The sequence below is a fragment of the Panthera pardus genome, unplaced genomic scaffold (assembly GCF_024362965.1).
Source record: "Panthera pardus isolate Hobbes unplaced genomic scaffold, ASM2436296v1 HiC_scaffold_17, whole genome shotgun sequence".
NCBI lineage: Eukaryota > Metazoa > Chordata > Mammalia > Carnivora > Felidae > Panthera > Panthera pardus.
This window is the reverse complement of record NW_026526732.1, coordinates 51,072,275-51,143,491: the sequence shown is the minus strand read 5'-3', so window position 1 is coordinate 51,143,491 and position 71,217 is coordinate 51,072,275. Positions and strand designations below refer to the sequence as shown.

The window sequence follows — 71,217 nt, the reverse complement described above, 5'->3', positions numbered from 1 at the left end:
TTTATAAAGTTCTTTAGATAACCTGTACACCTGACATGTGTTGTTAGTTGGGAAACTGGGGCTATGAAGGTGCCCCAAACAGCTGAAATCGATCGAGATGTCATGAACTCTTGACCTCTTTATAATACAGTGTTTTTGCTCTTCTGACAGCATCTGAAACTTGTCTGTTGTACCAGATCTAGTTCAGTTCCTGCCTCCAGCCCAGAGCCTTGCCTGAAAACTTAAGTTCTCACTGAGATCTTCCCTCTGGGACCATCTGAAGCCCTATTCTTATGCAGCTGTTATGGCATTTGGATATGTCATCATATGCCATCATTTATTCACTGACTTTTTCCATTTCAAGGGACACATACTCTCTTCAGCTCCCTTCACAGCGCCTAGCATAGTGGTGAACACGTGTGAACGCTTTGTGGTAGAAGGGAGTTAAATTGACATAGCCTTTTTCATCATTTCTTCTATTATTCCATTGAAAGCTAGAGTTTGCATTATTAATTTTTTATTTCTCCATTACCTGTGTGTCCCTCAGTGACCTAGAAGCATCCAGAGTGAGCTGCAAGTTGGATCACTCCTGGAATAGACTCATCACTTGTATTTTTTGGCTTGGGACATCACCATTCTGGACCAACCATGGAAAATGGGAGACAAATTACATCCTTTATGATTGCAGTCATTAGGGAATTACCAATGAGTATAAAGAGGAAAAAACAAGTAATGGAACAGAGAAAGAAAATACAGAAAAGGGCGAGAGGAAAACAGACAAGGAAGAGGGCAAAAAAAAAAAGTAAAAAAAACCAACTTCACAAAAACAACCCACCCATCTTACTCTCTGATATAAATATATTTCCCTTTTTAATGACACAACATAAAGGCTCCTTGCCTGTGCATTTTGTAGATAATGACTTGCATATCCTAATAACCTCAGTTTTTTAGGGAATTGTATGCGGAAAGAAGTACCTTTCCAGGGTGAATTAGGATTAAGCTGGGGAGGCTGTGACTTTGGGGGAAAGTAAAAGCAAAAGCCTCGGCAACACTGGTGTATTGTGTGCGGCAGTAAGAAATGACAGCTCGGAATGAGGCAGGCTTCTCTCTCATGTGATCAGCTTGCTATGCCCTCAATGAGTCCATGAGATTTCGTGTTTTATAGGTTGAGCTTCCCACTGGCAGCAGCTGAAGCAGTTCATTATGCACATCTGTCACGTGATCCACTTCATCAACCAAATGGAACTGGGAGAATAAGTCACCCTAACAAGATCCTTCAGTACACTCTTAAAAACTACTTACAGATGTACTCTTCCTCTGAAGGGATACAATGAGTTTCCTTGTGCTGTGCCACATGATACAGGAAATGCATTATCCCCATCCAAATTCAGACATACCAGGAGGAAGCACGTGAAAAGAAAGCAGCTCACAAAAGCACACACAGCTTTTGCAAAAGTCCTGAGAGGGGCTCATACACCAATTTATGATAACGGCAGATAAAATCCCAGTCCTCTGAAGCTCAGTTCATTACAAATGCTAATGTCCACACAGGGAAAGGAAACCGCATCAGTATTCAGCATCGACACAAACACTGCTAATGCTTTTTATTTATGGTTGTCACTGAGTCCCCTCAGCAGTATGCCAGATCTCCATTTGTGTAGTAACTTTAACTACTTTATGGGCTTTCATGACCAGCTATGTCATGTACCCATAGGCGATTTGTGCTTTCAACCGTGTCTGGTGAGATAAGCAGCCACACACACTTCCGATCTCGAATCGGCAATTTCATTCACATTCAGAGCAGGTGCAATGAATGTTTTTGTGGATGCGTCTGGGATCAGATTCACCTGCCATTGTTAAATCTTCCTATTTCAGTTGGTGTGATCAATTTATGATTCAGTCAGTCAGACGACACCTATTTACTGAATATCCTACCATGTGCCAGGCACTGTGCCAGGCACTGGAGATACAACAGTAAACAGACAGAGTCCTACCATCATAAACGTACATTCTCGAGGGGGAGGCGGAAGGCAGTAAACAAATAAATATGTACTATATCAGAGAGTCTGTCAGGATACGCTAGCTATTTGGGGGCAATAATGAACCCAATGTATCAGTGGCTTCAAACAACAGTTTCTCCCTTATACTGCATGTTCGTTGCATGTCAGCTGGGGGCTCTGTGCACCTTTACTCTGAAGCCCAGGCTGCCTGGAGAACCATCCGCTGGAGTATGGCTAGACTCCAGGGGAGAGGGAGAAGATAGAGTGGTGAATTGTACACTGGATCTTAAAGCTTATGCCTGAAAGTGACACATGGCACTTCTCACATGTCCCTGGACAAAGCAAGTCACATGGCTGCGTCCAACTTCAAAAGGTGAGGAAGTGTAATCATACCACGGGTCTGGGAAAATTGGACACATTTTGTGGGCAGAACTGTCCCAGATGATAAGAGTTGCCATGAAATAAAAAACAAGATAGAGGAGATGGTGTACAGGTAGGTGGTTTCTGCTTGACAGAGAGGGTCAGGAAAGGTCTCTCTGATAAGGTGACATTTGAGGAGAGGTCTTAAAGGAGAGAAGGCCATTTGGGATGGGGGTGGGGACTACTTCCTGCAGAGGATACAGCAAGGGCAAAGCGTGCCTGGCATGTGTGAGGAATTGCAAGTCGAGGTGGCTAGTGTGGAGTGAGCAAGGGGAAAGCAGTAGAAAATCAGGTCAGAGAGGTCATAGAGTTGTAGGACACTAGGTATGGCCATTACAATTTTTTGTGTAAAAACATGGTCTGAGTTAGGTTTCAAAAGGATTCTTGTTGGGGTACCTGGGTGGCTCAGTCGGTTAAGTATCCGACTTTGGCTCAGGTCATGATTTCACTGTGAGTTCAAGCCCCGCATCGGGATCTGTGCTGACAGCTCAGAGCCTGGAGCCTGCCTTCAGATTCTGTCTCCCTTGCTCTCTGCCCCTCCCCTTCTATCTGTCTCTCTCTCCCTCTCTCACACACACAAAAATAAACTTAAAAAAATTAAAAGGAAAAAAAAAAAGGATTATTGTGGCTGCTGTTTGGGGCCAAGCAAGGAGTAGTTAAGAGGCTCTTACAATGATCCAAGTGAGATAAGGAGTGGGGGGGGGGGGGGTTGGGTGATGGTCAGATTCTGGATATAGTCTGAAGGTAGAACCAATGGAATTTGCCAAAGAGAAAGAGAAGATTCCAGGATGACTTCAAAGGCTTGTTTCTTCCAGTAATCCCTGGATATACATGAGGATTACCTGGTATGGTTTTTTAGAACCATCAAATTTGGCAATATCACGATCATGTGTAATCTCCTCCATAAATGAGTTGAGAGTTGGACACCGAAGTGGAGATGTGGATGCTGGGGCAGTCGGCTTGAGTTACGCACTAGCTGAGGGACTTCTTTCCCCACATTGGCCTTGTATCTGCTGTCCCTTAAGGTTTATGATCCAAGTTCATTTGTAAAATCAGAGAAATGAGCTTCATAATTACAGGCAAAAAGGGAGCTTATGACTGAGCCATTCCCACCTTATCCCACCCCTCCATTCCACTGTGAACCTTGGATATCACTATCAAGAAACCCACCTATTACAATACGAGGTCTGTCCTCAATGGACACTAGTATAGTAGAGTGTCACCTCCTCCGAGAAATAGTTTGAATAGGAATCTTAATAAAACAACATTGGGATGTTTTTCTGAATAGTGCGTCCCTCTGTCTGCTCAGGCTGTCTTCCTGTAACATGGCTCTCCATCTCACGACCACCCGCTAAATGGCACTAGACCTCCTCCCCACCATCCCTGGGCCTCCTCTTAACATGTTTTTCCAGTGGAAGAGAGCAGAGGTTGAATGCAAGGTCTGCCAACCACCATGAGGGAATGAATCAGTAAAAGTCAATGTTATTTTTAAAAACTATGCTTTTGGAATATTTGTACTCAAAAGCATTTATTCATTCAACAAATCTTCCTGAACTCCTCTGTGCATGCCAGGTGCTGCTAAAGTTCTAAGCACTGAAGACACAGCCTATGAATAGAATTATATAAGTAACTCATATTGTTGAAAACTGGGAAAGTGCAGAAAAGTATTTTTAAAAGATAAAATTTCCACTAAAACATAACTGCTATTAATATTTTGGTGCCCTGTCTTTTTCTAGGCATACATGTCCTTCCTTTCTGCTATTTTTGAAAAAAATGTACAACTTTGGACTTCTATATAGTACATTAAAAATTGTTTTTCTTATAAAAATAAATCATAGCAGATGCTCGGTATTTGTTGAATGAGTTAATTAATTATAGAAACAAACTATAGTGAAGCCAAAACTTAAAAGTGAAAGTCACTGATAATGCCACTATTAAAAAGATAACATCACTATCAATAATTTGGGTTGCTCAATATGGTTTTGAATAATCAGCACATTTTTTACAACATTGCTCCACAACAAATGATTTACTTTTTAAATGAAAGCTTTATCTTTGTCTCTAATTACAAAAGCAACAGGCCATTGTAGATTTTTTGCGAAATGCTGAAAACGACAAAGGGAAAAACTAAAAGTCATTCATAGTCCCACTACCCAGAGACTTCTGCTTTGAACATTTTCCAATTGGCAGGAACCAAGAATTCCTGTTGCCTTCCAGGGTCCTTCTAGCTGGACTAAGAATCAAATTGACATGAGACAGATTTAACAAGAGAAAATAAAATTTAATAGCGTACGTACAGGAAATCCACATGGACATGGAAATTCCAAAGACAGGCAAGATGATGGTATATATGTCATTCTGAACTAAGGAGAAGGGGAGAAGGGTCTAGAACTTCAGAGGAAAGGAATGTACTTCGCGGAGTGATAGGAGCAGATTAAAATTAGATGATAATTAGATGATTATAATTAGATGTTTGCCCTGCTATCCAGATGGGTCACTCAGATAAAATTTATCTCTGTTAATAACCCTTACTCTGGGAAAGACCCCCAACTTAGGCTCTTCTATGTAGTTAAGGAAGGGGCAGAAGTTTCTCTTGAGCCAGTAGGGTCTTAACTGCCTAGCTCAGAATAATCTTCATGCCAAAGGGGCCCATCATGGGGTAGCATGCCCTTAGTCCCTACACAATCTTTTTGGAAGTTTTTCCCAATCTTTTCTCTGAGCAGCACACCAGGTTAGTTAAGAGCCTGGACAAGTTACTTAACCTCTCCGAGCCTCAGATTTCCTCATCTATAAAATGAAACTAGTAATACTCACTTTGTAATGAAAGTATGAAATTTGTATGAAATTTAAGTGAGATAAAACATACAAACTTCTTCCCACAGTATCTGACACATAATAAATGCCCAATAGGAGAACTCTTACTACTTTGCAAGATATTTCTGCATAATTGGTTGCACTTTATACGTGCATATTTATTCTTTTTTAAACTCGACATCGTGCCATTAAATTTTAAATTTTGAGACAATTTCAAATTTTTGAAAAAGTTGCAAGTAAGGTACAAAACCCACGTGGACTCTGAAACCCCATGCTGGGCTACCGCCCCAATCCCACCTGGTATCCAAAAACCTGCACCGAGCCCTCCACTCAGCCTGCTTTGGTTCTGACCGAGCCATGCCACCCTCTGCAGGAATGCCTCTTTTGTCTTGCTTGGGCCCAACATCCTGCACCAGGCCTCCCTCACGTGTAGATGCCCTCCTCACCCCAATTTTCTGGTGTTCTTTAAATTCTTTAAGACCTTTTTTTTTTTTTTAATGTTTATTCATTTTTGAGAGAGACAGAGCATGAGCAGGGAAGGGGCAGAGAGAGAGGGAGACACAGAACCTGAAGCCGGCTTTGGTGGGTGTTATTTAAATTTCTTAAAGATTTGAGGGCGCCTGGGTGGCTTGGTTGAGTGTCTGACTTTGGCTCAGGTCATGATCTCACAGTTCATGAGTTCAAGCCCCACGTGGGGCTTGCTGCTGTCAGCGGGGGGGGGGGGGGGTGGGGGGGGGGGGGGGGGGGGCCTGCTTCAGATCTTCTGTCTCCCTCTCTCTCTCCCCCTCCCCCACTCGAGCTTTTTTTTCCTTTCTCTCTCAAAATTAAATAAACATTAAAAAAATCTTTGAAGATTTTTTTATCTCTCTCTATATATCAGTTTTTCCTCACACTACAGAAGTCTCTATATATTATTGATGGTCCATCAAATAATGTTTTCATTTCAACGACAATCTAAAAACACTTATATAATACAATATAAGCTTATTTGGTTCAACTGGGATGTTTATTTTATAGCCACATACTCTCAGTGTTAGTGCTTTGTGTTTAAAATTGGCACCACGTGATCATTAATGAGGCACTATTCAACTTTTAATGTGTTGGTGATCTTTAGATGGGCATTCCTGGCATCAAAATAACAAAAACTGTCTTGCTTTCCATTTGATAAAAATCACACTGAGCTATCTTACCAATAAGAAAGCTAAAGTTGCTCTTTTTCAGTGATAAGATGCAATGTAGTCTCTTGATGTATTTAATAAATTAATTTTGCTTTTCTGTCATGAAAATAACCATGCTACTTTAATTGTCACAGGCTAATGAGAAAAGAACTGGGCCGACTGAACACACAGATGATGCGTTCATGCAAAGTGAAGGCCAAAGGCCTCGTGGCACCAGCATAAATGAAGTTTTACAGTCGTTCAAAGAGAAAAATGGAGAGAAAATTGAGTCATTACAGGTCTCATGGTAGCATGAGTTGGATTCAAAAGAAACTAGGCAAATCAGTCACTTAATTCAGATTATAAGCAGATGTGTTGGTTTGATTCTGTGTTTTTATGACATACCAGCTTGCAAACATTCTCCACGAAGAACTTTTTGTTAGCTTTTTTAAAAAAATGATCTATCAATACCACATTTTGGAGAGAAACATTTTAAAATCAGCTGGACCAATTAAAATAAACAGCTGATAGTTTCAAATGAGTAACCTGAGGGGCGCCTGGGTGACTCAGTTGCTTAAGTGTGGGACTTCAGCTTAGGTCTTGATCTCAAGGCTTGTGGGTTCGAGCCCTGCCTTGGGCTCTGTGCTAAGAGCTCAGAGCCTGGAGCCTGCTTTGGATTCTGTGTCTCCCTCTCTCTCTGCCCCATCCCCGCTCACGCTTTCTCTCTCTCAAAAAGAAGTAAACATTAAAAAAATGAGTAACCTGATGGGAGGAAAAAATTGTAACAATGATAACAATTGTGAGTCAAAGACTGTCCATCACGTTCCACAAATACTTAAGTCAACAATTGAAAGATAAAGTGCATAAAAGCATCTCCTTATGCTTTTTTAATTACATGTATAAATTAAACCTAACATTGGTTATTTAGTTTCAGCAAACTGTTACCATTTTCATACTAAATTATTTTTTTATTTGAATTTATCTGGTGATGTCATTTTTAATTAATTTGTAAGTTTAGTTTGTTCTTATAGTTTTTTTTAGATTGTAAAAACCACATAACATAAAATTCACCATCTTGACCATTTTGAAGCGTATAGTTTGGTAATGTTAAGTATATTCACATTGTTGCACAACAGATCTCTAGAACATTTTCATTTTGTGTTTTTGTAGCTTTTCGTGAGCTACAAGGATAAAGCATTTATACCTAATTATATATGGGTACATATTTAAGGAACCATACAATGAAAATTACTTAAGCCAACATGGGGAAAGTTTCAAGAGAACTTTTTTCTTTGGGGGGAAAAAAAAGGTTTGAGAAAAGCCAGTCAATATGGTAACTATGTTTCAGTTTAAATGTTTGCTTAACCAACCCTCCCCTCTTTTCCTTCCAGGCTAGATAGCTTGGAGTGGGCTGTTTTGCAGGTGACAATGATACCTCATTTCTTGAAAAAAGCAAAGCCACAGAGAGCATAGCAGTTTTCCCAGCCTGAATTCAAAATTTCCCCTTTTAATAATGGGGATAATATGAACATAATACTGCCTTTAAAATTACTTTTCAAAATAGTTTCAAATCCATTATTCTATTTTTGAGGCCCCATTGTGAATCTCTAAAGTTAGTTTCCTTTAAAGTCAAACATCATTGCCAGGTTTGATATGTTATACCTTTAATCATCCTAGCCAGTGCTGCTGAGAAGCTTGCTCCTTAGCAACCTGCTAGAAGGAAGAAGGCTGTCTCCAGATGCTGTGATTGTTGTGTGAGTCCGCTGTGGTCCAGGCCTTAGTAAGAAAACAAACTAAGCTGATTAGCTTCTCTGGAAAACTAGATAGAAGTGTTTTTAGCTTAAAAGCTTATATGTTGACCTCTCCTAAGGCTTCATTTTTAAAATGAAAGATTTTTTTTTTTTTTTCATTAGGATTTGCTGTTTTTACTTTTTGGAAATAAGAAAATATTCAAAGTCCCTATAAATAATCATTGGTTATGAGGGAGAAAGCAAGAAAGAAAGGACACAAAGGGCAAGAAAGGAACATTTACTGAGTACTTACTGCCTGCCAGGCACTACTCTAGAAGATTTATATAATCCATCTTACCTTAATCTTTAAAAAATTTTTTTAATATTTATTTTTTTTTTAATTTATTTTTGAAAGAGAGAGACAGAGTATGAGCAGGGGAGGGGCAGAGAGAGAGAGGAAAACACAGAATCCAAAGCAGGCTCCAGGCTCTGAGCTGTCAGCACAGAGCCCGATGAGGTCCTTGAACCCCGAGCCATGAGATGAAGACCTGAGCCAAAGTTAGACGCTTAACGACAGAGCCACCCAGGCCCCCCCCCCGCACCCCCCCACCCCCCACCCTTAACTCACCCTGACAGTCTTCCCAGGAGTCGGTTCTGTCCTCTTCTTTCTGTAGCTGAAACTCTGAAAGTAACTTGCCTAAGGTCACACAACTTACAAATGAACAGGGACTCAGGTTTTTCTGATTACAAAGCTACTCTGCATGGGCAAGTGAGAAACTTGTTAAGACACTTGTTAAGCTTGTTAAGACAGTCCATTTGGTCAGTGCTTTCTGCCGCATATTTTGCTTGGGAAAATTGGACAATGCCGATATTCATTCATGAAGAGAGCTTCCTTGCCCACTCCAGCAAATTATCATTTTCTGCCTTCTCACTCAGTTGTTTGTGGATTTATATGACAGGCTCAACCTCAAAACATTACCCACTCCCTATTTAGTAGGGTATAGAAACCCACTTCCTCTCTCCCCGTTGATCCCATCACCAGCCAGGTCTCTGCCTTCCCAGATCATTGGAGGGCGCAGTGTAAAAAGCACATCCCCACCGTCCCTCTCGCCACAGTGTGGTCTGGCCCTTCTTGCCAGATGGATCTAAGCTGTCTTTAGAGAGGGCTGATGTATGCCCTGGAGGCTGCATTGTCATGTAGTGGTTTAATTATATACACTCTGCAGTGCTTTTCCATACTTTCCTGTTCTTACATTGTGTCTCTTTTTTTTTTTTTTTAATGTTTATTTATTTTGAGGGAGAGAGAGAGAGAAAGAGAGAGCAAGCAGGGAAGGGGCAGAGAGGGAGAGAGAATCCCAAACAGGCTCCACTCTCAGTGCAGAGCCCGAGGCAGGCCTCGACCTCATGAACCATGAGATCACGACCTGAGCGAAATTCGAGAGTTGGATGCTTAACCGAGCCACTCAGCTGTCCCTTCCTTACATTGTGTCTCCTAATCTTGGAGTGATACATAGGGATTTTGAATATTATCATCTCAAAGGTGTGTGTGGGGAGGAGGAGTGAACAAGTCTTCTGTTTATTAGGAGAAATGTCCAGTCATCTGCTCCTTGGAGGATCTGACCTTGAAACTGCATAAATGTGGGCCCAGTCCTGGGTCCTAGTGAGGGTCGGGGAAAAGAGAGCAGCTGCCCCTTGCTTAGCCTCTACTGCCTGCTGCTTTGATTCAGTCTTTTCATGTGGCTCGTGCCATCCTAGGTTTGAAATAATTTTATCCACGTCCCTAGATTTGAAATAATTTGAAGGCAAGGGCATGTATCATCTTTATGGCAAGCATAGTACCTTGCACACAGTAGGCACTTAATAACTAATTGTAGATTGGTTGCTGATCTCTAGCTGCTGCCTAGTTCCCACCCTGTTACTTTCGGGGATTAGCTTTTCAATTTCCAGCTCAATAGAGATAGTAGCATGATGGAACCCAAACCTTTCTGCTCACACTAGGGTGTCAGGGACTTCTGCTTCACGTGCCTTTTCAACAAACAGCTATGTGCTGGTATCCAAAGACCTGGTTTAGAATCTTGAATTTAAAAACCTGGGTGTGGAAAGGCCCTGCCCACCGAGTTTGGAATGCCCACCCTTCCACCCGACATAAGTCACCTCACAGCACGGCTTAGCACCTGAACTTTGTGATGCTGTTTCACCTGGGAAAATTACTGCATGCAACTTTTTCCTCCACTGACACCAGAGCTTAAATTAGTTTTTCAGCCATTCATTTTTTACTTATTAGGGTCAAAGGTAAGGTGATGTGTGAAGGGGCCTCCAGGGCCTCATCTGGGGAACTGGGACTCGACAAGGGGGGCAGGAGCGTTGGTGCTGGGCCTCTTTGCGGAGGAAAACTAGAGCAGGACAGAAGCGGAAAGAGGGTTGGAGCTGCTGAACAGTAAGCCCCGCTTGACAGGTCTGCACTGAGTGGCCTGGCCCCCGCTGTACAAGTTCTCCCCAGTTCAGTGGTTTTGCCACAACCTGGTCTAGCATTGTCTTGTGTTCTTGGAGCCTGTTGGTGAATGAGCATCCTGTTTTCAAAATCCATGAGAAGCTAGGAGAAGTTTTCTTTCAGTCACAAAGTGAGAAAAATGAAAACAGGACCATCCCACCTACCATTCATTTGGCCTTGTAACAATTAAAAAAAAAACAAACAAACAAGCGAAACTTCTCTGTTTAACTTGGGAGGATTTTTATAAAATCTCCGCATTTTGTGCATGTTTTGAACATGAGTATCTACCACCCCGGAACCCATCTGAGAGGGATTTAAAGCTCAGGGAAACAGCCACTCTCCACAAGTTTCCGAGTAACTGAACTTTGTAGATAAGTACAGATTGGAAGATAGAGTCGGTTAATCCCTGAACTCAAGGAACCCTTGGCCCGTATCCCAGATAACACAGGATGCTGACAATCGGTCAGCTCCCAGCCTCACCTAAACACCTTTCTGCTCTCCTCGGAAGGATGCAGTTTTGACCACTGCCGGCCAGGCCTCCCGGTTCCTCCTGGATGAATGCGCCAACCAGTGGCTTTCTGCGAGGAGCCCGGCACCTGCAAGGGGCCAAAGGCCAGGCAGGTACCTGCAGCCCAGTGGCTGCCGAGGGACGAGGCCCGCAGCCAAGCGGAGCGCCTGCTTTTTTACAGCCGCCCTTTTGATAACACTGATTACGTTTCCCTTCACCAGAGCCTTGGGCCGATTGAGCAACAGCCAACTTCTCCGGGTAACAAAGAGGAGGGGAAAGTAATCCAAACACAGGTTTTATTATAAAAACCAGGGAGTGAGAGAAGTATGTTTATTCTGTAAGATAACACACCTGCTCAGTGCCCGGGAGGCTCATTTCCATCAGTTGCCATGGCAAACTCGTTATACTTCAAGGCCATGTGGCTTTGTTTCCTTTTGAGATCTGGTCCTTGTCCTACCTTTTCTAACAACTCCAACACAATGCCATGGAAGCCCGCGACAGCATAATTGATTTCTCCTTCCCTCTATCAACGGTTTACATTTGTTGGGAGCAGGACTGAGGCTCCCTTCTCCTTTGAACTCCTAGCTAACCGTGAAGGCATGCTTCAGAGAGCCGTCCTCATTAACATTCCAGGTCCCCCTTCCCCGTCAGCGATAAACGAGCCCTGCATCAATGGCCTCCTTCCTTCCAGTTTTACAAATGAGTGGCTCGGTTCCATGTTTTGCTGCCGATCCAGGTGCCCAGGCGGACAATGCGGGGCTAAGAAGCACGCGGGAGAGACTAAAAATAGAACAGCAGTTTGGACGCATACCAGAGCAGCTACTTCATCTCAACTTGCTTTGCACACTAAGCCTAATGGGATCCATCAGGCATGAGTTCTCTCTCTCGCCTTCTCCCTCCCTCTCCCGTCTTTCCCCAGCTGCCGTCAACCATCAGCGCCTTCCTGGTGAAGGGAGCAGAGGGAGGTCAGGCAAGGGACAAGAAATGTGTGCCCTGGTGGCTTTCGTTACAAGTGCTGGGAGATCTGGGGGCTGCAATTATTCCTTCCCCGTGAGTGTTTCTAGAAAAGAGCAGGGAGGCCCAGCACACTTCTCCCAGGTACACTTTGGTCCAAGATGCTCTTATTGTTTAACAAAGGCTCAAATACCACTTCCTAAAGGCCCTGGGAAGTGTGACCTAGACCCATGCTCATATGCTCCTTGAGAAGTCAAATACGGAAGTCGGCTACACGGAGTACTGCTCTTACAGGTCCCACCTGTTCTGCTTGAGGCTGACGACTTGGGAGCAAATGCAGTCACAGGTGGAGGGGCTGTGGTCCATGTAGGCGAGTGGGCAGCACACGACTGCCCAGGGTCCGTGAAAGCTTCCCAGCCCCCACCAAGTACGCTGTGATTCTATCCAAAAGCTTTTTCCGACAGAAAATGGAACAAATCAGGGGCACCTGGGTGACTCAGTCAATTGAACGTCTGACGTTGGCTCAGGCCGTGATCTCACTTTCTGTGGGTTTGAGCCCCCATCGGGCTCTGTGCTGACCAGCTCAGAGTTTGGAGCAGTTTCAGATTCTGTGTCTCCCTCTCTCTCTGCCCCTCCCCCACCTCGCACTCTGTCTCTCTCTCTCTCTCTCAAAACTAAATAAACATTAAAAAAAAAATTTAAAGAGGGGCGCCTGGGTGGCTCAGTCGGTTAAACGTCCGACTTCAGCTCAGGTCACCATCTCACGGTCCGTGAGTTCGAGCCCCGTGTTGGGCTCTGGGCTGATGGCTCAGAGCCTGGAGCCTGCTTCCGATTCAGTGTCTCCCTCTCTCTCTGCCCCTCCCCCGTTCATGCTCTGTCTCTCTCTGTCTCAAAAATAAATAAACGTTAAAAAGAGAGAAAAAAATTTTTAAAGAAAAAAAGAAAATGGAACAAATCAGCACGAAGTTAGGAACATGCTACCTTAGGAACTATGTTCCTGTCCTAGGACCATTGCTAGCCTTTTGGGCGAGGCTCTTTTGTGTTGTTGCTGTGCTTCCTGATAAAACGTACCTTTCCTGAAGCCTCCCCCCACCCACAGGAGAGTTATAACCCACACCTTTCTCCTTGTTTCTTCTGAAAGGTAATGCATTTTCCAAACAGCTATGTATTATTCCAACAAGCGCTACTCTTATAGAATCAGAAGCAGGAGGGAAAGATGAATACCACGGTATTTACAAAATGAAAGCACGTTTCATTGTTTTTGCCTTGGAGATTGGCCAGATAAAACTGAAACAAAATCGATCTAATAGCGGATTGTATCTGGAAGCTTCAGGGAGGTGCCAAGATCTTTTCAATTGTGCTTTGGTTTTATATAATACTAGTATAAAATAAATATGCCACACTACTTCAAGAAAAGTTACACTCCATATAATCACAGCAATAATTAATTCCCCCAAGAATTTCCCACAGAACAAGTTGCAACATGATCATTTAATCCTCCAGCCACCAGAGGACAGAGATGCATCTTCCCTCAGGCGTCCTTCTTTCACGAGGCTCAGTTTACCTCCAGGAGACCCTGGGTCATTTGTTGAACAAATCTACAACCAAAAGCCAGAAAGCCTTCTAGGTTTATCAAACAAAGGTCTGCAGACTAGAAATCAGGCTATCTGGGTTCTAGCCGCGGGGCGAACTTAAACAAGCTTAGGTGTCTGTGGGTCCCACTTTTCTATGCATGAAACCACACTGCAGAGGTGCTGGATTTCCCGGGTCCTTTTCAGATGGAAAATTCCAAATGGTTCCAGAAATAAATGATTTAAGAATTACATTTATTTCTGTGCTTTCTTTCTTCCTTTCTGGTTTTTGTTTTAGTTTATTTCGTGGGCTCATATAGAGCCACTTATCTTGAAAAGTAGTGCCTAATTCTTCAGGATGAGAGGCGTTTTTTCTTTGTGCCATTTTCCCACAGTCTAACCTTCCTCCTCTTTTCATTTGCTGCTAGGAGGTGGGTCTCACTGATTCTTCTTGGTTCATTAGGAAGAAACAGAAAGATCCTGTGTTTTGAGAAACTCTTTCTGGATCATTTCCCAATGATCACAGGACTTTTGCAATCCCTTTGGCAAAGGTGATGGTGACAATGGGGTGTTTGGCAAAGTGGGTGGAGGTGGCTAATGAAGTGGCTGAGGTTAAGAAAAATGCTCTTGGCAAAACATCATGAAACAAGGTCTGGAGTGCTCAGAGCCGAGGGCTTTCCTCCCTTGCTGAGATGACTAAGAAAAACCCAATCTTTAAGTAGGTGATTTCTTTAATAGGAAAAAAAAAAAAAAAAAAAAAGAGTATCAACAACAATAATTTTTCTGAGCACTGAACTGAGAAGTAGCCAGTCCAATACTTAGATTGTAGCCATGCACTGAGATGCCGTTAAATAATACAGAAGTCAAAGGAACTCGGCATAGATTTTGAAGCCGGTCACTGAAATTAAAAAATTACATTTCAAATTTTAAGTGAGTCACTAAATATTAGACTTAAGAATCTGACTTTGCATTGTGCACACCTCACCGCTAAAATCAGTTTTGGTCTGAATCAAGCCTTGAGGCTAAAGGGTTATTTTTACTGAGTCAGCCCTACCTCACTTCCACCCCCAAAATATCTGCAGATGAACGCAGAGGACAGGGATAACATCTAAATAAACCAAGTGTTAATCCTAGTGCCAGTGCTCTATAATAGTTGTTAAAATTCCTTTGATATCCGTGGTCATCAAATTTCTTAGAAACTTCAAGGGTCCAACTTTCATCACTTGGCCAGGTGTTGTATGTGTGTGTGTGTGTTTACTTTTTGTTTGTTTGTTTTGCTACCAGTGCTACCAGCTGTAACACTTTAATGAATGTGGAACACCAGGGAATAACCCCGGGCAGGAACAGTGGCTGAGGGCTCAGGACAGGTCTCCGAAGGGAGGAGGGGTAACAACGTCCCATTATTAAACCTTGCAAACTAGACACATTTGAGGGTAGTAATTGCGGATGTCATTTTATTTACAAGGGTGTGAATCCTTAATGATCGTGTCACCTCCAAAAAAGATTTCAAAAGAGAGAAAGACTTGAAGTTTGTGTTTGGGGTGTTTTCTTAGGCATTTTGAGTTAAACAAGAGAGAGTTCAACCGGGTCTCAAATGCTACGGAGCTAAAGATGCTTGTGTTCGTCTTACAATGATTCCTTAAGGGATACTAGCTTTTATCCTTTCCCTTTTTTTTTTTTTTTTTTTTTTCAACACAAAGACATTCACCTTACCACCCAGAAGACCTGTAGGTTACAACGTAAATGAAACTAGTGTTCTTTACAATTCATTAGCAAACTTGCTTATTTATAGTTGGCACATATTTGTCTTTTCTCTGTGGCGACATACCAAGGTTGAACTATCTCACAGCACAATTGAGCCTTGTTTAAGAGATTAGATAGATCGGTAACAGGAAGCAGTAGCATCCCTCCCCCCCCCCCCCCCAAGAACCTTCATATTAGCTTACTACTTAGGCCATAATTAACGTAATACCACCTTGCTCAATAGCTTATGTAGATTATACACATATTTCATATACAGGTATGTTTGTGTGTTTTTTGGAATCAGATGAGCAAAGTGTACGTGTTTCTAAAATTATGCATGTGAGGGACTGGAGAGATTTAAAGAGAAGAGATTTTAAAAAGAAGAAAATGTCCTTGTTAAGAAAATGTAAATTTATCCTCTGGGAGATATAATTATGACAACTCAGTCATTCCTCAAAAGAGTATTTAGAACTTAGGTCCCAGACCTTCAACCATTTAGGGCCGTTAGAGGGTACATCTGTCCACGTGATTTTGTTTTGGGTAGGCTTCATCCCAGCACAGAGCCCAACGAGGGGCTTGCACTCATGACCCTGAGATCAAGACCTGAACTGAGATTAAAAGTGGGACACTTAAGTGCTTGAGCCACCCAGGCACCCCTGTCCATGTCAGTTTATAACAGAGTCCTCGGGGTTTCAGAAAAGTGAAAGGACTTGCCTAAGGTCACATGGCTAGTTAGTGATAGAAGCAAGACTAGAACACAAACCACCATTCCAGCCAAACTTCTACATCCACAGCCACTCCTGACCATAGAGGATATTCTTAGATATACACATATCACGGTGGTTGCACAAGTGGTTTTGTTAAAAAGTTCTACTGCAACAATAAAGCTTTCAAGATTATGTGAAAAGGGATTGTTCAACTATCTGGTTCTAATCCTTTAATACAGACTAGTCTGTTACATGTATCTAATATTATATCTAAGCAGCTTTACTAACATCACTGGAAGCAACTGCCCATCTCATCAGGAATTAATACACATCTATCTCCTTTGAGATAAGTAAAATACAGTCTTACAAAAGAGTAAACATTTTATTATCTGTACACGAATCAGGTTGGTCTGAGGACACAAGAACATCTGGCTAACTCATAAAAATAGCCCTAAGCGATGGGAGAGCGTTTGTGGTCCGTTCACATTTATTGCAACATCATTTATATGATCTACTCGCTAAGCAGTGAGAGGCCCAGAATGGACACATCAGACAGTTAGGAGCAACATGCCGTGGGTGTTAGCAGTAGGGAAGGCAGAGCAACATGGCCTCTGTCTGAAAGGAGGTCTCTGGAGGAAGAATGCTCTGCAGAACAGGTTTTCTGGGGTTGCGGGGAGCCCTCTGAGAGGGCCTGCAAACGAACAGCCTCTGCTAGAAGAGTGCTTGTAAGTACACACACACAGCATGGCCCTGGGGCTCTGGGGATGGTGGGGGTCACAAGGGTACCACCTGAAGGGTGGGCAGAGGCCCCCGGGGAGGGGCTATGTACTCTTCCTCTCTGAGCAGCCGCAGCAGGATGTTTTTTTTATTCTTGGGCCAGCTGTAGATGTGAGTGTTCTGAAGCCAGGTGGGCACATGCTCCTATGGGAGAGAGAATGACAGGAGTGAAGGCCATTAGAGAAAAACCTGGATTCCAGATCCCCGGCTCCGTTCCCAAACATCTACGGCTTTCCCTGCATGGGCGTTCCCTGCCGAACTATCCTGGGAGTTGTGCTGTTTTGCTTTTGGAAAGGGCTAGCATGTGAGCCTCTCCTGGCTCCGCGTACAAGCTGAATATCTCATTATGGAAACCACATGTGCGCGGCGTTTTCTGTCAGCCTCCCAGGCTACCTGCCCTTTGCATTTCAACGTGCTTTTCACCACCCTCACATAAAAGGGGTAGGACAGAGGTCACGCAGAGTGATGGGAATTCCTTCGTGGCTTCAGAAGAATGCCAAGGCTAGGGGCTTAATCTAATTCGTTTCAGCCACAGATCTGGCCTGCAGCAGCAGGAGCCCAGCAGATCTGTTAGCAGGCAAAAAGCACAAAGCGAGAGCCGAGAGCCGGGGATCGTGAGGGTGCGCTTTCTGACTGCCCTCGTGGAGTGGACATTCTGTCTTCTGTGGCGTGGACAGACAGACGACGAATCAGGAAAACGTATAGTGTGTTTGGTGGTGATACATGCCTCGGAGGAAAATGAAACAGAGAAAGGGACTAGAGAGTGCTGGGGCAGAGCTGAAAGGTTGCAGCTTTAAACAGAGCTTGCAGGAGGGGCACCTGGGTGGCTCAGTCGGTTGAGCGTCCTACTTCGGCTTAGGGCACGATCTCACAGTTTGTGGGTTTAAGCCCCGCATCAGGCTCTGTGCTGACAGCCTGGAGCCTGCTTCAGATTCTGTGTCTCCCTCCCTCTCTGTTCCTCCCCTGCTTATGCCCTGTCTCTCTCTCTGTCAAAAATAAATAAACATTAAAAAAAAAATTTTTTTTTAAACAGAGTGTATAGGAAAGGTCTCACAGAGAAAATGAGCAAAGACCTAAAAGAGCAGAAGGGGCCAGCTTTGTGGATGTCTGGGTCCAGACAGTGCAGAGGCCCTGTGACAGGGGCGTGCCTGGCCTGTTCAAGGAGCAACAGGCCAGTGTGGCCAGAGAGGAGTGAGTGAAATAGAGTAGGAGAGGAGGTCTGGAAGTAGGGGGGCCCGTGTGCCATGGGGCCTTGTAGGCTTTTCTCTGAGGAGATGGGATCCCTTTGGGGACTGCCAGATACACCCAGAAGCAGCACATGCTACATGTCAGGCATGGTGCTAGGTGTTGATGACACCCAAAGGAAAAGACACAGTTACTGTCTTGAGGAGTTCACAGTCTAATGTTGGAATGTAAATGAAGATGTTAAGAAACTATTTTCTAGGCAATAGTGTACCAAGGGGGCAGGAGGTGGGAGCACAGGCCACAAGGGACTGTCTGACAAAGTTTTAAAAACATTAATAAAACCAACTAAAAGTCGGTCTCCTTTTCCATCACCATATTCCCAACAGTGCATCCACCCCCAACCACATTGACTCAAGGCACTACGACTGAGAGAGCTCAAGAGTATTGGCAAAGGGGGCAAGAAGTCAGGAGAGGCTAGACAGATTGGGTGATATAAGGATAGGCAAGAGTTGACTACACAGACAAGTCAGGGAAGGGCATTGTAAGCAGGGGGAACAGAAAGTGCGCAGGCACAGAAACATGAAAAAACACGGCAGGTGTGAGGGCATGCTGAAATAGCCCAGTACGACCCGAGCATAGTCACTGTGCACACGGTCGGGAGAGGAGACCGAGCATGTGGGCACAGCCCTCTTCTCAGGGGCCTCATCTGTCACGCTAAGAAAGGTGGATATGATCCCGTGGTTGGTCGGAATCCACCACACGATTTCTAAGCTGGGGCGAGACAGGGGAGATCTACATTTTGGATGTTCCTCTTTGACGGCGGTGCAGACGATGGCTAGGAAGACCAGTCAGGAGATGCTGCAGCGGGGCTTTGAGAGCCTGGGCAAGGGATGGAAATGCATACCATCGCACAGGGTGTGAGCTTTGTAACTGGAGGCATCCCATTCGTATCAGCTGGACTCTCCCCCTCCTTCAGCACCTGAGTCTCAAGGCAGTCCTGACATTTAGGGATCCTCCAGGGTGCAGCTGGGCCTGGGCTCAGGGTGCTGTGCTCCAACTCTCAAGACATCCACCACACCTCTGTCTTCCCTTTGCCAAGCCTGGAACGTGGCTTCAGATGGTTTCTGTCCTCCCTCCCCTAACCTGCTGGCATGCTCTTCTGGGGCAAAAACCCACATATGAACCACAGCAAAGCTCACTTTGGCAACTGTGTAGATTTAATTCCTTTCATCTACAGGTTTGAGAGCTGAGCTATGTGCACCAAAAGACTTCTGTGGTTAGTCAGCAAAAAATGTACATATCTTGACTTTTATGTACAAGAGATAAGAAGTATCAGATGAACAGCCTCTTTTTCTCTCATGAGTTAAAACACAAACTACTTCTTTGTGTGTAATGGCTGTTTGAACAATTAGGGCAGCGATGGTCTATCAGATAACGTCTTAAAACCTTCCTGATCCATGCAGCTGAGCTGAGCTGAGCTGAGCGTGCTACGACCTGTGGATCTTTCTGGTAACACTGTTATCTCTAACGACTGATAAAGAGTTCACAAGCTTTTCCACTTAAAATCCCAGATAGCAGACAAAGCAAAGCTTGAATTGTTAAGGTTTGTTTGTGTGCTTATTTCTTTGTTTACCTTCTTAGCGTTTGGGAAGAGCACAGGGATGAATCTGAAATTCATGCTTCCTTGTTTTATGAACTCAATCTGCATCTGGAACAGAAGGAATGTGAAAGTTTGATTTCAGGAATGAGGAGGAGGAGTTAATGGCACCCACAATCATGCAAGGCCCACACAGCGTTTTTATTCTGATTTCGAGTGCCACACACTTCGCCTTTCAGGTGCCCCCCATGACACATGCATGCCATACACACGAATCATTTGTTGAAGGCCTGTTAAACATCACACTCAGTGCTCGACCTTGGGTTTCAAGGATTAGGATACCCTCCAGGGTGTGCTGAGCTGGCTCGTATTGGCTCACAAAAGCCAGTTGTATGCATCCATTCCTAATTCCTTGTTCAGTGATTTTACACTGGTAGCTTGAAATGGGCCCTAATGAGAGTATTTATACCATGGAAATGGGGAAATGCTACAAATCAGGATTTTTATTTTTTTTTTTTTGAGAACCAGTTTACCAGAACACTACGGATACAATCCCTATCCTCCGAAAGTCAGCAGATTGGTGCGGAGGAAGAAGGGTAAATTGCCAACCACGGTGCAGTGTGAAAAGTTTAAACAAATTGCTGTGGAAGGCCAAAATGGGGGCCATCCATTCTGCATCGGTGATTTGAAGAGTTACAGGGGACGTGTCACTTAGATACTGGAAGACAAGAATAATTTGATCAGGCAGAGGAAGTGGGGGAGAGGGGAAGGACACTCCCAGCAGACGAAACAGCAAGAGCAAACCTTTGGAGGTGTGAAAGAATTTTAGTGGGGTTGGGGCCAGCCAACAATGCTTTGTGGCTAGAGCACAGGATGGGCTAGGGAGGGGATGGGAGATGAGGCTGGGGAGGGGGGGGGTCAACCGTGAGGAGCTCTGCCTGCCACAGAACACGTAGGTTCCCCACACGGTTCCAGTTTGCTCTGACACTGCTGTGGCCCCAAAAGACTCAGCGGCCAAGAACTGTATCAAAACCAGAATTTTCAAGATGAGCGGAGTTGGGAGTCTTCCCAATCCTGTGATCAGCACAAAGCTCTCAGTCAGTCATCTGATGACAAGGAGATGAGGAATTATGTGTCCCCAAGTATTTCATCTTCCAATTGATTTTTAAAACTGAGAAATCTTCATTGTGCAGGGGAATACAAACAGGACAGAGAAGTGACAGTGGTGACAGTTGGTTATTGAAGTCACCATAGAAACCCACAAACACAGTCTCACGCATGCGCACTCACACACACACACACCACACACAAATGCCCCACACGGTGTTTTCTCAGAACCGCTGTCTTTTAAAATCCAGAGGACCAAAAGTGTATTTTAAAATGACCCACGTACAGTGCAACTGGAAGCACCAATCATCAGGACAAACACGTGAAAGGAAGGGCACAGGGTTTCGAAGTTAAAAGTAAAGAAATGGATTTCACCTCTGACTTCCAGGACCCTGTCTCTAAAATTTTGCTTGTCTGCTAGGCTACCCAGCCTGCCGGCAGGCCAGACAGCAGCAGCGGATTATAGTTTTCTCTCGTATTTCCAGATACTGGCTTTTCGTGAAGTCACTGGCTCTATAATGCGGTTACTCCTGGGTACCTTTTCACTCCCTCTGTCCTAGAGGTTTCTGCTGCCTGGAGGGGACCTGGAGGTCAGCCAGCTGGGCAGGAAGGCACTTCTGTATCAGGCCTCTTCAACTCCTTCAGTGATAAGGAAGGGCCCAAGACATCCATGTCCCCAGACACTGAGTTTGGAGACAATCTGGTTCATGGCTGGGCACAGTCAGACAAACTCTGAGGTTGAGCTGCGTTTTACTGCCTGGCGTGGCCACACACCAGCAGACCTTGACAGGTTTCCTCAGGAACTGGCAGGGACCTGGAGCCCTTCCCACACACCAGCTGTCAGCTCCCAGGACTGGCAGGTTCCTAGAGATGCAGACAGGACATTGAGTGCTTTGGGGCCAGCCAGACATGCAGCAGACAGCCAAGGGATGGCAGCACCCGCAGCCAGCCGTGACCCTTTTCTGGGCCCTGTCCAACCCCCGGGGGGCTGTCAGACTGGGAGAGGATGAACAGGGGGGAGGCTTAGCTCCTGATTCCCTGGCCTTACTCTCTGACCTCACCACCTTGCCTTGGGTTGGTTCTGAATTCGCACAAGTGGTCGGCACTTGGTAGAAGAGGAGACAGATGGGGAACCCCCGCCCACTCTGCCTTTTTCCTGTGCTCCTGATCCCAGGACAGACCTAGTCTTAAGTCAGCTTCCGCTGAGGTAAAGCTGCATGTCCCTTGCCTGCCTGTGTCCTGCCTTGTGCTGCTTACTTATTCTGTCGGGGCCACTTCGGTGTCTTGCCTCATCATCCTGTCTTAGTCAGTGATCCTTTCTGCGCATTCCAGGTGCCTGTGGAATGTTACCGTTGAAATGGAGCTTACAAGTTCTAGTCCAGTGGATTTCAAGCCTCTTCAAATCTCAAAATCCTTGGTAAACAAGCCTGAGAAAAGCAAACCAGCTGTGGCTAAGTTGGGGTGGGAGGCCCAGAGCCGCCCTGACCCCCAGCACCTGCGAGAGTCCATCGGGGACATTTTGACCCGCAGGACATTTTGAAAGTCACAAGTCTAGTCCAGCGCCCTAGTCAAGCAGGGACCATCTCCACAGCATCTCTGTAATCCTGGAAAGCAGGGAGATTGCTAGCTCACAAAACGGCCAATTCCAAAGCTGGGTGGTATTTTCGGTCAGAATGTTTTGCCAGATGCTGAGCACGCCTAACTTCCTACAGATTTTTCCAGTTTGACCAGGTCCCATAGTTTAGGTGTGGCCATGGAGGGTTGCTCATCTATCATGAGCTAAGAACAGTCCCTTCCCTTGATGTGAGCATCGATATGTTCGTCATGAACGATTTCATTCGATCTTTACAACACTGTAAGTATTAGTGACCCATTTTATGATTAGAGACATGGAGGTGCAGAGAAGCTCAAGCAGTTGGCCCGCAGTCACACAACTATACATGAGGAAGCAGAATTTGAACCGGGTCTATCTGACACAACAGCACGGGTCCTTTTCACTATGCTACTCTGCCTCTCTGGTGAGGCAGGGGTCAGAATAGGACACAGATGCAGGAGCCCACTCTCCGCACAGCCCTGTCCCCTGCCCTCTTGGGACTTCACATTTGTTGGTAAACAACCAAGTCAGCAGAGCACTGTTTTCCAGAGCCTTGGACGCTCCAGAGCACATGTGAATCTCCCCTTGCTCCTGATAGGAACGGAGTCCCAGAGATGTGGTCACTTAAGACAGAGCCAGAACCAACACCCCCCGCTGCTGCCTGGGCTTCTTCACCCATCATCATGCCGCCTTCAGTTGGTTTCTAGTGAAGGACAGGCCTTCACAGAAGAAAGGGCCCCTCTCCGAGGGGCGGCGAGGTGCTGCGGTCCCCCCACCACTCACCATTCGATGAATGTACTTAGTATGTAAGCCATGCTCATCCTCGTCCAGCTGTGATTCAGCACCTTCCACATCCTGTTTGTATTTGGGGCTGATTGCTACAATTATCATCACTGTCTTCTGTTAATGAGAGAGAAAGCATGTTTATGGAAGTGTAAAGTGTGGTCCATTTGGGGAAGGCAGGCTGGAAACTGGCCAGCAGGACTGTAAGCGTCGTGACATGCTCCAGAGTGGAGGGCCTGGCTCATTCTCTGCCCAGGGTGAAAGGCACTGGCCTCCGCTCCAACAGGCTCCTGTCTCCCCTTCTCCCCTCCGTCTCCCTCCCGGCTCCCTTGAAATGCAGAGCAAATGGCTCTGTGAGGAGCTCTCCTAAATGGAGGCGGTTTTGCCCACCATTGTCCACAACCATCACTAATAAACGTCTAGTGAAAGCTGGAATCGCTAAGTGACTGTGCATCGTGGCAAAAAGGCTCCGGAACATCACCAATGAAAAGCCCCCTCCCTCCGGCAGCTGGGTGTAAGCTGTCAGTTACTGCACTCTTGACTGCCCTGCGTGCCACTAGCGCTTACAAGTCAGCACAGCCAGGAGGAGCAGCCCCTTCAACACAAAGCAAACATCAGGCTGCAGACAAAAGGAAAAGCCACAAAACCCCAGCCTGCTGAGACTCTCTCCCCCACCGCTCTCTCCAAAAGAAGCAGCTGAAGCAGCCGACACGGACACACTGGCAGCAATCAATTTCTATCTTGTTAAAGCACAGAGTGTCCCAGTGGTCAGTATAGATTCTGTCAGTGGAAAACAAATCACAGGGCTCCGAGTGGGCGCCTGGATTGGGGAGGGGGGACGGTTGCTGCACAGGGAGCCTCCCGGGAAAGCTCTGGAGCCCAATCCTGCAAAACACTTGGGGTGGCCTCAGATTAAATTGAATTCTGTCACTCCCTCCCCACTCTCTGCCTTCATTTCCTCCTTTCCTATTCTGGTCAAAAAATTGTTTGCTCTGATTGTTATCAACCACCTGTGTCTGGTTTGACCGTTATTTCCTGCCTGTGCATGTCCAGAAGGGTGACCCCATCCTTCCTTTCCAGGTCTTTGCGCGGCTGCCAACAAGGGAGGCTTTGTTGGGACTTTCTCGGCTTTGGACTTGGTGGGTTTGCCAATTGCTCCTTTCATAAAATAGCCCCATAAGCACATTGTCTTTCCCACCAGCCAACAAGCTCAGAATTTTGGAATGTACTTACATCTCTAAGGTAGCGTTCCATCCACTTGATGATATCAATGCCTCGGATTCTATCCTCAAATATGTCAATCTACAAGAAAAAGACATGGGAGGTGGCTGTTAATGAGAAGCTTTCTCTAGATGCAGAGCAAGAGAAAACACGAGACTATATGCATTTAAGACTGAAAAAATTATGAGCACTTTTTGCAGAGAGCAGCATATAAGTCTAAAAGCCAAAATACAATTTTCTTAAAGTGTTCCCTATTTCAACATTAGTAGGCATTTAAGTATTTAATATCCGTAATTAGGATATAGTGGTACACATCAAAATGTATCTTTGGCTACACAATAATTATGTTTTAAAAATCTGAGAGATATAGTAGACTACCAAGTTGGATATAAGCCAGCAAAAAAAAAAAAATTATATATATATATATATATATATATATATATATATATATATCTGTAATATGAAAGGCAAACACGATCTGATTCTGGAGCATTTTAATGGATGTGTGGTGTGCAAGTACGGAGATATAGTTCTGGTGCTTTACTGGCATTAGCCAGGTCATTATTATGGTATTATGTCCAGTTTCGATCTATACGTTTAAGAAGGATTGTATGAAACTTGGAGCAAATCCAAGGAACAGTCACAAAAACAATTACTGAGATGGTGGGAAAAGGTTTATGATGAAAGTCAAGAAGCAGAACCTCCTGGGCCTTGAAAAGATAGATATTAAATATCAAGTCTTTGAAGGAGTATTTGAAGGGGAGAAAAACCAGTTACTTTCTGTTTTTTCAGAAGACCAAATAAGAAGGCCTTTCTGAGGCTCAGGCTTTGCCCTGCAGCCAGAGAGTAATGTACATGTGTACAAGGTGCTCTTGTTTGGAAGAGGGATTATATACAAGAATGGGTGACTTGGGGAGAGTGTCCTTGAGGAGGAATTATTTGGTTCGGCCACACCGTTCTCAGATCAGTTGTCCTAAATGTCACTCCGCCATTTAAGTCCTAGCTGTTCAGTAAGCTCTCCATGCCATCCGTGACCCAGCCTTACCTCTTGTTTCATGTGCCCTGTCTACTTTACTCCCCCGCACCCCAATAGCATAGCCCAAGCCTCCCTGCTCTGTGACTCCTCCCCACTCGCTGACTTCCTCCTCCTCACCTCACCCGACTCAGCCCCGCTGTGACCAGTGGTGTTAGACACTTAACACGTCATTATAACATCCTTTCATTCACTGTATGACTCATTTATGTCTGCCTTATCTCTTCAACCTAGTTCTAATCTTCCTGTGGAACGAGAAAGTGCCTCGAGAACACCAAATTGTCAAACACATACAGTATATAATACAAGTTCAGAATATGTTTCTTTACCGATGGCACATTAAAAATAGAATGGCTTTCCTTTTGGTCTGGATGATTCCTGCTTTAAAATGTCTGATAGCCAATGACCACATGAGGTAATCTCGAGAAAGCTTGTAGCTCTCTGTGACTGTATCAGGAATTCATTTCTATTATATGAGACAGAAGCAATATAATGTTGGGGTTGAGAAGGAACGGACAGCTTGGCTCTACTCTTGGTTCTACTGTTGGCTTCTGCACTTCCTGCTTGCATAACTTTAAAACATTATGGAAACTCTCTAAGTCTTATTATCCTTATTTGTAATATGTGGTTACTAAACCTACTTCCAAGGATGGTTATGAGGATTAAAACAATTGGTTATGAAAAAGGTATATCATAATGCCAGGCTTGAAGTAAGTACTCAATGAATGGTACTTCATTGTTAACTGAGCACCTAAATTATTCCCTGCTACTGAGGTGGACTTTCTGGGAGGCACAATGTGCTTGATATCTCTCATTTGTCTCTCCAGGTCTCTACCAAAGTCCACAGCATCTGTCAGGCCAACTTTTCCACACAGCCACTGTTAAAGGCCACATTGTTTCCCCCAAAACTCACATGTTGAAGTCTTAACCTCCACTGACTCAATGTGACTATATTTGGAGATAGAGCCTTGAGAGAGGTGATTAAGGTAAAATGGGGTCATGTGGGTGGGCTCTGATCTAATAGGACTGGTGTCCTTAGAAGAGATTAGGACACACAGAGGGAAGACCGGTGGAGACACAGGAAGAAGACGGCCACCTGCAAACCAAGGAAGAGGCCCGTAATGAAACCAGTCTTGCCGACACCTTTATCTTGGACATCCAGACTCCAGAACTATGAGGAAATAAATTTCTTTTGCTTAAGCGTGTGGTACTTCATGGCAGCCCTAGCGACCCATACGGCCTCCCTCTTCAGGTTGCCATAGCCACTGTTCCCTTGCCTCTTTAGACTTAGGGGTGGTGGCAACTTCCTGCTGTTGCTGTAGGCCCAGGATATGCTCTGCTCCCTGAGGATTTCTTAAAATTTACCTAGAACTTTGAAAATAGTCCTTTCGGGGTGCCTGGGTGGCTCCGTCGGTTAAGCGTCCGACTTTGGCTCAGGTCATGATCTCACAGTTTGTGAGTTCGAGCCCCGCGTCGGGCTCTGGGCTGACGGTTCAGAGCCTAGAGCCTGCTTCACATTCTGTGTCTCCCTCTCTCTCTGCCCCTTCCCTGCTCATGCTGTGTCTCTCTCTGTCTCAAAACTAAATAAACATTTTTAAAAAAATTAAAAAAAAAAAAAAAGAAAATAGTCCTTTCATTAAACTTTCCTTAAATTACCCATTAAGTGTTTTTCTCCACTAAGGGACTCTTGATGTATCAATATAGTAACTTAGCTGTCCAGGATGGGGCTCTGTGATTCTAATACAAGGCTTCATGGTGATACAAATTAAGGACAGATTTAAATTCCGTCTAAGGCGTCCCTGACTCTTAAGTTCATAAAAACCTGTCCTCTTCTCCAAGGGCAATCAGTATGCTTTTTTGGAAATGACCAAAAGTAAGATCTTTTCTGCAAATGTTGGCCTTAGGACCTGTAATTTGATTTTACATCCTGGTTGCCGCAGTGCTTTCTTTCTCTAGAAACGAGAAATTGAAATGTTGGCTTCTATACAGTCACTTAAGTTGGAATGTATAAATTGTATCCATTTTTAACCTTGTAGACGCTCCTATTAAAAAAAATTATAGAATAAAGAGAAATTCAATAAAAACTGTTAAATAACGCTAAGTAATGTTTAAAATTGACATTTAGTTGCCAAGTATTCTCTTTTTATCCTTCCACATTCCTATTCATAGATATTTTCCTTAATTTTTCAGCACTGTCTAGAATTTACTATCACTCAATACCCAAAGGGGGCCTCTGGGAAGGAAGAGAAGTGAGCTCAGTGTTTTAGGAAAGCCAGTCCTTTGAGTCGCCTCCTGTGGTATTTTGTTTATCCTACAGAAGAACTTACATGACTTTAAGCTGTGCTGTTGGAAGGCACTGCAGGGAAACTTGAGGAGTGTGTGCTTCCTGAGATTTCTTGGGCCAAGGTCACAGTGAACAGCAGGGCTGGGTTGTCTACCTCCCCTAGAACTAGACGAGACCAGCTGAGAATCAGGCCATGTATTCCCTGCCCAGAGGGGCTGTTGCTGCATCAAGATGTGGAAGGCAGCTGTGCACAGTGGGCCTTGACCTCAGACCTTACAGCCTAGTGCCCTACAGAAGGGCCTTGTACAATAAGCAGGTGGCCTGGTTAAGCCTGAGGCCTCCTGCATCACAGGAAACACAACCAAAGCAGGCTTGCTTGGTGAAAAAAAAAGAAAAAGAAAAAAAGGGCAAAGGTAGAAAGTGCATTAAGAGCCTGGCATTTCCTTTGGGTTGGGGGCCAAGCTGCGTCTGTGGTCAGCGCTGACTACCACCGTTCCGGCTGTTCAGAGGTTCTCAGGGTAACTCCAAAAGCACACAAGAAGTAACTGCTGGAGACTCTGGAGAGTTTAAAATCTAGAAAATAATTATCTACATCTATAAGCGTTTAGCTCCTAATCACGTAACTCAGATAATATAGTTTAAAATGTCAACAGCTATTTTGTTTTGCTTCTCATTGTACTTGCTTTATTATTTTTTTAAGTTTGTTTATTTCTGAGAGAGCACAAGCGCATGCACATGCATGAGTGGGGGAGGGGCAGAGAGAGAGGGAGACACAGAATCTGAAGCAGGCTCCAGGCTCTGAGCTGTCTGCACAGAGCCTGACACGACGCTCGAACTCACGAACCATGAGATCATGTCCTGAGCCTAAGCTGGATGCTTAACTGACTGAGCCCCCCCCAGCTGCCCCTCATTGTACTCACAAGTCTTCTCTTTGGAGAAAATACTTACTGCAGTTTGGAAGCCATTTACCAACAAAAAGTTCACGAATTTCACCACCTCCGTGGCTGTGTCCATAGAATAGGTGATAAAGACTTTCCCTAAGAGAGAGTTTTCACATTTATTAGAAACTAGTCAAATCATTCTATTCTGAACACTTGTAAATTGTATGCAATGTTTCTTGTCTTTTTAGACTTATAAAATGAAACTTTATCTGGGGTTGGTCTGAGGGCTTATGCCTGCAGCTGTGTGCATCACTAGGCCCCAAGGGGCGGCAGGGGTCTGTCCGAGGGGCTGCAGACTGCCCAGTGTGCATGGGAAGAACAGTGCTGGCGGCCTGAGCCCAGCCAAGGAGGTCTGCTGAAAAATCACACGATGCATTAACAACATCTATCACCCAGAACCTGAGGGGCCTTAAGATCAGGCCACCTCCTGGTTTCTTAGAGACACTTGGCACTGTGCCTGAGGAATACTCTCACAGCAGGCCAAGAAGCTGAACCTTGCTAAGGGGCCACCCAGCAGTGTCCTCTTTTGATCTCATGATGCTCTCTGCTCCCCGAGCTCTTGCTCAACAAAAGCAAGTGGGGGGAGAGGGAGCAGGTGGTTCCCTACCACCTCCTTCCCCTTACCACTCACTGCTGGGAGAAACGCCAGGAAATGAGGGTACACCAAAGCATGGATCGGGAATGTTAGTAGGAACTTCAGCAGCTTGAAGGACAGATTCCACCTCTGGGCATCCAGTGTCACTTATTCTCTGGCTCCTCCCTGGGTCAGCCTGGAGCAACAGATGGCATTGTGCCCACAGACCTGACCCAGTCAGGATGGCAAGCCAATGTTTTATCAGGCTAAAATCTTGGGGAAATTTCTGGGTAGCATGTTAATGTGATAGATGAATAATCTCTGTGTGCTGGCTTTTAGTCTGGAAGAGACAAGCTCAATATCAGGAAGTCCCTGGGGCAGGAGATGGAGAAGAAAGGAAAGTTGGAGAGAAAATATGAGTTTGTATGTATTCATCTATGCTTGGGCTCTGGACTTTTGAAACAAACATCTCAAATAGAAGCGTGTACAATGCTCATACTGACTCATTTAAGCAGCCCGACATATCGATGGCCCTCAATGTATTCTTAACACCTAATATTCAACCAATTCCTAGGTAAGAATTTCCAGACTCCTTTATAGATTATGGTAAGATAAATATGATCTATAGATTGACATGAGGGTTGTATCCTATGCAGGACAGCATCCATTCTCCACAAGTGCTCAAGATTAAAATGTATAAGATTTTGAAAAGATTAAAAAATTTTTTTTTGGATGATAAACAACAATGGATCCTTACCATAGATATCTTCCAGAGCCCTAAATGACTAATGAGCATAGATTCCCCCGATAAGAGTTAGCAAATGCAGAAGGCTTAATTTTCAAGTTTGGTTCAAAAAAGCACCCAGGTTTCTAAAGGGCTTATTAGAATTACCTGAACTTCTCTAGCAAGCACAACAGAATATAACAATTTCACAAGTAGTGGCTGTTTTCATAAGATTTCTGGAACTTACTGTCCTGACTGACCTTAATATGAGAACATTTTGGTGATATTTCAACATTTCTGGTTCTGGCTGCAAAATCTGGAAAGAGAATCATCACCTGACACTTAGTCGAATGTTTCTTTAAATAAAAGGCTTGGTTTGCATTGGTTGTAAAACAGTATGGAGAATGTGAGACCGCTTTTTCCAAACAAGATTGCTCATTCCTACAGGAAATGACCTCGTTCCTGATGGCTGTTGCTAATTTATGGTGAAACACTAGGTCCCTGGCCAATACCACATGGACATCCAATCAATTTACCCAGGGACAAGTCCACTCAAGAGCATCATTCAGAAGAGAGAAGCGTTGGAGTTATTTGTTGTCGGAGTATATGTTTAAGAAAATCTAATGGTAGGCATTTTGTGAGTTTTGCTGGTAGTGTCAGCATCACTAAAAACGATTCATATAAAATGCTGGTTACTTTTTAAAGCAAAAAGTAAGGAAGTGAAATTTATTTCACTCTGTGTATGAGGAATACCCAAGGTCAGGGATGAAAAATCATCAAGTACTCTCTAAGTAGAAGACCTGACAAAAAAGAAGGAAAAACAACATTGCAAACAACTTACGTAATTCTTCTGGCAAATTGCTTGTTTTCAGAGTTCCTCTAGCTGGAAGGTTACTAGGGGGTCTGGGGACAGCAGCTGGGGATGGAGCCTGGGGAGCTGGTGGTCTCAACTCTGCAGGACACTCCAAGGACTCCTCAGGAACTCCCGCTCGATTAGGTGGCTGATGATATAGTTGGTCCCTGGAAAAGAATACATTTATGGTAAAATTTTCATTTTTTTACAAAGGCAAACCTAGCAAGACAGAAAGCCTTTAAGAACTATGGGAATATACCAGTGAGCTATCTCTCTCCTCTCCCTCCATTTCTTTCCTGAGCCAGAGGGATGAGGGTTGCTCCATTGAATTTCAGTCAATAAGTAATTCGGCAGGCTGCCATTTGTAAGGACCTGTGCTAGGGGTCGAAAGAGGGAGCAAGACCTGTGTAGGAAGAACAAATATTGTTAAAATGTCGATGCTACCCAAAGCAATCTACATATTCAATGCAATCCCTATCAAAATAACACCAGCATTCTTCACAGAGCTAGAACAAACAACCCTAAAATTTGTATGGAACCAGAAAAGACCCCAAATAGCCAAAGCAATCCTGAAAAAGAAAGCCAAAGCAGGAGGCATCACAATCCCGGACTTCAAGCTTCACTACAAAGCTGTAACCATCAAGACAGTATGGTACCGGCACAAGAACAGACACTCAGATCAATGGAATAGAATAGAGAACCCAGAAATGGACCCACAAACATATGGCCAACTAATCTTTGACAAAGCAGGAAAGAATATCCAATGGAATAAAGACAGTCTCTTCAGTAAGTGGTGCTGGGAAAAGTGGACAGCGACATGCAGAAGAATGAACATGGACCACTTTCTTACACCATACACAAAAATAAACTCAAAATGGATGAAGGACCTCAATGTAAGATGGGAAGCCATCAAAATCCTCAAGGAGAAAGCAGGCAAAAACCTCTTTGATCTTGGCCACAGCAACTTCTTACTCAACACGTCTCCAGAGGTAAGGGAAACAAAAGCAAAAGTGAACTATTGGGACCTCATCAAAATAAAAAGCTTCTGCACAGTGAAGGAAACAATCAGCAAAACTAAAAGGCAACTGACAGAATGGGAGAAGAAATTTGCAAATGACATATCAGATAAAGGGTTAGTATCTAAAATCTACAAAGAACTTATCAAACTCAACACCCAAAAAACAAATAATCCAGTGAAGAAATGGGCAAAAGACATGAATAGACACTTCTCTGAAGAAGACATCCAGATGGCCAACCAACACATGAAAAAATGCTCAACATCACTCATCATAAGGGAAATAAAAATCAAAACCACAATGAGATACCACCTCACACCTGTCAGAATGGCTAACATTAACAACTCAGGCAACAACAGATGCTGGCAAGGATGCAGAGAAAGAGGATCTCTTTTGCATTGTTGGTGGGAATGCAAACTGGTGCAGCCACTCTGGATAACAGGATGGAGCTTCCTCAAAAAATTAGAAATAGAACTACCCTATGACCCAGCAATTGCACTACTAGGTATTTATCCAAGGGATACAGGTGTACTGTTTCGAAGGGACATATGCACCCCAATGTTTACAGCAGCGCTATCAACCATAGCCAAAGTATGGAAAAAGCCCAAATGTTCATCGATGGATGAATGGATAAAGAAGATGTGGTATATATATGTGTATGTATATGCATATATATTATATATATATAGTATATGTATATATATAATATATATACAATATACATATATTATATATACATATACTATATATATATTATATATATATATATACACATGTATATATATACATACACAATGGAGTATTACACAGCAATCAAAAAGAATGAAATCTTGCCATTTACAACTACGTGGATGGAACTGGAGGGTATTATGCTAAGTGAAATTAGTCAGAGAAAGACAAATATCATATAACTTCACTCATATGAGGACTTTAAGACACAAAAAAGATGAACATAAGGGAAGGGAAATAAAAATAATATAAAAACAGGGAGGGGTACAAAACAGAAGAGACTCTTAAATATGGAGAACAAACAGAGGGTTACTGGAGGGGTTGTGGGGGGGAGGGGATGAGCTAAATGGGTAAGGGGCATTAAGGAATCTACTCCTGAAATCATTGTTGCACTATATGCTAACTAATTTGGATGTAAATTTAAAAAAAAATTAAATTAAAAAAATAAAAGAATATGAACAGGAAAAAAAAAAAAAGAAAAAGAAACAGAAGATTCGATGTCTCCATGCAAGGACTGTCTAACTGGGAAGATAAGTAGTATGTGCAAGGCAGACATGGTCTCCAAAGAAAGAAAGTAGTATAATGGTTGACATACAAGGTTGGTGTTATAGGCGTTCAGATAAAAAGACAGGATTTTTAACTCATGATAGAGAACATTTCATTATGTATCAAAAGGTAGAAAAGGCCGTGTAGGTTTAAGTATTTATGTTGTTAATATATGGATGAAAATCTGATTTTGAGGAGCTTTTAATGAAGTTTCTACCACATTGTTACATGTTATTATTAGTATTATTTTTGTTTTGGTCACCAGTATTCCCATGAACATTGTACTGAGAGGAACACACAGATGCACTCATGTGAGATCTGGAAAGCCAAAGGAAATATGCTTCTGCCACTTCTGTGATTTCTGTTGATAAGTGCTACCATCAGGTGCTGAGTTCCTGGGGAAACACCCCAGTGTCCCATTACCAGCTCCCATGTCAGGGTGAGGGCAGAGGCATCCATTGTTGGCCAGTGCAGATCCAGCAGGCACAGAATGGACCCAATAATTGCAGCGCCGGTGGCTTCCTGATCCTGGACTGTACTATGGCGACATGGCCTTGAATGGAGGGTTCTCTGATGGCTTTCTGATCTTCTGCCTCTCCCACTGTGACGGAGGAAGCAGCTTTTTTGGCATCCTGTTCTTTGGTGCTGCTCTGGGGTCATTCCTGGAAGCCTGGCCTGAAGCTTGCCCTTCCAACCTCCAGCGATTCTGTAAGCACCCGATTCCCTGCATTAAATCCTTTCTGCTGAAAATAGCTATTTTCTATAACTGAATCCTGACCGATAGGGGGACTACACCTGCATCTGTAATGTTTTATTTCTTTAAAAAGGCTCTAGACTATGTATGGCAGTATGTTCACATTCAAAAAATCTAGGGAGTGGGAACGTGGATGTTTGTTGTTTGTTGTGTGCTTGAGATTGTTTTATATTCTAATATTTTTTAAGTTTATTTATTTATTTTGAGAGACAGAGCACGAGCAGGGGAGAGGAGAGAAAGGGGGAGAGAGAGTATCGCAAGCAGGCTGCACAATGTCAGCATATAGCCCTACATGGGGCTCGATCCCATGAACTGTGAGGTCATGACCTTAGCCAATATCAAGAGTTGGCTGCTTAACAGACTGAGCCACACAGGTGCCCCTTTATATTCTGAATTTTAAAAACGGTTTTGATGACAAAATCCATGTGTATATGCCCAGTTTTTGTAGATTGTTGCATATGCTCATATTTTTACCCAAAAGAGTATTACAAAGTTTGAAATTCTTATGCAACAGGATTTAAAATAAAATTACACAGAATCTCAAGTATACTATATTTTTCCTTTTTTTTTTAATGTTTTATTTTATTTTTGAGAGAGAGACACAGTGTGAGTGGGGGAGGAGCAGAGTGAGAAGGAGACACAGAATCCAAAGCAGGATCCAGGCTCTGAGCTGTCAGCACAGAGACCATCACGGGGCTTGAACCCACGAGCCGTGAGACCACAACCCGAGCTGAAGTCGGCCACCCAACCAACTGAACCACCCAGGCGCCCCAAGTATACTTACTATATTTCTAAAGTGTGAATATTTGAGGAACTTATTTTTATTTTATATTTTTATTAATGTATAGAAAAAAAATCTCCATAAAATATGCTTTTATCTAATGAAGATCCAGTTCCACATCCTTTTTGCATGAATTCCCTTTATATCGAAAGCTGCTTGGTTGTTATAGAAGACAATTGCTCATTTGATAAAGACATGTTAAAGCTTTGATAATATTTTTGTAAATTTTTTTAAATGTTTATTTATTTTTGAGAGAAAGAGAGAGAGACAGAGAGAGAGCTTGAGCAGGGGAGGGACAGAGAGAGAGAGGGAGACACAGAATCCAAAGCAGGCTCCAGGCTCTGAGCTGTCTGCACAGAGCCTGACACGGGGCCCGAACTCATGAACCCTGAGGTCATGACCTGAGCCGAAGTCAGACACTTAGCCTATTGATTGGGAAGATAAGTAGTATGTGCAAGGCAGACATGGTCTCCAAAGAAAGAGGTGCCACAAAGCTTTGGTCATATTAAAAAACCTCCATATAAAAACAATATCATGGATTGAATGACAGAGGCAAGTTTCTGTGTCAAGGTTCCCTTTCAAATTTATCAGTAAGAGAAGAATTAGCTTCATTACCTGAATTTATTTTTCATTATCCTAAAATGATAAATCCAAGGAGACCATAGCAGGCTCAAATTGATGTTACAAAAGCAATTACTCAGTACTAGCTTTGCAATTCTTCTGTAAATCTAAAAATATTTCAAAATCAATGTTTTTTTAGAAAAAAATTACTATTGCCTCTCCTATCCAATGCCAGTGGACATGTGTCATAAAGTTGCTTAAATTTTGTCTGTTTTCTTGGAATTTCAGATATTTCTTCTGCAAGCATGCTTATCTGGTTGTACAGTCACATTTTAGTTAATTTCATTATTTAAACTCCATGCAATGTTTTAAAGTTTGTTATGTATGTATGTATACATGTATTTAAGTAATCTCTACACCCAACCTAGGCTTCCAACTAACAACCCTGAGATCAAGAGCCAAATGCTCCACTGACTGAGCCAGCCAGGCACCTCAAACTCCATGCAATTTTGTTTTTGAATAATAAGGGCTCTGTCTAGAAAGAAAATCTGAGAACATATGGGCTTTTGAATAAAGGTACAGGCATACACCTTATCTGCCATTATAAATGGAGTGGGCTTTTTTCCTTTTAATAAAGTTGCTGAACTAATTACAAACTTTTGCATTTCTGAAAAATCTGCTTTACAATGACCTTTGTGTCTCATTCTTAAAAGAGAATATAATTTTACTCTGAATGGTCTATAAAAATTGTGCTTGAGCAAGAGCAAACATTTCATCTACTCTTTTCAATTTTGTCTTAAATTAAGAAGCTCCATTTTTACAAATTCTTCCTCCTTATTTTAGATCTGTTAATTAAGAGGGGGGTGCCTGGGTGGCTCAGTTGTTTGAGTGTCCAACTCTCGATTTCAGCTCAGGTCATGGTCTCACAGTTTGTGAGATCAAGCCCTTCGTTGGGCTCTGTGCTATTAGCACAGAATCCTAACCCTGCTTAGGATTCTCTCTCTCCCTTTTCTCTGCCCCTCCCTGGCTTGTGCTGTCTCTCAAAATAAATAAACTTAAAAAAGAACAAAGAGAGAGAAGAGGAAACTTGGAGAAGAGTCAAAGGAGAACAATAAAGAGAGAAATGACTAAGACTTAGACAACTAAAGTCAAGAAATACCAGAAGCAGTTTTCTGGAAGAAGTATAGGAAAGACCTAATTATGGTGTTCCATATGTGTGGATGCTAATATAAAAAACAAAAACAAATTTTGTTTTTAAAAATTTCTCTTCAGAGCTAATCGAATTTAAGATTTCCAAGTAAGACTTGGGTTTAAACAGGTGTAGAAACTAGGGTAAAAAAACCAAATATCCTATTGGTAGAAGTCAGTCGTAGTAAAAAGAAAAATCTATTTCTGGGCTAAAAGGCCAGGTGATTTGACCATAGAAGGAGGGGATGTCACTTGGCATTTTAAGGGCCATTCCTTCGAAAGAATGTTGACTAGTTACCAGCGGCTTTATGTGTTGGAAAGAGATTCTTGTCAACCAGCTTCCATCTCCTCCTGACTCAAAGAGTCTATTCCCCTGTGTGGCTTGGTCACTAACCTGGGCAACAAGCCAACAGAGAGTTTTGATACATCTTGATTGCACTGGTGTCATTCTTTTTCTTTTTCACGTTAAACAATGTCTGGGGTGCCTGGGTGGCTCAGTTGGTTGAGGCCCCGCGACTCTTGATTTCGGTTCAGGTCATGATTCCAGGGTTGTGAGATCGAGTCCCGCTTCAGGGTCTGTGCTGACAACCCAGAGCCTGCCTGGGATTCTCTCTCCCTCTCTCTCTCTCTCTCTCTCTGCCCCTTTCTCACCCTCTCTCTCAGAATAAATACATAAAAATTAAAAAAAAAAATGTCTGAAAGTTGGCCCTGTCATACTGATACCTTGGGAGCCCTGGGGAGTGGTCTCTTTGTGCCAGCCTCTCGTCTTGGTCCCAGGGGCTGGGGTAGTTCAGGATGACCTTCTGCACAGGGTGTGGGCCTCGCCCGCTGGCTCCCGGGAGGGGCTGCCCGCGTGGCTGGAACACTTGATGGTAGGCTGCTTGAGGGTGGTCGAGGCCGCCTGCAGGTGAAGACAGCAAAGTGAACAGGGCAGAACGATTCTAACTCCTTCGTGTGAAAGTATAAGCTCACTGCCAATTTTTGTCTCAATACTGAGGGTTCCAGATGTCAGCTACCACCTCTGTAATGTCCGCCATGTTTCCGTACTATTTTTTATTTGATAGTTTTCAGTCAGTCATTTTTTTCCCTTAATATAAACATCTGTGAAATTATGAGTGTGGTGGTCTAATTGGAAAGCACGAAGCTCCACCCAGGCCCCTATTTTATTTATTTATTAAAAAAAATTTTTTTTTAACTTTTTTTTAATTTATTTTTGAGACAGAGAGAGACAGAGCATGAATGGGGGAGGGGCAGAGAGAGAGGGAGACACAGAATCGGAAGCAGGCTCCAGGCTCTGAGTCATCAGCCCAGAGCCTGACGCGGGGCTCGAACTCACGGACCGCGAGATTGTGACCTGAGCTGAAGTCGGCCGCTTAACCGACTGAGCCACCCAGGCGCCCCCCAGGCCCCTATTTTAATAAGATATTTAGGATAATCTAACCATGAGGATCGGCTCACACCACCATTCCTACCATAATTTCCCAGATTTCCAGAACACAAGACTAGGAGAAATGACCTCCCTGAAAGATAGAGAATTCCCCCAAGTGGACACAACACACACACACTCACACACACACATATACCATTCCCTCTTAAGGAAGAAGTAAATGAATGAAAACTTGGCTCATACCTCTGGGAAGTAGCTAACCAGTTGGCAATACCTCCTGACATTTATTCTTCTCTTTTTAAAGCCTCCATGTGCTTGGGACCATGAAGTTAGATAAGGGCAGGCCTGATGGCTCAGTCGGTTGAGTGTCTGACTTTGGCTCAGGTCATGATCTCATGATTCATAGGTTTGAGCCCCACATCGGGCTCACTGCTGTCAGTGCAGAGCCTGGAGCCAGCTTCAGATCCTCTCCCTGCCCCCCCCCCCTTTCTCTGTCTCTGTCTCTCTCTCAAAAATAAATAAACATTAGGAAAAAAAATTATAGAAAAGGGCAGACCTCAGGACACAGCCAGGGCTGGTGGTGACTTATGTGCATGTGTAACCCAAGAGAAAGTTGGTCCCAGCCAGCCCCAGGAGCATCAGGGTTCCAAGGGAAGGAGGGCATCCTGCCTGACCAGGTGAAGGAAGAGAATTCAAGGCCAGAGGAAGGATGCGGAGAAAGCAGTAAGGATGAGAGGAAGCCTCTGAGGGAACTCTGAGCCCAGAGGGGCTCAAGAGTGGGAAATCTATGGAGCGCCAGGGTGGGTCGGTTGGTTAAGTGTCCAACTTCGGCTCAGGTCATGATCTTGCGGTTCGTGAGTTTGAGCCCCGCATCAGCCTCTGTGTTGATAGCTTGGAGCCTGGAGCTCGCTTTAGATTCTATGTCTCCCTCTCTCTCTGTTCCTCCCCTATTTGCGTGCACTCTCTCTCTCTCTCTCTCTCTCTCTCAAATAAATAAATTAAAAGAAATTTAAAAAAAAGAGTGGGGAATCTAAGCAGTAGGTGTGGGGGTGCATCTTAAGGGTGGGTCTAGCCTACAGAGGGATCGGAGAGGTCCAAGTGGATAACACAGCAAAATAAACTATCCCGTAACTGCCTAGTGATCTAAGCACTGCCATCTATGCCCAAGAGGTTGGATGATCTGGCAGGCACAGCTAGTTAGAATAGGAAGGAACCTTGTTTTTCAAAACATTTTTTGATCCTTATTCTTTTTCTGATAATAATAATAATAATAATAATAATTAATAATAATAGTGATAATAAAAGCTTGCTTGCTGTGAGGTAGGATACATGAAGAAATGTAAAGCAAAATAAAGCCAGCAAGTGAGAAAGTCACCGATAAGGTAGGTTGGAACCAGAAAATGGGGGGTGAGGATATAGCAGAATTTTCTTCTTAGTTTGGTGGTCAGCAGCCATTGACGTTTTTAGGGGAGCATTCAAGGGAACGACAGCCTCAGATAGAGACAGAAAACAAATAATGTGCATGTTCACTGCCTCCAGGTCTCCACTGTCTGACTCAGGAAACTTGGCTGGGTGACCCTGGAAACGCATGCAAGCCAGTCTCTCAAGCATGGTCAGGTGCCCTGGGTTCAACCTATTGTCTGCTTTGACACAGGATGCCAGCCAGGCCCTTCCTGTCACCTCTCCAACCCAGGTTGACTCCTGGCCCTGACCCTGATGCTTGCCCTGCAATTGCTCAGGCCTGGTCTTGCTATTTAGGGGCAAGAGGAGGGATGAAAGAGTAGGTTGCTGGATCTATCCCAGCCCCCTGGCTGATAAAGGAGACCAGGACTTGGAGAGTACCTTCAAGAGTGGGGACAGAGGACCACAGGACACAATATACCACACAGAAGGCTTTTACAGCCTTCTCGGAGCAGGCAGATGTTTCAAGGGGGTCCAGATGGCCAGGTTGCTACTGCTGCTCCTTTTCCGGAGCTAGAAAGGGGAGAAAGGGCCGCTGCCATCAGATCACCAGGCAGGGACCAGCCCTGCTTCTAGAGGAGTCTTGCATCAGTGGACCATTTACAAAAGCAGCTGCAGCGGCAACCCTCTGATCTCCCCTTGCGCTTAAAATCCTCCTTTGTGGTTGGATTCCTGGGCTTGACCTTGGCCCCTAGTATGCTCTCACAAGCTCACCAAGCCCCAGCTACCCTGGTCATCTTTTATCTTGAACACCCAAGCTTGTCCCCATCTCCGGGACCATGAGATAGTCATCCTCTCTGCCTAGCATATTATTGCACTATGTCTTTACAGACCAGCTTCTTGTCATTCCAGGCTCACTCAGATACCACCTGTTCAAAGAGGCCCACCCCCCCTCCCCCAGTTGCCTTATCCTACCCCCCCCCACCCCATTTTATTTTCTTCATGGTGTTTATCATATGTTTGAGTAGTCATGACTCTTGTCAACTTTTTGTCTGCCTTCCCTACTAGCATTTAAGCTCTGTGAAAACACAGACTGAGTCTGTTGGCCACCAGGTCTCCAAGCACAGTGGTGGCACACGGGGATGCTCAAAAAAAAAATGGATGAATGAAGATTCAACAGTTCACACACAGAAAAAGAGAAGCCACTACACTGTCTACTTATGTGCAGTCCATTGTGTTTTTCTAGTGTCTCTCCTGGAAGTAGGAAGGAGAAAGACTTTGCCAGTGGCCTTGAAAGTTTTTAATATTTGCAGCCATTTTTGCTTCCCATATCTGTTAATAAGCCGCTAATAATGTTTTATTTGCTTTAGAAGGACTACCAGGCTCTAATCATAGGGTTTGTTTCTTTTCCAGAGAGCGGATGTTAGTGCTGTTAATCAAAAGCCTTTGAATCAAGGTCATATGATTTCTAACAGATTATTTCCCGCACAACATGTTTTTGTCTCATAGCAACAAATCGTGTCATTAAAATCACTAAGGCATGTGGGCTAGGGTTTGATTAGCTGTAACTTTCATTTCTGAACTGGCCACCTGAGGTAAAAACTTGCACCGGTTTACGTGACCAGATGAAAACGATCCACCTTACCTGTTTTTAAAATTGACAAGGAGAGTCCTCTCTGCTGTCCTTTGATTGTTTAAAACAAAGAAATATTGAACACTAGAGGGTCAGTCAAAAACAAGCCTTCCCTTTTGTAAGTGAAATTTGGTTGTGTGGACAAGTGGCTAGATGAAAAGTATTCATTTATCAGGTAAATGAATATCTCTTCATTGCTCACGTTTTATTCATTCTGTTCCACTATTCTGACCGAGCCTTGCTCATTTAGTTGGGTATTCTCCATATAATCGTGGCCGACACTTTTTGAACACTCACTACCTGCCAGGTACCGTACTAAGTTCCTTAGTTGGGAATACAGAGTTCAATTTTCTGTTTTCTTAAAGAAGTTTGAGAATAAAATCTGATTCCCCTACCATGGTCCTTGGATCCTTCCCCTTCTGGCAGAGCTCACCTTGCTGCAGCCCCGTTGGCTTCCTTTTGGTGCCTTCACTGCACCCAGTTCCTTGCTTCCTTCACTTTCTCATCTTTCAGATTTCAGCTCCTAGGTGTCCTCTCAAACAGGTCTCCTCTCGTCATCCTATTAATGCCTAACACCCAGTTATTTCCTTCATAGCACTTATACTTTGTTTTGTTTGCTGATTTCTACTTATCTGGCTCTCTAGTAGACTATGAGGTTCATGAAGACAGGATCACATCTGTTGTATCACTGCACACCCAGTGCCTGGCATAGGATGGACAAATATTTGTGGAATAAATTGATAAATGAAGGGACGAGTTCTGTTTCCAAGTCCCATTGACGCCCCTCCTTTCCTCCCCTCCTCTCTTCCATAGGACCGTTAAAGATGGCCTTTCCATAGCCTGATATCACAAAGGCCCCACTCATGATTAGGGATTACTCCTTTCCTCAGGAGGCAGGGAACAGACTTCTTTTTATTCATTCAACAAATATCTGTTGAACCTCTACTGCTAGCCATGCAGCGAACAGAGAAAAACAGGATACAGTTTCTTTGAGTAGCTCAGAATAGATGGAGAGAGAAAATCTGTGTGTCTGTGGGTGTCTGTTTTGAAACACAAACCCACACTCGTTAGTATGTGAGAAGGGGAGGCGTGCAAGTCGGCAGCCACCTACTTGGTAGACTTAAGAATTGCCGCCCCAAAATATCTCCCCCACTGATTTGTCCTCAGTGCCGAAAATCCCATCACAAGAATTTATTCTGCAGGAGATGGGGGATGATGTGACAGACAGATGATTTGTGAGCAGGGTAACTCCTCAGTTCCGAGGCAGTGTTCATCACAGAACAAAAATATAAACCTTGCACACTCATAAATGGGTGCCCGGGACTGTATGTTATTTGTCAGTCTGAAAACCCTCTTGGCCTGGATGCACACGGTTTTCATGTCACCAGGGCTTTTACCACTTGGAATTTGTAAACCAAATCCTAAACGAGGTTTTCCACTGATCAGTCAAGACGTTCAACATTTTTCTTCCTTATTAAGAATGGTATTGCAAGAGTTTGAGAGAGGAAATAAAATCTGATTTTCAAGTTGTCAAAAAGCATGATGATATAATGCAATCAGTTTGGCCAGGAAACAAAATGGCCAACATAAACTGTTACGGGAACACCCACAGCTGTAAGCAGCTGCGGTTCCTGAAAGGCAGCTCCTTTATCATTTCTTCCATCTGGGTTATTCTTTCCTTACTTTTAATTGTGTATGCACTCTAGCATACGAATAATCACTTTTTCGGGTTCCTGTCAGCAATAGTAGGCCTATGCCCACAGTTTTATTTTATTCGGTATTCTTGGTAGAGAAAGCAAAAAATTTTAGAGTAAAATAAAGGCTGTTTAGATTTAATACGTTCTTTTTTTTCCCCAAGTTATTTGCATCATGGGCTTTATTTGATTGCACAGCCATGATCTCCATTCTGGTGACCTTCAGTGGAGGGATCCTGAGACAATAAGAGGCCAACTTCTCTGGGAGGTCTGGTGGGGGTAGGGGAGAAGACATTAAGCCTATTCTACTGCTTTGAACTTGTTTTTTGTTTGGTTGGTTTTTTTACATGAAAGGGGTGACCGGTAACCATTTCTGCTTTAACTTGCAAAGGCTAGGGTATGCCATTTGCATGGTGATCATTATTTATTTATGTTTTCATTAAGGGATGAGGAAGTAATGCTCTTCTAAAGCCAAGTAGAACCACGTTTCCAACTGCACGAGCATCCCTTAGGTGAACAGCTCTTTTGAAGTGGTTTTGTTGGCAATTAAGTGCCGTTATAGTCCTGACATGAAACTAAGCATTTGTACACCTGCTCTGAATACTTAAAATCTGTGCCGGTGAGAGGAGTGTGGAAAGGGAGGGGCGCTCTCCAGGACTGGGCTGCTGGATCCATGTGAGTAATAACAATGATAACGAAGAGCTGCTAGTTGTTGAGGGCTTACTTTCCTAGTGCCTTCAGTATATTATCTCATTTAATCTTCAGAGCGACCTTCATGGGAGCCATTGGTGCCGGGGGCCTCATAAATATTCTGGGCTTGCAGTGCTCTGAAGAAAAACATAAGCACAAGTCTTCCCTGACAAAGCCAGCCCAATCCTGACCCTATTCCTTGTGATTAGATGCTTTTGGGAGCCGGGGCCAGGGCAAAGAAAGGCATGGTAAATTAGTGTGCTATATACTTTCATTTCCTGGGGGGGTTTTCTTTCTTCTTTTTCACTTTTACTTATTTTTCAATTATAAACATAATACCTGCTTGCTATAACAAATTTAAGAAAAGTATATAAAGTTAGAAGGACAGTCTGTCTCTTCTTAATTCCCTGTCTGCACTCCCCCGCCCCACCCTGACTACCCCAAGCCATGATCACTGATAACAGGTGGGGCAATTGTTCCAGACTTTTCAATGTACGGTGTTTAAACATATATAGCTTTTAAAAATAACACATATGGGATAAACACTGCATCTTGCTTTTCTGCTTGATCTTTTTTTTATATAAAGTCAGAATGTGTATTTTATTCTGTGTAACAGAGGTCTAGTAGTCCATTGTATAAATAAATCTCAAATTACTTATCTGTCCCCTTACTGAGCGGCATTTGAGTTGTTTTCCTTTTCACTGTAATACAACAGTGCTTTACTAAGCATCCCTGTTCATGTGTTTTCATATGCTTGTTTAGCGTTTCCCTGGGATAGATCCTGTAAGTGCATCTGCGGGGCCAAGGAGGCACATTTAAAATTTTGATAAATAGGGAGATTGCCTTCCAGAAGATTGTACCAATTTATACTCCTGCCAAGAGTAGACGGGGGTGTTCATTGCCCCATAACCCCACTAACACTGGATGTTGTCTGACGTTTTTATCTTTTTGCACATCTAATTAGGAAAATGGTATCTTAAAAAATTTTGCATATATACATTTTTCTTAAATTTAGTAACGTTACATACGCTTACTGACTGTATGTCTTCTCTGAATTGTTCCCTTCTCCTGTCTAAGTTCTCCTCTCTGCCTTTCATCACCTCTCCTCCCCCCAGGACCCCCAGTGGTCCCCTTCTCACCGCTTCGGTGGAAGGAAATGGTATACAGAGCCAGGGCAAGGCAGTTGATGAGAGAAATCTCATCAGAAGGTATTAGAGACAAAAAGATTCCCCAGTCAGAGATGTTTGCATTTTAAAAGAGTCTGCCCAGAGGGGGCAATTTGCACTCACCTCCAAAGACTGGATTGCTGATGGGGTCATTTCAGACTTCAGCGCAAAAAATATTTCCATGTGGGAAGATCTTTCTGGGATCCTCGAATCATAAGGAGTTAATGCTTTCTTTGTCTGTCATAACCAGGCTTTCTCCTGTTAGCGGGGAAAGGCAACTGCCTGGGACTTAGTATCACAAAGCCCTTACTAAATATTCACACTTCTACACATTAATCTTAGGGATTCATCAGAAATGCAGAAAAAAACTCCTATACATGATGTTTGTCCTACCGTTGCTTATTGGATCAGAAACTGGAAACTAGTAACAATGTCCAACAATGGAGAATAGCTTAAAAACAATTTGGTAGATCCATCTGATAAAATACATGCAGCATTTTTTTTTTTTTTTTTTTGAGAAAGAGAGAGAGAGCGCCCGCGCGCGCGCGCGCGCGCGCGCACACACACACACACACACACACACACACACAGGTGCATATGCAGGGGGAGGGGCAGAGGGAGAGAGGGAGGGAGGGAGGGGGAGAGGGGGGCAGAAAGGAGGAGGGGGGAGAGGAGGAGATATATATTTGACATATATTTTATATGTCAAAACCCCAATAAGGAATTATATTTAGGTGATAGAAGTATGAATTGAACTTTTAGGCATATTTCAATTTTGAGAGCAAAATTCTGATTCTGATTTTTTTTGATCAGAAAAATCATCTTTAAATGCACAGAGTAGAATGTTAAAAAGTAGTTTATGGTATTATCCTCCCAGAATTATTCCCTTTTATCCTGGAAATCATTGAGAAATAAATGTACCCCTGACCCTGCCAAGGTCCAGGCCTCAGTGATTCACATGTAAGGAATTCGGCCACCACACCCATCCTATTACTGGGCCCAGAGAGCAGGCCTCGGTGTCTACAACCCCAGTCAGTGACTTCCAGCCTCCCAAACTCAAGGTCTCAGCTTTAGCCCTCAGAGCCTCTTTCTCCCCGAGCTTGCTGCTTCCACAGTTCCTGGCATCACTCTTAACCTCACATTTATTCCTACTTTTTCTTCCAACTGTCTTCTAAGCTCCTTTAAGATTTAGCTCAAGTGTCCCTCTGGAAATCTCCCCAGATCAGCACCTCGTCAGGCTGTTTGCTTCTGCTCTGCCTGTCAGAACACCTAATGTCAGTACGGCATCTACTCATGGGCTTGCCTAACTCCCCCTCCAGAAGACAAGCTTTTGTACATCAGGGCAACAGTTTCTGTCCCTCCTTTTTTAAAAAAAATATGAATTAATGAATTACTGTGTTGCTCTATTCACTTTAGGGGGCTTTATACGAAGTGTGCTTGTATAAATACATACGTTGTGATTGGTTATAGGATTGATTTTTTTTTTAAGTTTATTTATTTTGAGAGAGAGAGAGCGAGCACGAGTGGGGGGAGGGACAGAGAGAGAGAATCTCAAGCGGGCTCCACACAGCGCAGAGCCTGACACGGGGCTCAAACCCACAAACCACAAGATCATGACCTGAGCCGAAGTCAGATACTTAACCAACTGAGCTACCCAGGTGCCCCAGCGTTTTTGATTATTTCTATAATTTATTTCAAAGCTAGGCATCAGACCAAAGAGTCTGACCATTTGAACTGCTTTTTGTACCACGTTTATTTGCTAGGAAAAATATATCTCACAGCCCTGTGACTTCCCAGTAGCCTTAACGGAGACTTAACATCAAGAATTGTAATGAACCTTTTATCTCAGGCTAAGACTTTATCACTTCCAGAGACACTTACTGCACTGATACACATTACTCACTCATCCGCTCATTCAGAAATAATTTCCTCAGAGCCTAGCGTATGCTGGCCACTATGCTAAACGCTGGAAAATTATGGATTAAAGATATACCTTTGCTGTTGTGCTGGAGGGAGAGGTAGACGAGTCCATGAGTAGATGCATACTGATATTAGGTGTTCTGACAGGCAGAGCACAAGGAAACGGAGAGCCTGAAGAAAGGATTGATCTGGGGAGTTTTCCAGAGGGACCCTGGAGCTAAGTCTTACAAGGTGATGGTTGTATAACTCTGTGAATATACTACAATTCATTGAATTGTACACCTAAGTGGGTAAAGGGTGAACTTTACAGTATGTTGATTAGATCTGTAAAGCTGTTTGAAAAAAGAGGTATAGAACTGGGTCAAATGTGCACGAAGGGGACGAACATCCTGGATAGAGAAGAGCAAGGGCAAATGCTTGGAGGTATAAAGGAGTTAGACAGGTTTCAGGGGACTGCGGTCCTTGGGGGTGGCCAGGGTTAGAGTAGAGGTGGGTGGCTCAAGTCTCCAATGGGGTTTAAGTAACAGCATCATAAGAGCAACTCAGTCTTCATGTGATGGCATGAATCCAGAGTTTCAATAACATTCCGACATTTTTGACTGAAGGCCTTTTTTTTTGCCAAAACTAAGATGGAGAAGCAGCTGGGAAGAACCTGGATGCCCAAGAATGAAGACAACAAAAATATACTCTAGAAGTCATTTGGGTCATCTCCCTGCCTGTAGGCAGGTTTCAATTAAACTGAGACAGAAGGATCCATTTTCTCCTTAAAGTTTTATAGAGAAGGAGGTTCCAAGTGGGACAGGCTTTGGGCTAAGATGAAGCATTCTTCTGGAAAGCCCCTATTCTGGGAAGCAGAATGCCTTCCCTGCATTCTCACCTATCTGTGCTGGTCTAGAGATGTGAGGCATTGACACAAGGCCTTGTTTACTTAGTTACCCAGCCCGGAATGTCCACAGGAGGTGAAGTTCACTTACATGGCACCTGGTGATGGGGACCTCCAGGACAATGGTAATGACAGTTCCACTGAGCATGAGGGCTGGGAGGCAGCATCTGTACACACGCTGGGTACCTCTGAGGTTCAAACTGAGGGAACTCCCTGGACCTGAGAGGTCTGGGGAGGTCCTGGGGGTAACACACAGAGGTGAGGGGCAGGGGCCTTTCCAGCTGCCTGATGCCCAGGACATCCTGGGGCTGGGAATCATACCCCGTGTCTATTGTAGGCAGATCTGGAGCTGCTCGGTTCCTGTGGGGCCAGGGCTGTTGCACCGTCTCTTGGTTACTGCCCGAGGAGTCTGCTGAGGCATTAGGTAAACTTTGGTCTGATTTCTCTGAGTCATGGCCAGTGTCAGGAGAAGCTGCTGAAAGCTGAGATTCTAGCCATTGATTCCGTTTTTCCATAAATGAAAACTGATGCTCCAGGGGGAGGGCTCCAACCACAGACTCAGGCTCGTGCTGGCAGGCTGCAGAGGAACCCGAGGGAAAATCTTTGCCTGGGTCCGGGTGTCTCCTCCAGAAGCTGTCTTCGCTCTCCTCCAGGATTTTAGTGCGCAGGCAGGTGACATGCTGGGACACAGGCCGCAGGTGATTGGAAAGTTTCAGGGGTGGATGAGCCTGAGAAAAGTCTCCTGAGGAACAGTGAGGGGTTTGGGGCGCAGACAAGCCGTTGGGTGCCATGTTCCTTAGATTTGGAGCAGGTGGTTCGGATGCCTCTTCCCGGGAACAGCCTGGGATTGGTTTCAGTAAGTGACTTGGGTATGGTTCTGATTCATCAACCTCCACAGGAATGCTTCGGTTCATCCTAGTTTCTGGAACAAGAGAAAACATGCCACAGCCTTAGAAGACAGATCATCTCTTGGAGCCCCTACTTTATGGCCTTAAGAGACCTCGTTCGAGATGTGGTTTCAGTTAATAGCAGTGTGACACCAACGTGTTTCAAAGCCCCAGCCACATAAAGTTGTTCACTCATCCTCTAGGCAAAGGCTCTAGTGCTTATTAAGATACTTTTACATGGAAGGCGATTCAAAGAATGTGACGGGACCGTCATGCAGTAGACAGCACAATGGGAAGACAGATGAATATCAACAGCTAAGTATGGAGGAGGGAAATTATAATGTGGGCTGCTGTGTGTGTGTGTGTGTGTGTGTGTGTGTGTGTGTGAAGGATACACAAGACATTGATTGGTCTGCCTTTGAGGATGCCTCTGAGGATGCAGTGGGGAGACAGTGTCCACCTTATAAACTTTAAAAATGTTGCCTCATTTTTAATCAAAAAAAAAAATTAAAAAAAAACAACAAAAAAAGAAAGTGTGAGTTAAAAAGCACGGAGAAAAGGTCATAGTGACATTTCCCACTTAACAACTATAGATTGTTTTCTGGACTTAATTCCCTCTGGCACTATGCTTACAGTCAAGGTAGCCGTGGCCATCTGGTTTGTGATGAACTGGCTGAACTAGCAAGGCTTGCTAAACTAGCCTTTAGCCTACAGTCCGAGTAATATTGGTTTTACCTGTAAAAATAGAACTCGTAATCAACATGATAGAATAAAAGAGAAAATTAGCCTCCCCTTATCATTTGTTTGCTTGAGATGACGTCCCAGGACACCCAAGCTCCAGCGGAAGGCAGGAGGCAGGCAGGGAAAAAGAGTACGGGAGTGACTGACGGCCTGCAGAAAGTTCCAGAGCAGGTGTAGTGGTAGGGAGACCACGAAAAAAAAAAAATCCCAGAGGTCTGTTCTGTGAAGGCCTTTTACACAGTATACCTCAAATATCATACAGAGGATACAGGTGGTGCTGCTGCTGGTGGATTTTTAAATGCCTATTTGGGGTTCCTGTAGAATTTCAGCCATATACATTTACTGAGGGCGTGCTGTGCCCCAGATCGTGATGTACGTCAATTGTCCCTCTAAGCCAAGTTTTGAAGAATATGAACTCCCCTTCTCTTGAGCCCTGTATCCGTCCCAATGGGAACCTGAGAGCACCCGTTTTAAGGTGCTCCCCTCTGAGCAGAGGTGGGGCCGGCAATTTCCTACCAAATTTATCTTCAGTGCCTGTAGACAGAAACTTCTATTTGCCTCCCCACCCCCTGCCAGGTGAACTCCAACACTTCTCCTTAGCCTCACTTGGTAACAAACGTACCCATGTGCTGCAAACAACCTTTGTGCTGTTTTCTGGCCCGGAAGAAAACTCTTTTAGTGTCTAATTCCTGGCCGGCCCTCTCTCCCTCCCTGCCTCATTTCCCCTTCTCCCAGCTGGCTGACCTCCCCCCTTCCTGGCAGCCGGCTGGGCGGTGCGTGCCCCTGGCCTCTGGCCTCTGCAGAAAAGAGACCTCATCACCTACCTCGATTAGACCTTGTAAAAACGAACAGGAACCTACCCCAAACACAAATATCTCAGCTATTAATTATTTTTGAGTGCTCACCATTGTTTTTCTCTCTTTCTTACACTTTTTCTACAGCTGTGAAATTGGATATGCCACACAACATGCTCTTCGGCTGGTCAGGAAACAAAGGTATTTTCTGAGGGGGTGGCTGAGTGTTGTGTAACCTCCTGCAAGCGTCTGTGGGCCCACAGCTGAGTGGAAGGGCAAGGAGGTGCCCCGAGTGAGGGAGCTAGCAAAAGGCCTGCACTCTGTCAACGGTTTCTTGTTACGTGATTCCGGTGCCACAGTTTACATTCTCCCTGGGTTTGGAAAAAAATTGTTTTAACGTTTATTTATTTTTTGAGTGAGAGACAGGGAAACAGAGAGAGACAGATCATGAGTGGGGGAAGGTCAGAGAGAGAAACACAGAATCCGAAGCAGGCTCCAGACTCTGAGCTGTCAGCATAGAGCCCGATGTGGGTTTCGAACTCATGAACTGCGAGATCATCACCTGAGCCCAAGTCAGACACTTAACTGACTGAGACACCCAGGCACCCCTCTCCCTGGGTTTTTAAATGTGAATGCCTTAATGGTGGGGGGGAGGGGGTGGTATGGCTAGATGGCTCAGTCAGTTAAGCATCCTATTCTTGATTTCAGCTCAGGTCATGATTCCAGGGTTGGGGGATCGAGCCCCGTGTTGGCTCCACGCTGGGCATAGAGCCTGCTTGAGATTCTCTCCCGCCTTTACCTTTCCCTCTGTCCCTCCCCAACTCCTCCAAACAATAAATTAAAAAAAAAAAAAATGTGATTACCTTACAAGTATTTCCCTAAAAATTGCAAATTCCAAACCTTCCAGGGGCTTGGAAGAAGCTAATAAAAAAAAGTGACAAGCTTGGTCATCTCACATAACTGGAAACCTGAGGTCTATCTTATGGTGGGAATTCTACAATTAAAACTGCTCTGAAATTAAACTAAAACTACCCCTTGGATGGTAGTAAGGATCAGCCGGCAATAAATGGCCTCTGGGGAAAGCTATGGGATTAGTAAACCATAAAAGGCAAAACAACCCTTGGTGTTTTAAACGTGTCACTATCAAATATTCAAAGAGCAAATGATTACTGAACCTACTATGTGTCCAACTCTGTGCTCTATAACCTCCTTCTGAGGCATGGGCTGAATGAAACCCTTTTTTTAATAACAAGTAATACTTACAAGTGATACAAAGTTCAAGAGTACAAAAGGGTATACAGTGAATGGTAATCAAAAGTATTTCTAAAGCCTTAAAAAGCATTATTCCTGCCCTCATGCTGCCTGTGATCCAGAACAAGAGAGAAAACTAATAGAGGAAATCAAAAGCCCTATCTCAGGGCCTTTGCACTTGCTGTTCTTTCTTCTCTGAACACTCTTTCTCTACATGTCTGCAGGGCTTGCTTCCTTTCTCCTTCAGGTCTCCTTCTCAAGTGTTTACTTGCCCTTCTCACTCCCTGTCTCTCTTCCCTGCTTCACCATCCTTTCCGGTAGTTATCACATCTTACATACTACAAAATGCGTGTTATAACTGCAAACACCTAATACATTCCTTGTTTATTGTTTCTCTCCTCCCCCAGAATTTAAACTTCATGAGGATGTGATTTTTGACTGTTGGGCTCATGGCTATCTTCTCACCATCTAGAGCTGTTTCTGGCACATAAATATTTGTGGACTGAATAAGTGATGGATGCCTGTTTTTGGAAAGAGTACAGATCTGTGTGGCTGGAAGGATCACTGACAGTGAGAACATCAGGCACCATGGTGGGTAGCAAGGAATATTGGGTGGACCAAGTACTCAGTTCTTAAAGTTACCCCACTTGGGGACCCTTCCCCTTACATCCTTGCTTCTTCTCAAATATTTATTAAGGGCTCACTAAGTGTCAGGCCCCAAGGTGAGTCTGGGCCATGCCTACGAGGTCCCATCCGTGGGCAGAGTTGACCGTGAACCTCGCTTGCAGAATACAGGTGTTTCTACCATCTAGTGTAAAGGGAACATCTGGTATTCTGTTCCAGATAGGGAGCTGGTCTGTTCATGCATCATCAGGCTTTGCCCGGAAACAGTGGAGGGTGGGCATGCCTCCCAGCTACCACGTGGGTCCCTCCCAGCCCTAGATCCCTGCCAGAACTGGCAAAACAAACCCTGAGACACAATGGTGTCACTGAGAACAACTACACGCAAATGCCGCATCAGAGGGTCATGGGCAGATTAGTGGGAAATGGCAGTTTCGTTTTTGGTCTTTAATGTCAATATTGTAAACATGCTACACATTAAAAATAATCATTCAATATCTCCCACGGCTAATATTTCCATCTTTCCCTGTTTTATTCCAGGGCTTCTCACATGATATCCACATGGTTACATGGCCTGTGCTCCAGTCCCCAACAGGGGGTGGCACTTGGAGTGAAATGGAAAAACCTCTGTGTCCTACCACTGTTCTAGAGAAGGCTCTGACTCCCCAGAGGGACAGAAGAGCTGCCAGCCAGGACCCTGCAGGCGTGAGTGGCAATGCCCCGGACAGATGCTCGTGGACATCCTGTCCAACTCAGCAAGCCTGGGGGAAGCTGGGACCGGTCAGCCGGTCAGCCAGGAGGATAATGGTCAAGTCTACCTGGCCTCGGGGCAAATTCCTGGGGAAAGGGAGAGGCTAGCGGGTGAGAGAACTCAACTCAAGGGAGTCTTCTGGCTCAGAATCTCTTTTTGAGGCTCAGAACACAGGTGCTCAAGCCCCACACCTAGAGATTCTGAGGTGAGGTCAGGGCTCCCGTGTATCTTTGTTTAAGTCCCACAGGTACGCAGATTCTCTTGTACTTGTACTCTGTGATCTGTGCCATTTGGCAGGAACTATCAGAATTTTAAACGTTTATGCCCTTTGACCTAGTAATTTCACTTCTAAGAATTTCCTCTACAGGGATACGGGTGTACCCTGCGAAATGAAGAGGCTCTGAAGATAGGCGATGCAGCCTTGTTTGTAATAGCAAAGACTAGAAACAACCCACATGTGCAGAAAGGTTCTGATTTTTAAAAACTGTGGTCCGGCCAAACAACGACTGCTCTGTGTCTTTTTTAAAAAGACAGAGGAAGTGCTCTGGGGACTGATGTGGAACGATGTCCAAGATTTATTTGTGAAGTTAGGAAAAGTAAAGAGGAGGACAGTGTGCAGAGCACGCTACCCTTTGTACGATCTGAGGTTGTGTATGCACATGCCATCTCGTCAGAAATTTGGAACAACGGTCGCCTCTGGAAAGGGAACTGGATGGCTGGGGAACGGGAACAGGAGGGACGCTTGCTTTCCGGAGCATTTTATACCTTATATATCTACTTAAAAGATAGGAGAAAAGGGAGAGCTTCAGAGTGGTCCTGCTGTTCACAAAGATTAAGAACCAACGTGAAGGAAGGGGAGGCGTGTCTCTGAAAAGACAAAAGACCATTCCGCTGAGGGTGAAAACATTTGCCCCCCCCCCCCCCCACCGGGGGCAGGAATGGGTGGGCACCAGCCAGGAACAGAGGGCTAGTCTGGAGTACACACAGCTAGGCTGAAGCAATCATGCACGGGAGTCTGGTTCTGATTCACTGAGTTGACCCAAAAGACGCTAACTTCCCTTCTCTTGGATCTCATTGCCCTTTGGACAGTGAGCTGTGGTTCTAGCCCTTGATTCTGACCGCAACTTTCTTCAAATCGGGCGGTTTTTCTCTGTCCAAGTCTCGTCTTTGGCTTCTTTTCTGCCTCCTCTGGCCTGAAACCTTTCTCTTAGCATATCCACTCTACCTTGAGTAGCCTGATTTTGCAGATAAGCTCTTACCCAGATGGCAGCGGTTCCAACATCCCATGTGACAAGGCTCCCTGGTGTCCCATTCACAGAATTTCCCACCCCCTCCTCCCTTTTCCTGCACACAGCTCTTAGTCAATCCCCTGGAGCTGCCTCCAACTCTTTGCTGGTATCTGTTCCCGGCAACTTTTTTCTTCTCCAGCACATCCTGCCTTAAATTCTTAGTTTCTTGAAACAGAGCCTATTAAGGCTTCAAAACACGATTTTTCTGATCTCACAGTTCATAAAAAAGCTTCTTTTCCTTCCCTCATCCCAACCTTCCTTTCTGCATGTCCATTACATACCACCCTGGCCTGAGTGCAAAACAAGTTCTCTCAGGGCACACGTGAAGAGACTTCATGTCCACGTTTGCAGTGAACTGTGGCTTCTGCTTTCCAGATGGACTTACTCTGAACCAACACATATTTCTAGGATGTAGTATTTAAATGCACAGGCTCTACATTCAAACTTCCCACGTTTTAATTCTTTCTTTGCCAGCTGCATGATTAGATGTGAGACCTTGAGAAAATTACTTTACTTCCCCAGGCCTCATTTTTCTAATATGTAAAATGGGGGAAAGAACATTTGTCTTACAGGGATGTTGTGAGGATAAAAGAAGATGTAAATAAAATGCTGACTGCAGAACCCGGCCTATATCAAGCTCTCAAAAAACAACACCTGGGGCGCCTGGGTGGCTCAGTCGGTTGAGCGTCCGACTTCAGCTCAGGTCATGATCTCTCAGTCTGTGAGTTCGAGCCCCGCGTCGGGCTCTGTGCTGACAGCTCAGAGCCTGGAGCCTGCTTCTGATTCTGTGTCTCCCTTTCTCTCCGCCCCTCCCTGATTCATGCTCTCTGTCTCAGAAATAAACATTAAAAAAAAAAACAAAAAAACCTGTTTTATTATTGTTACAACTGATTTGGCTTTAGAACTTTCTTCTAGACTATGTTCACTGGTTTTATACCTGAATGCTAGCGTTATTATGTGAGCCTAATGAATGAAGACCATATCTTCTTAACCGATATATATATTTATGGCACATTCGATACGCATGGCCTCTTGTCTTAAAAAGAGCTGGGCCAGACAGGGTATGTCCTATAACTTTCCCATTCCTATTTCACAGAGGGATAGAGATACATTAAGTAGCTCTTCCAAAGTCACAGCTGAATCTAGCCTATAGATCTCCGAGATCTTTCCATTAAACCACATAGATCAGGAGCAAACTTTTTCCGTAAAAGTCCAGAGAGTAAAGAGTTCACGCTTTATGGACCACAGATGGTCTCTGTCTCATACTCTTGCTTATTTAAAGAATTCGTTTTTAAGCAACACTTTAAAAATACAAAAGCCATTTTTAGCAGTATGCTGTAGCAAAAACAGACTATGGGTCACATTTGGCCTGAGGGTTATAGTTTACCAATGGCTGATACAGATTACACTGATAAAATACAAAGAAACCTTCCCCTTTATTAGTAGTAACTGCTAATATTTGTTGAATGTTTACTATGTGTCAAATATTGTTCCAAGTGCTTTGCATGTATTAACTTATTTCATCCTCACAGCTACCTTATTTGGTAGGTATGATTGTCAACCTCATTTTACAGATGGGGAAACTGAGACACAGGGAGGTAAGTGACTTTCCCAAGGTCATATGTCCAGCAAGCAGCACAGACAGGATTCAAATCCAAGCAGTTCAGCACCAGAACCCGTGCACTTAACAATCTGTTTCTTGGTTAAGAACCCTGACTTTGAAGGGCGGGGGAGGGGATTGGAGCAGCTGAGTAACCCCTGGAAGCTTCTGGAATGAATATGTTTCAGACTCTTCACCTTGAAGCTAAGGAGGTGTGGATACGGGCCACCTGTGTTTTATAAAGGATTACCGGGCGGGAAACCTGTGGTGGCTTTCCTTCATTCCAGTACAATAGAGGACATGGATGAGGACTGCAGAGGCATCTTGATTTGAGAAAAGCACTTGATTGGATCTCATTAAATTTTAATCACAAACTGAATTCAAAATAAATTGAAAACTGGTTGACAGAGCACAAACAAAGGGTGATGATAAATGGTGATGCATCTAGAGAGGGGATATCTTCCAGGGGACGCCTCTGAGGCAAGGACGGATGGGATTTAATGAAGGTGTTATGTCCCTGGAAGAAGACAAATAGACAGCAAGAAACAGAGGAAGGGCAGGAGTGAGCAGCCTGAGTAATTAATAAACCACATTACCAGCTCCTAAATAATCAAGGCTTGCTGTTCACCAACCACGTGGATTTTTTTTTTTTTTAAAGAATTCTTTGGGTCAACAATAGTCTTGAAGAGTCCTAGAGGCACACACCATGAATATTTCAGGTGGACGTAATAAATATATACATTTACAGCTAGAAAGATCCTCAGATCCAATTTGGATCCGATACTTTCAATTACAGATTCTCAAAGTCTTACTTCATTCTGCAGAGAGTAATTTTTTTTATATAAATTAAAAGTCTAAAAGCCATGTTATTAAAAAAAAAATCTTTAAACTCATTAATGCTCTTTGTTTACTGCCCAAATGCATGCAAACTTTCACAATGTCAGTTTGCTCAGTGGAGGCTGGTTTTGAGTGAACTGTTTGGCTCCGGTTCAAATTCCAGTGAATAAATACTTCCAAGTTTACTTGCAGAATTTCCCAGACAGAGAAGTTCTTCCATTTGGTTTGCCAGAGGATTGGAAGCAGTGGTGAGCCCTGGAGACAAGGGAACATTTACTGGCCCTTGTTCATCCCCTGCACGGTACAACTCACATCAGGCTCAAGGCAGCACGGCATGACCTGACCTGATTTGAAGTTCACTCTGGAACTGTTCTGAGCCGCTGAGCAAGGAGACCATGGACTAGTGGGAATGGACTGACCCGGCTATGTTGTTAGTTGGTGATAAACATTTGGAGAGCAACCTCAAACCAGCCCAGGTTTTTGTTTGTTTTGCTCCGGATAAGGTTTCTCTCAGCACATATCTGTGATTCTTAATTTCAGTCCAAGCCCTAGAGTGAAGACGAAGGGGCAGAAAGGAAAAATCAGGAGAGGAAGATGAAGGGATAGAACATAAGAAAGGGGAATGGAAGAGGAGAGACACAAGGAAAGAGGGGAAAACTTGAAGGACATTTAAAACAATTTGCCTTTTATTAGTGTAGGAGAGAGACTTATTTGTGATTTTTATGTATTACTGAATCTGAGAAAGGGCAGTTGGAAGGGAAGAAAAGGAATGAATACAGTGAAAGGCGAGAGTGTTGTAGGTAAGCTGGTGAGCCAGGAAGAGCCTGGACGACAGCACAGAGGAGGAAGGCAGATCGGAGATGCCAGGGAGATCTAGTGACCCTGGGAGGGGAAGAAGGAAAAACACTGGGACCCCAGGGCAGGAAAACAACGAGGCAGAAAAGAGCCAAGTTTTCCTCATCGCTGAGGGACCTGCCAAGATCCCAGCCAGCCTCGGTGTTCAGGGTGGAAGGAATGGGGACACGCAGGCTGGGGGCGGCAGTCAGTTCCATCACTCCCAAATCGCTCCACCTCGGCTGCCTGGTCAGGGAGCCAACCCAAACTGGCACAACTCTCCGGTTCAGCCGGTACATGAAAGGCCCCCCCACCTCCTCGGCCAGGATACAACTTGCGGCCTCCGGGAAGGTCTAGATGCATGCATGCACGCACGCACGCACAGAGCAACACGAGCGGCCAGGCATCGAAGTACATGTGGGCTAGTAGAGGCCTGCTGGTGAAGAGACGCAAAGAATGTCGGGGGGAGAAGGGACAGCTGGGGTTTCATGAACTAAAAATATCTTGGTGACAACGCACTTAGAAGAAACGGGAGAGGCCCAAGGGGAGAGCTTCTTGATTCCAATCCTCAGATGCTTTCTCACGAAAGGCTGGCAGGATTGTTTTGATAAGGAAATGTGGTCAAACATCAGGGGTCATTTCACTGGATCTGAAAGGAATATAAAGTTTAATGTGCCTCATCTGTGCCCTTGCCCACCCCCCCCAAACAGTTGCCTGCAATTGTTACATATTTTTATGGGCTAATCTAAAACTTCCTGCTGCAGAAAAATGGTTGGATTCAGGGTATTTCTGAGATTTCGATTCTGTGCAGGGTAGAACAGATTTCATTTAGACAAACTACCCACATAATCTATCTTTCTGAATGCCTGTTAAAGAATGCCTGCAAATCAAACTACCTTGTATTTTCAGAGCGTTTGAAAGTCACTAACTCCTTAACCCTGAGAGAAACAAGCTTCAACACTTTCTGTCTTTGCACCCTCCAAGAGTCAGTATCCCTGAGTTAGGATGATGGTGCATCCATGCTGGTTCAGTACCCTGACTGCACTCCCTAGTCAGCCCACCACACACAGTGAGCAGAGGCACCACACTGTTTCATGACTGCCATCAAAAAATGACTTGGAGGGGCGCCTGGGTGGCTCAGTCGGTTAAGCATCCGACTTCAGCTCGGGTCACGATCTCGCGGTCCGCAAGTTCGAGCCCCACGTCGGGCTCTGGGCTGATGGCTCAGAGCCTGGAGCCTGCTTCCGATTCTGTGTCTCCCTCTCTCTCTGCCCCTCCCCTGTTCATGCTCTGTCTCAAAAATAAACGTTAAAAAAAAAAATTAAAAATAAAATGACTTGGAGCTGTAACACCAGATTAAGAATGGCTACGGGTGGTCTTTCTGGGTAAAAGCAGGGCTGGCAGCTGAGAGCAGTTAGCCTCATTTCAGATAATGGTGCTTCACCCTTCGAAATTAGAATCAGTAATTCATCACAGGTGAAACATCTTGAAATTCCTGCCCTCTCATCCCGGGGGGCATAGAGAGGGCCATCTAAGAACGTGACAATGACTACACCAGGGCCTTTCCACAGGAACAGTTTAGCAATACTGAAAGCACTGAGTCAGCCCATCCCCATCAGCCAGGGCCTGTTGGAACGGTAGTGACAAAAAATAATTGCCCAAAGAAATAACAACAATAATAAAGTAGTGGTTTGGAAAAGGTTAAGGATCCTGTGTCTGCCATCTAATGTGTCCAATGATAGCCATCACCCTTACATGCTATTAGGATGTACTTCATAGCTTCCTTTCACCTCCCATTAAAGGCCCCACATGCAGTGATTATTGGTCTAGCCCAGGAGTGGTTTTCAGCTCCAGCTAAGTCAGTAATGCAACCTTCTGGAGCCAGGCTGGTCTGCCAGTTCTCTGGCCTGCCATGAATCTGTGGGCAAGTGCATAGGACAGTTCTTCCTGAGCAACCCAAATGGGACATGAACTAATTTAAGAAACCCCGTTTTATGTAACTAGAGCCAATAAAAACGCCTAAATTCCCGGCAGCCTCCCGCAGAGCCACGTGGCTGCCCAGCTTCCCCCAGCCTTTGGCCCTGACTGAGGCTTTTACCTTGTGCTTTCAGAACAGGTGAGTGAAACAAGTCAAAGCAGCTTATGTGATAAAAGCTAGAGCACCTATGAGGTGTTTGATAGTATACTTGTGCTAAGGGGTAGAAAAGGATTAAGAAACAAAGTCCTTTTTCTCAAGGAACTAACCATCTAGTAGCAGGAGGTAAAATTCATATGTTTGAATAGTCAGTAAACAAAGTAAGTCTTCCAAGATCACCCATTACGGCTAGCCCTCTGGGGACTCCCATTTTCCTAGATTTATTTTGTTAGAAGGGAATTTAGACAAAATCATGTTAGTTCACCCCCCACACACATTTTATTGATGAAGAAATCCAGTCCTAGGGAAACCAAAGTGATTGCTTAAGCCACAAAGCCAGCAAGGAATGGAGTGAGGACTTGAAACGGAGTTTCTTGTCCTTTTTTATTATTTATTAGGTCTCTCCCCCCGCCCCCCATTAAAATTGCCCTATCCTAAGAGACCATCTTGAACTTGAAAGTCACATGAAACTTGATGAGCTTCTAAGATCGAGTAATAGCATTTCTCTCCTTGTTTTCTGTGCCAGCAAACGTCTGGGTTGCTCCGGAGGGGCGGGGGGCTGTGGGAGAGGGCTGGGAAGGCAGCCGGGAGCCAGCGCAGAGCTGAGCTGAACTTCCTGGCCCACGAATATGGGGTTGATCTTTTCCCTGCATGAAACAAGGATCGAGAAAACTGGGAGTTTTCCTTCCATCTTTGCCACTGACGTGTCCCGGGGCTGGAAGCCAATGACTTAATTTTTGCCATCCCTGGCTCCCTCCTTGGAGAAGTGAGGCTGGATTCTTAACCGAAACTTGTGGGACACGAAGTACTCAAACAAATGGTTCCCAGACAGCTCCGAGAAAACACCCGTGTGTGCGCTTTCCACCCCTCAGAGAGTTAATCTCCTCTCGCCTGTCTGAAATACTAAACCACCAGCACTTTCTGGCAGCCAGATACTTAGGTGTCATTTTCTCAGCCCCAGCCAGTCTCTACACGAACAGGTTAGAAAGGTGGGGAGTGGAAGGTGGGGGGAAAGTAAGGCAGAACATTTCAGTGAAGGCGAAAAATGCTTTTGGAAAATGGGTCAGCAGCTAAAAAGTAAGGCCAGGCAGGCGACAGCTCTGAACGACTTACCTTAGCACCACCACGGACAGACAGACCGGCCGACGGGGTGGTCGTGCTCTCTCCTTCTCACACTCCACCTTGGGTCGCTCCCGCCTCCCTCCTCCCTCTCCAGGCCCAGGTAAGCGGTCGAACAAGCTCTGAAGCAGGAAGTGGAAGTTGTATGCAAATTTCTACGGAGGCTAGGAAGCCTCTGCCGAGAAAATCTCCCTGTGGGCAGTGAATCAACAGCTGAGAAGTCACTTTATTTCTTAAAACAGAAACCTCCTTCATTGACTAGAAAAGGCCACTGGCTGACCAATTGGGGTGCATTTTTGTTTCCACCACCCAGCTAAGTAACTGCGGAGGAATGTCCTCACTGCCCTGGACCTCGGTGCTACTGCAGCGCCCTAGCCCTAGACAAGGTGTCTGGAGAGGGGATTGGATTTGGGTGTTAAGATCGGTTATTCATTAGCTGCTCCAAAAGAGGAGATTAGGGGCAGATAGCGGGGTGGAGTGTGAGTCAAGAGCTTCTTACTGTCTCTGTTTAAACGTCAGCATTTGCTGCCCTTGCTCATGTGAGGGCAGGACTCACTGCCCATCCCCATGTGAGCGTGCGTGCGTGCGTGCACACACGTGCATGCACACAAGCACAAGTATGCATGCACTGTCCTCCTTTGGCTGTGTTTTTCATGACCTCAAGTTTATTTCCTCTCCTTCCTTCTCCTTGTTTAATCCATAGACTGGAGAATTTATTGTCAAAGGAAGCACATGATGGGAGCTGTGGCCGCTAGAGCTCTGGAGTCGGAGGGATGTGGGTGTGAACTCAGTTCCTCCACTGGCCGACTGGGCACCACAGCCAGGTGCCTGGGCAGGCACACTGTGCTCCTGGTGCTGGCCTTGCCTGCCCGTTGAAGAGGCCCAAGGGTCAGCACCCGCTGCCAGCCATCTCTCCACCCTTGTGCAGGGGACAGGTCCCAGAGCATCCCCATCCACACTGCCAGGTTCTGCTCAAGTAGGTCACACGAAGTGGGTTGCTCTACACTCTGCAAGCAAAGGAAACACGGCTTGTTTTTAAAATAACGTATAACAGGTTGCATATATTTTGGTATATCCTTGTGATGGAATACTATGCAGCTGTGAAAAATAATAAATATGTATGTATATATTTCTACATTCTAACGTGCAAAAGTGACTATATTATTTATTAACATGATCTCATTTTTGTCAATATATATGGCAGATAAACACGTGTGCATTCATATATAGATTCATGCTTGTTCACTGCTGGTTGGCCCTGACACCTGCCCGGAACATAGTGAGCAACCATTCTATATGCGTCAGATGAATAAATCATAAATGTCTGGAAGAACGCATCCAAACTGTTGAGTGGTTTTCACCCCCCGGGAATGAGATTGAGGGCAATGAGTGAGAATGGAGGACTTATATACTATTTACACATGTGGGTTGTTTGATTCTTTTTTTCCACAAACATATTTTTCAAAAAAAAAATTGTACTTGCTACCTTAGCCTTGAACTTTCTGCCTCAAAATTACTATAATAATAATCTTTTTTTTTTTTTTTTTTTTAGTTTAGAGAAAAATAGTATTCTCTGTGCGGCAGCTGGTACCAGGACACTTTGAAAAAGCTATCTGTGTTAGGAGAGGAGGACAGAGAAGAAAAGAATGCCAAGGGGAGGAAATAAGAAGGAGAGCAAAGAAGGGGGCGGGGTGAAAAATAGTTTTCATCTCTCTTAGGTCCGTTACATGGATTGGGAAAAAGCCTGGAAGATGCTTCTGTCAAGTACTACCTTTGGAATACAACTCATCGGGAAGAACAGGGAGAATCTTTTTTTCCATGGCTCGCACCGACTGTTTCCCCAGCCACGAGGCCTAAGGGCCCTGTAGGAAGATAACCAAGTGCTGTAGTGCTGCTTTGCATTGCTGTCAGCTGGGCCTTCCTCCCGTCTCCAGTTATCCTGAACAGAAAGTCAGCCACTTGCCAGAATAGGTTAATGGTTCCTACCCGTGAGCCTTCACGGAGGCCCCTACTGCAAAGCAGCATGGGAATGTAAACTGTTTAGAACGGGAGAAACTCCTGTCTAAATGTGCTGGAGGCAGTTACAGTGAAATGTGGATGCAGGGGAGGTGTCAGGGAGTCTGGAAAATGAGCACCTCTGGCCCCCAGGAGTCCCCACTGGGGTTCTCACTCTAGCACAGACACCCTTTTAGCTGCCATCACAGGAGAGGGGCGCTTCACTGAGAACCCACCATTCACTGCCTATCAGCACATTTAATCCTCCAACAGTCCTGAGAGAGGCATCGACTGTCATTCCCACTTTACCTTTGAGGAATCCGAGGCTCAGAGACACTGAGTCACTTCTCCACGTTCACACAGCTAGTCTGTGGCAAAGAATTCTGGAACTCGGGGCGCCTGGGTGGCGCAGTCGGTTAAGCGTCCGACTTCAGCCAGGTCACGATCTCGCGGTCCGTGAGTTCGAGCCCCGCGTCGGGCTCTGGGCTGATGGCTCGGAGCCTGGAGCCTGTTTCCGATTCTGTGTCTCCCTCTCTCTCTGCCCCTCCCCCGTTCATGCTCTGTCTCTCTCTGTCCCAAAAATAAAAAAATAAAAAATAAAAAACGTTGAATTCTGGAACTCCCCCACTTCCAGGTGGATGCTGCTTCTTGCCCCTTCTTGCCGTGTTGTGGTCTGTCCTTCCCACATGCTTGGGTGAACACAGGTAACTTGCTTCCTTCGCACAACTCTCGACAGCACTCAAGAAGGAAAAAAGGTGTAGACAATAAAAGGGTGGAGCTGAGATTGCCAGTCACGTGAGGCCACGTGTGTCCACGGCGCTGGCTGCTGTATATGTGCTAAGCAGAGGAGCCAAAATACGGGTCAGCTCTCACCCTCCAGTTAAATGTCTAGGAGGGGAGGATTTGTGTTTGCCAGCTTCTAGCGTTGCTCAGTATTCTTGCAAAACACATAATTAGATGAAAGTCGGCTGGCTCTCTCCTCCTCTGTAAACAAAACAAAACAAAGCCATTTGGATCTGATGTTCAGAAACTCCATTCTACGGTATTTTTTAAAATTTTTCTTTTTAATGTTTATTTATTTTTGAGACAGAGAGAGACAGAGCATGAATGGGGGAGGGGCAGAGAGAGAGGGAGACACAGAATCGGAAACAGGCTCCAGGCTCCGAGCAGTCAGCCCAGAGCCCGACGCGGGGCTCGAACTCACGGACCGCGAGATCGTGACCTGAGCTGAAGTCGGACGCTCAATCGACTGAGCCACCCAGGCGCCCCTCCATTCTACGGTATTAATCCACGAGAAGAAGGGGAAAAGGAAAAGATTCATTCCTTGGACAAGCCTTGATTTTCCATTTTTAAATGGTATGATTTCAAGTGCTGGAAGGGCAGAGCGAATTTCCCTGAGGACGGCCACGAGGAATTTCCCTGAGAACGGCCCTCGTTCGGAGGGTCCCTGGCACTCACACTCTGCTGGCTGACAAGTCTGTGGCATGGCCGTTAAGACCGATGGCAGCAGGAGCAGAAACGCCCAGAAACGCCCAGGCTCCCAGGGTCTAGTCCTGTTCTCCTGCGTATTCCGCTCCCCCAACCTTTAGTGAGCACTTGCCTCATTCAGACACACACTAGGTGCTAGGCATGCAAACTGAAGGATTCTCAGCATGTTCTCGTGTGCCTGTCAGAAGCAAAAACTGAAGAAACAAGGCAGCTCCAAACCAACCGGCCAGCAAAACAAAGCTGCAGAGTCATCTGGCTGCTGCTTCTCCACTGCTTTGGCGGGCTGCTTCTAGCCCAGAGGGACTGCCAGACCCAGGCAGATGCCAGAATCCATCCATCACTAGCTCTTCCACGGCCCCCCCCTCCCCCCTCCCCCCCCCTCACTGAGCTCCTTGAGACTGCCCTACCAGTCCGGAGCTCCTTCCTTCTTGCTGAGTTCCCCTCCGGAACCATTTCCTGTTCTGTCAGCAGATCCATCCAGAACCTGGCAAAGAGGTCGTGGTCACACTGACTCTCACAAGGGAAGGGTTTTGCTCTCAAGCTTCTTTCTTTCCAAGATGCAGATTTAAGCATCTCGTTCCACTACCAGGGGCTACTGGGGACAGCAGCTTCGGTCAAGCTACAAAAGGTCCTGTCCTACCATTTCCCAGAAAGATGGGTGCCTGTTCACCTTCCAGTTGTATCCTTAAAAGGAGGCACTCCAAAGCCAAAGATTTTCTACCCCAAGGTGATTCTCCTCATGGTCCACTGGAACCCAAGGTTGTTGGCAGCTTCTCTTGCTAAAAATACGATTAAGTCCTATCACGCTGGGGTCCCATTACTACCACTGCGATAATAATACCACCATAGTAACTGCAAATAGTGCTTATTAAGTGTGAGCAGTGTTCTAAGAACTTGGGGTGCAACTAGTCATTTCATATTCACAATGTTTCTATGAGGCAGGTACTACAAGATTAGCTACCATTTATTTATTTTTAAATTTTTTTCATGTTTATTTTTGAGAGAGAGAGAGAAAGAGAGAGACAGAGTGTGAGCGGGGGAGGGGCAGAGAGCGAGGGAGACCCAGAATCCGAAGCAGGCTCCAGGCTCTTGAGCTGTCAGCACAGAGCCCGACGCGGGGCTCGAACCCACGGACCGCGAGATCATGACCTGAGCTGAAGTCGGATGTTTAACCGGCTAAGCCACCCAGGCGTCCCGATTAGCTGCCATTTATTGAGTAGCTACATTGTGCCAAGTGATTTTCATTATCTGTATAATGAAGCAGAGAAATGTGTTCACCGGAATTCCAGACAGCTGCTCTCAAAGAGAGAAAAGCAGATAGAGACCAGATTCTGCTTTCTATGGAGGCTGAACGCAGCAGAGCAAGTCAGATGAGAGAGGAATGTTTGGAAAGGGACGGTGAGAAAGTAGCTTGAGCCCAAGAGAGGAAGTGAAGACACAGCAGTTTGGCAGCGAGGGTTTCTGTGGAGCAGTGTGGCAGGGAAAGAGCGGGAGGGATCCCTGTGCCCCTTCAAGAACATCTATGATAAACTATGTTATTCTCCAAGTATTCTCTAGCTTGATGTACTCAACTGTCTGGCTGTTGGTCATGTCCGTGGGCAGCTTTGTGTAAGTTTACATTTAATAATGAGGATGTTTACAAGAAGAAGAAGGAAAAGAAAGAGGAGGAGGAGGAGCAGGAGGGGCAGGAGGAAGAGGAAAGAAATGAAGTGTTGGTGAGAATGTGGAGAAATTGGAACCTCACGCACGGTTGGGGGGAATGTAAAATGGTGCAGCCACTGTGGAAAACAGTAGGGTGGTTCCTCAAAAAATTAAAAAATACCCTTACCACGTGATCTAGCCATTCTTCTGGGTGTCAAAAGAATTGAAAACAGGGTCCTGAAGAGATATTTGCGCATCCATGTTCCTAACAACATTCGTCACAATAGTCAAAAGGTGGAAACGACACAGTTTCCATCAGTGGACGAGTGGATAAACAAAGTGTGGTATATCCAGACAATGGACTACTATTCAACCTTAAAAAGGAAAGAAATCCTGACATGCGCTACAACATGGGTGGACCCGGAAGACATTATGCTAACTGACATAAGCCAGTCATAAAAGGACAAATACTATACAACTCCACTTACTATAAGCCACCTAGAACGGTCGGATTCATAGGGACAGAAATCAGAAAGGTGGTGGTTAGGGGCCGGGCAGAGGGGGAATGGGGAAGTCATCGTTCAGTGGGTACAGACTTCCAGTGTTGCAAGCTGAAAAGAGTTCTAGAGACGGATGGTGGTGATGGCTGCACAAAAATGTGCATGTACTAACTGTCACTGCGTTGCACACTTAAAAATGGCTACAATGGCAAATTTTATCTTCTGCGTATTTCACCACACTAAAATATAAGATAAAATAAAGTAAAAATCCCTCAAGCAGTCCTGCGCAATGGGTTTCATTAGCCTCCTTTTACAGGTGAGGAAATTAAGGTGCAGAGAAATTAAGCAGCTTCCTGGCAAATGGTGACGCCGTACAGACTCATCTCCCCTCTGTGCCCTTTTCTTTCTCTGGACTACCTTTCGGCTCCGCCTAACTGTCCTTATTCTCTCTTCTGCCTTTCCCTCATCAAAAGGTGCTCTCAGGGAAAAAACCTGATCACTCACTTATACCTAAGTTACATGGCGTGAATTTAAATCAGTGTGCTACCTCTCTGAGGGGTGCTTGCATTTTAAGCCTCATCACCCTCTATGAAATGAAAGCCTTTGTTCCGTATTAAAGGAATTTCAAGCATCAGGGAGCAAGCAGGGAGGATCTGGAGTGTGGTGGTGGCAGGCAGGGCAGCCACAACCCAAAGAAACACATTAAGTGGTGGAAACTTTAGGCACAAAGTTAGAAGGGAGATATATCTTATGGACAGACTGATCTTTCAAGGCTCCACAAAGATGTGAGACGTGAATACCAGGGAGGGAGGCAGACGATTCACGTTAAACCCTCCCCTTTGGGCAAACTTGCTTGCCTGACTTCCAGACGCTAGTCTTATTTGGTACCAGAATTGTGCACAGCCTTGAAAAGAGAAGACAGAGGGCTGATTTTTCTCGGGGCCTCATTTCCCTGACAGTTCTCGATGCCTCTTCTCTTCTTGTTAGATTGTGAAATTCTGGTCTAATGCAGCCAGGTAAAGCAGCTGGAGATCTCCGTCCGAAGATTCTGAGCAGTCATTCCTTTTGTGTCCAGAATGCACTCAATGCACACGTGAACACAGTGTGTTGTACCGAACCTAACACAAATCATGTGGACGCAAAAGCCTGTCTCCCGGGTGCTCATGGCCTGACTGGAAATTTCCAGGGAGAAGATCTCACACCAATAGCATCCAGGTTAAGAGCCTGGCCTCTGATTCAGGCTTCTGGTCTGGGTCCCCACTCCATGGCCTGCCAGTTGTGTGACCTTAGGGAAGTTTCTTGACTTCTTTGTACCTTGGTTTCTTAATCTGTGTAATGGGAATAGTAAGGCAACTCTTTCACGGGTGATCAAGGCTTCGAATATAGCAGTTCTGGTGGCTGTCTTTGTGTGGAGAACACATTTCTCATCCAAGGGGATGAAACCTCTCCCTCAGCACAGACCTTGGTGAGTGAGGACCAGGGTAGGTTTTTGCCCCCCTGCCTCCCCAGCCAGGCACAAATGGCACAACTGTGCCCTGCAGCCCTGGGAGGGGGGTGGGGGTTATCATGAAGATTAGATTAAATGATCTGTGTAGAGGGTCTGGCACTGTGCTCAATAAATATCAGCTGCTATTGTGATAATAAATATTAGCTATTAAATAATTGCATAACTCCATTAGGATCAGTTATCAGTCAATACCGTAAGGGGAAAAACAACATAGCACATAATATAAATAGTCACATGTAGTGGTAAGAGGTACTTTTATGCTAACAATTGAATAAGAGCGTATTGTCTGTCAGAGAATTGACTACAGATCAGAGAATGCAACCACATGTGAGGATCCAGTTGAAGAAAAACCAAAGGCCGAACCACATACCTGGTGAGGGGTTTTGTCTGCCCCGCTCTGTTCTGGGGACAGACCGACTACATCACCTCTCAGGCCGCCTGAAAGCAGAATTGTCTTCTCTCTCCAAGCTTGCTGCCTTGATGCTCAGGCCTTCCTGGCAGAGAAGAAAACTAAGGATTCTTTTCATTTAAAAGGTCTTTCCTTTCAGCTTTGCCTACGTGGCAGGATGCATATGGAAGTAAGCGTAAACAGGAATAGGGATACCATCTATAAGAAAGATGTTTTTAGAATTGCATCTTCAAGATAATAAAGTCACAAAATTTTATGTGTGTGTGTGTGTGTGTGTGTGTGTGAGACAGAGAGGGAGAGAGAGGGAGGTTGATTTCATTTTTAGATTAAGCCAAAACACAAAAGAAACCCAAACCCTACAACCTTTTTGTCCTGTGATTTAGCCTGTTCTCATGAGCTCCCATTCCACTAAAGAGTCAGGGAAAAACTTTATACTTCCAGTCAGAGTAATTCAATCTCCGTTCTGTCTCTCTTCGGCAAGTATTCAGTCTTTTGGCATTTCTCCCTCTTTCTCTTCAAGATAGGGTCTAGAGGTAGAGGAAACCCCGTGTCTTCATAGTAGGGGGGCGGGGCCTCAGGCCCATGTTGGACTTTCCTGTTCTCTGTGGAAAGAGTCTTTCCTCACCGAGCACCTCGCTCTTACCTGAAGATGATGACAATGCCTGACAAGCAAGTCCCCTTTTAACGCTCACCTTGGCTTTCCTGGAAGGGCAAGCTGACTTGTTCTCCCCCTTCTCTCGGAGACTCTCTTAAGAAAATGGACCCAATTTCGGTCCAACCCAACTGGGTTGTTGATGTTTGTAGCAGTGGCTGAGAGTGAATCCCAATATCCAGTCCCTTCTTCTGCCGCAGATTCTAGTTGAATCTTTAGTTGGGCAAATGGCTACCTAGAAAAAAACCTACATTACTAGCCTTCCCTGCAGGTAGGTATGGCCATGTGGACTAAGTTCTGATCAATGAGGTATGAGAAGTGTCATGCCCTTTGAGTGACACTTCTTTCCTCTTCTTTCCCCTTATCATTGGCTAGACCATGGATTTAGTGGGGGGGGGGGGGCAAGCTGTTGGGGACTGTGTGGTTGACAGTAACATTCCAAGAATGGTAGAGCAACAAGATGGAAGTAGTCTGGGTCCCTGATAACACCAGAACCTATATTCTAGGTATGAAATATTATGACTTTGACTTTGATTTGCCTTATTGGGATTTTCCCACTAAAATTGTATCTCAACTCCCAGCCCCCTCAACAGCCTCACGTGGGAGGACAGATTTTCTTTGAGAATTGTGGCCATTTCCATTATTAGTAATCTCAAGAAGAGTTCAACCATAGAAAGGATTTGAGGACTGAGATTGGCCTTGGACCAGAATCAGCTCTTCCTCTCTTGGGGCCTCTTGAATAGGGCTAGGACCCTGGAAGGAGAGCATGTCTTCTGTGGGGAGGTAAGCTAATCTATGGGAGGAAGTTGCCCACTGAGACTCCCTGAATAGGGGCTAGTTCTAAGTTGGAAACAGACAAGCAAAGGGGATCTTGCCTCTAACTGGCACCTGAGACTGACAAGGTAGCTAGAACCACGAGACCCTGACAATCCATAAGATCACCTTTCGCTCTCTCTCGCTCTCTTACTCTCTCTGTGTGTGTTACACACACACACACACACACACACACACACACACATGCACATACACGTGGTGGAAATGTCAGCAATTCTGGAGAGCTCTTAGGCCCTTTGAAGAAGCTTAATTTCCAGAGACTGGTGGCTCTCAAGCCTTCACACTTTGAATCTTTTAAAAGAAGTATTACTGAGGCACCCGGCTGGCGCAGCTGGTAAAGCATGCAACTCTTGATCTCGGGTTTGGAAGTCTGAGCCCCACATTGGGTGTGGAAATTACTTAAAAACACGATCTTTAAAAAATAAATAATAAAAGAAGTATTACCTGAAGAATTTGGGTGAGAGGCAGAAGGCTGTTGCTACTAACACCTGGGAAAGAGGTGATGTTTGCAACCTCTTTTCACTAATCCATTCCCTTCATGGGTTCCGGGTGCCCTCCTTTCAAAATGCCATCGTCCCAAGACACTCCTTGCACAGAGAGGGCTGCTGACCATTGTGTCACACATCTTCTAGCCTCCCAGTATTATTGCCACCAGACCCTTTGCCCTCCTTGAGCCGTTCCTGCCCCAAATCTGGCCAACTCTCTGCCCTCCAGGGAGCCCCCGGTTCATGAGGCAAATAGGGAGTAGGAAACGGAAGGAAGCTGAGGCCACTTGCCCAAATCCACAAGGCTAGTGGGTGGTGGGGCTGGGATTTTAATCCATGCGGTCCAACTCCAGGCTCTGGGCTCTTTGCCATAAGTCCTCCAGACTTGAGAGCTCATCCTTCCTTTAACAAATAAAAGTAAGTCCATCTCCCACATCCCGTGGGAAGTCCCACGCCTCCCCAACATTTCCAAGGCTTCCTGGGCAGTCAGGGTTGAGTTATATTCTCCTGCTCATTGCCACTTAAATTCCTGATCCCTTCCAGTCCTTGCCAGCAGCCGCTGGCTTCTCTCCCTGTCCTTCACTCAGTGCAAGAGTGCTGTCTCTCTCCCTGATTCCCCAAAGCACACCCAAGCCAAAACCGGTGTGTTAAACCCGCCCTTAAGGACTGGGGATGTTTGGTGGTAACAGAGGGTCGCCATACCACAGCAGAGCTGAGGAAAGAGCTGCAAATTCATAACAGGGCATGACTGTTTGCAGGCTCACTCCTGTACCTCCAGGGATGGGGCAAGAGCCCTGCTCTTACCCCTCCCATGTTCTTCCTAATGCCGGCTCCTCCGAGGGGCCTCATGTGTGGCCACCGTGGTGCATATTGAAACTCTGTACCACCCCCTTGGAGAACAGGACTCATGGGATCAGGGAGTTCCACGGTCCCAAAGTAGGGTTGAGGCTTGGTGTGGACACACCCGTCGGCCCCAAGCAGGTGTGCTGGTTGGGGTAGGTGCTTGAGAGTTGACTCATCTCTTCTTAACTCTGTCCTCAGTGCTATCACACCAGTGGCCTCAAAAATCGGCTGTGGTGTGGTAGGAATACGTAGACAATAAAAAGTGGCAAACTGTCAACTTTCAAACCCTACAACTCAGTTTTTTCTTTTCTCCTGGAAAGTCTGTCTGTCAGTATACCACTGGTTCATGGATACCTCGTGCAAGCACGGGGCAACAGCCAGAAAAAGGCCAGAGCAGAACCCTCTACAGCAGTGGTTCTCGGATTTGCTACATGTCAGAATCACCTGCAAGCTCTCATGGTAGGCTGTCAAAACTTTAAAAAGTCTTCCCGGAGAGGCGCCTGGGTGGTTCAGTCGGTTGAGCATCAGACTTCAGCTCAGGTCATGATCTCGCGGTTCGTGAGTTCAAGCCCCACATCGGGCTCGCTGCTGCTGTCAGCACAGAGCCCGCTTCGGATCCTCTGTCCCTCTCTCTTTCTGCCCACCCCTGCTCTCTCTCCCTCAAAAATGAATAAACATAAAAAAAAAAAAAAAAGCTCTCTAGGTAATTTCAACGTACAGCCAAAGTTGCAGACCAATGCTCTAAAACATCTCTTATCAAAATTTAGTGTACAGGTAAATTGCCTGGGAATCTTTCAAGTGGCAGATTCTGGTTCAGTAAGTCTATGGCGAGGCCTGGGATTCTGCATTTCTAACAAGCTCTTAGGGCACTGCCGATGCTGCTATTTGTGGGTCACAATTTGTAAAGCA

At 44.9% G+C, this 71,217-nt stretch overlaps 1 protein-coding gene and 2 long non-coding RNA genes across 5 annotated transcripts; 2 read left to right on the top strand and 1 right to left on the bottom strand.

The window, feature by feature from the left end:
* Positions 1 to 16,437: 16,437 nt before the first annotated feature.
* Positions 16,438 to 60,064, bottom strand: TRAF3IP2 (TRAF3 interacting protein 2). Of its 2 annotated transcripts, XM_019443110.2 has the most exons (9): positions 59,949 to 60,064; positions 47,188 to 48,018; positions 37,046 to 37,223; positions 30,736 to 30,914; positions 28,604 to 28,692; positions 24,351 to 24,419; positions 23,118 to 23,234; positions 19,670 to 19,744; positions 16,438 to 16,995 (listed from the first exon to the last, which is right to left on the bottom strand). In XM_019443110.2, the coding sequence occupies exons 2-9, from the start codon at positions 48,008 to 48,010 to the stop codon at positions 16,849 to 16,851; spliced, it is 1,677 nt and encodes a 558-aa protein (XP_019298655.2). In that variant the 5' UTR covers positions 48,011 to 48,018; positions 59,949 to 60,064; the 3' UTR covers positions 16,438 to 16,848. The 2 variants fall into 2 exon arrangements, with proteins under 2 accessions (XP_019298655.2, XP_019298656.1); XM_019443111.2 differs by lacking the exons at positions 28,604 to 28,692; positions 30,736 to 30,914; positions 37,046 to 37,223; positions 47,188 to 48,018; positions 59,949 to 60,064 and adding an exon at positions 26,737 to 26,850.
* LOC128777657 (uncharacterized) lies at positions 32,973 to 52,755 on the top strand. Of its 2 annotated transcripts, none has more exons than XR_008422919.1 (4): positions 32,973 to 33,746; positions 49,666 to 49,719; positions 51,177 to 51,360; positions 51,931 to 52,755. It is a non-coding gene; the product is annotated as an uncharacterized LOC128777657 (long non-coding RNA). The 2 variants fall into 2 exon arrangements; XR_008422920.1 differs by lacking the exon at positions 32,973 to 33,746 and adding an exon at positions 45,801 to 46,444.
* LOC128777658 (uncharacterized) lies at positions 59,943 to 61,097 on the top strand. The gene is made up of 2 exons (XR_008422921.1): positions 59,943 to 60,057; positions 60,658 to 61,097. It is a non-coding gene; the product is annotated as an uncharacterized LOC128777658 (long non-coding RNA).
* The last annotated feature ends 10,120 nt before the right edge of the window (positions 61,098 to 71,217 follow it).

What these genes read in the sequence shown, in the direction of transcription:
- TRAF3IP2 (XM_019443110.2), bottom strand. Translation starts at nt 48,010, where the DNA reads ATGAACCGAAGCATTCCTGTGGAGGTTGATGAATCAGAACCATACCCA. An exon ending in TGGAACGCTACCTTAGAGAT is followed by an intron (nt 23,235 to 24,350) that starts GTAAGTACATTC and finishes TCTCATTAACAG; the next exon opens with AAGACAGTGATGATAATTGT. An exon ending in CTAAGTACATTCATCGAATG is followed by an intron (nt 19,745 to 23,117) that starts GTGAGTGGTGGG and finishes CTTCTGTTCCAG; the next exon opens with ATGCAGATTGAGTTCATAAA.